This window comes from Oncorhynchus masou, chromosome 9 (genome assembly GCF_036934945.1).
Source record: "Oncorhynchus masou masou isolate Uvic2021 chromosome 9, UVic_Omas_1.1, whole genome shotgun sequence".
Lineage (NCBI taxonomy): Eukaryota > Metazoa > Chordata > Actinopteri > Salmoniformes > Salmonidae > Oncorhynchus > Oncorhynchus masou.
Window position 1 is genome coordinate 47940537 of NC_088220.1, and position 72089 is coordinate 48012625.

At 44.7% G+C, this 72089-nt stretch overlaps 1 protein-coding gene and 1 pseudogene across 6 annotated transcripts; both read left to right on the plus strand.

The window, feature by feature from the left end:
* Positions 1–10840: 10840 nt before the first annotated feature.
* Positions 10841–26500, plus strand: LOC135546082 (CLK4-associating serine/arginine rich protein-like). 6 transcript variants are annotated; one of them, XM_064974216.1, is made up of 21 exons: positions 10841–10940; positions 16105–16244; positions 16490–16587; positions 16759–16860; positions 17100–17179; positions 17284–17368; positions 17488–17627; positions 17900–17996; positions 18238–18316; positions 18422–18495; positions 18947–18988; positions 19581–19766; positions 20315–20623; positions 20980–21171; positions 22230–22269; positions 23950–24010; positions 24119–24177; positions 24342–24388; positions 24467–24552; positions 24954–24978; positions 25785–26500. In XM_064974216.1, the coding sequence occupies exons 2-21, from the start codon at positions 16146–16148 to the stop codon at positions 25825–25827; spliced, it is 1944 nt and encodes a 647-aa protein (XP_064830288.1). In that variant the 5' UTR covers positions 10841–10940; positions 16105–16145; the 3' UTR covers positions 25828–26500. The 6 variants fall into 6 exon arrangements, 4 of the variants coding, with proteins under 4 accessions (XP_064830288.1, XP_064830290.1, XP_064830291.1 ...); XM_064974218.1 differs by having other exon boundaries at positions 20318–20623; XR_010456541.1 differs by lacking the exons at positions 24954–24978; positions 25785–26500 and having other exon boundaries at positions 22230–22273; positions 24467–24530.
* Positions 26501–27717: 1217 nt separating this feature from the next.
* LOC135546083 (B-cell lymphoma/leukemia 11B-like) lies at positions 27718–42000 on the plus strand (annotated as a pseudogene).
* Positions 42001–72089: the final 30089 nt, after the last annotated feature.

Consider the following 72089-nt stretch of genomic DNA (forward strand, 5'->3'; position numbering starts at 1 on the left):
GGCACTGAATAGGAACTTACTATAGTCATTTTTTTTACCTCTTGAAATGGGAAAATGTGTTTTTTATCAAGTTGAAAATGTTTTCCTCATGCAGAAGGTTAACATGAGGTGAAATCAAACTTCATTTTTTAAAACAAGTTACACTTCTCAAAAGGCCCCCGAATCGGTGGAACAACCCCCTTTTCAATATCAACATAACTTACAAGTGTGGGATAGGTATGATAAATATAAACCATTTGTCCCTCAAAGGTGGAATTTTTGGGAGGCATTTCTATTCTTCAATATGTGGCACCTCCAACTGAATATGGACACTACAGATCTCACTTTCTTCACATTACCATTCAAAGCAGCAGGGCAGGTAGAATCATATCAAAAGGGTACTCAATGAGTTTTGCTACAGCTTCATCATCTGGCAATGAATTCAGAGGAACGAGAGAATGATTAGGTAAATGAACCACAAAGAAATGACAAGTTATGTAGCGCCATCTGGTGGCCAATAAAGGTAGTCATTATGTTAGCGGAAAACACTTTTGCTTTTATACTAGTTTGCAACACTAACTATTCATCTGTGGCTTAGTGCCAGTAAATTAATTGTTCATATAATTTTAACTTAATTAAATATTTGTTTAAATACAGAACATTTGGCAATCAATCAATCAATAGTGAACTTGAGTTTATCTGCAGATTTTCAATACAAGTCTAAACAGTTTGGCTGCGCAGTCTAACTTATTTGTCACCCATCCATTATAGCGATGCCATTCCATTCATCATGGATGTCAATATTTCCATAAAAAAATATTGGTGGCGGCTGTAAAAAAAAAAGGCCTTCCTGCTCCCCTCCTCTCTATCTAACTACTCCTCACAGTTCTCTTCGTTTCCCTTAAGTCCCGTTAGTTTGGCTGCGCAATTTAACTTAGTTGTCACTCACCCATCATAGCGCTGCTATTCCCAACCAATCAGAGTGCTTGGAAATGTGCATCTGGACACTGTAATTAACTATGTATAATTGTTTCCCGATTAAATTAATAATGTAACAATGAACTCATTAGGATCTGGGGCACCACGAGAGCAGTTCTTTAAAGAGTTACCATCTCCCGAATTAAACTCTAAAGGTCTTTACCTATCACATCTATTCAAATCAAATCAAATGTATTTATATAGCCCTTCGTACATCAGCTGATATCTCAAAGTGCTGTACAGAAACCCAGCCTAAAACCCCAAACAGCAAGCAATGCAGGTGTAGAAGCACGGTGGTTGGGAAAAACTCCCTAGAAAGGCCAAAACCTAGGAAGAAACCTAGAGAGGAACCAGGCTATGTGGGGTGGCCAGTCCTCTTCTGGCTGTGCCGGGTGGAGATTATAACAGAACATGGCAAAGATGTTCAAATGTTCATAAATGACCAGCATGGTCGAATAATAATAAGGCAGAACAGTTGAAACTGGAGCAGCAGCACGGCCAGGTGGACTGGGGACAGCAAGGAGTCATCATGTCAGGTAGTCCTGGGGCATGGTCCTCGGGCTCAGGTCCTCCGAGAGAGAGAAAGAAAGAGAGAAGGAGAGAATTAGAGAACGTACACATAGATTCACACAGGACACCGAATTGGACAGGAGAAGTACTCCAGATATAACAAACTGACCCAGCCCCCCGACACATGAACTACTGCAGCATAAATACTGGAGGCTGAGACAGGAGGGGTCAGGAGACACTGTGGCCCCATCCGAGGACACCCCCGGACAGGTCCAAACAGGAAGGATATAACCCCACCCACTTTGCCAAAGCACAGCCCCCACACCACTAGAGGGATATCTTCAACCACCAACTTCAACCATCACCAACTGAGACAAGGCTGAGTATAGCCCACAAAGATCTCCGCCATGGCACAACCCAAGGGGGGGCGCCAACCCAGACAGGATGACCACATCAGTGAATCAACCCACTCAATTGACGCACCCCTTCCAGGGACGGCATGAGAGAGCCCCAGTAAGCCAGTGACTCAGCCCCTGTAATAGGGTTAGAGGCAGAGAATCCCAGTGGAAAGAGGGGAACCGGCCAGGCAGAGACAGCAAGGGCGGTTCGTTGCTCCAGAGCCTTTCCGTTCACCTTCCCACTCCTGGGCCAGACAACACTCAATCATATGACCCACTGAAGAGATGAGTCTTCAGTAAAGACTTAAAGGTTGAGACCGAGTTTGCGTCTCTGACATGGGTAGGCAGACCGTTCCATAAAAATGGAGCTCTATAGGAGAAAGCCCTGCCTCCAGCTGTTTGCTTAGAAATTCCAGGGACAATTAGGAGGCCTGCGTCTTGTGACCGTAGCGTACGTGTAGGTATGTACGGCAGGACCAAATCAGAGAGATAGGTAGGAGCAAGCCCATGTAATGCTTTGTAGGTTAGCAGTAAATCCTTGAAATCAGCCCTTGCTTTGACAGGAAGCCAGTGTAGGGAGGCTAGCACTGGAGTAATATGATCAAATTTTTTGGTTCTCGTCAGGCTTCTAGCAGCCGTATTTAGCACTAACTGAAGTTTATTTAGTGCTTTATCCGGGTAGCCGGAAAGTAGAGCATTGCAGTAGTCTAACCTAGAAGTGACAAAAGCATGGATTAATTTTTCTGCATCATTTTTGGACAGAAAGTTTCTGATTTTTGCAATGTTACGTAGATGGAAAAAAGCTGTCCTTGAAATGGTCTTGATATGTTCTTCAAAAGAGAGATCAAGGTCCAGAGTAACGCCGAGGTCCTTCACAGTTTTATTTGAGACGACTGTACAACCATTAAGATTAATTGTCAGATTCAACAGAAGATATCTTTGTTTCTTGGGACCTAGAACAAGCATCTCTGTTTTGTCCGAGTTTAAAAGTAGAAAGTTTGCAGCCATCCACTTCCTTATGTCTGAAACACATGCTTCTAGCAAGGGCCGTTTTGGGGCTTCACCATGTTTCAATGAAATGTACAGCTGTGTGTCATCCACATAGCAGTGAAAGTTAACATTATGTTTTCGAATAACATCCCCAAGAGGTAAAATATACAGTGCCTTGCGAAAGTATTCGACCCCCTTGAACTTTGCGACCTTTTGCCACATTTCAGGCTTCAAGCATAAAGATATAAAACTGTATTTTTTTGTGAAGAATCAACAACAAGTGGTACACAATCATGAAGTGGAACGACATTTATTGGATATTTCAAACTTTTTTAACAAATCAAAAACTGAAAAATTGGGCGTGCAAAATTATTCAGCCCCCTTAAGTTAATACTTTGTAGCGCCACCTTTTGCTGCGATTACAGCTGTAAGTCGCTTGGGGTATGTCTCTATCAGTTTTGCACATCGAGAGACTGAAATTCTTTCCCATTCCTCCTTGCAAAACAGCTCGAGCTCAGTGAGGTTGGATGGAGAGCATTTGTGAACAGCAGTTTTCAGTTCTTTCCACAGATTCGCGATTGGATTCAGGTCTGGACTTTGACTTGGCCATTCTAACACCTGGATATGTTTATTTTTGAACCATTCCATTGTAGATTTTGCTTTATGTTTTGGATCATTGTCTTGTTGGAAGACAAATCTCCGTCCCAGTCTCAGGTCTTTTGCATTCTTCCAGAATGGTCCTGTATTTGGCTCCATCCATCTTCCCATCAATTTTAACCATCTTCCCTGTCCCTGTTGAAGAAAAGCAGGCCCAAACCATGATGCTGCCACCATCATGTTTGACAGTGGGGATGGTGTGGTCAGGGTGATGAGCTGTGTCGCTTTTACACCAAACATAACGTTTTGCATTGTTGCCAAAAAGTTCAATTTTGGTTTCATCTGACCAGAGCACCTTCTTCCACATGTTTGGTGTGTCTCCCAGGTGGCTTGTGGCAAACTTTAAACGACACTTTTTATGGATATCTTTAAGAAATGGCTTTCTTCTTGCCACTCTTCCATAAAGGCCAGATTTGTGCAATATACGACTGATTGTTGTCCTATGGACAGAGTCTCCCACCTCAGCTGTAGATCTCTGCAGTTCATCCAGAGTGATCATGGGCCTCTTGGCTGCATCTCTGATCAGTCTTCTCCTTGTATGAGCTGAAAGTTTAGAGGGACGGCCAGGTCTTGGTAGATTTGCAGTGGTCTGATACTCCTTCCATTTCAATATTATCGCTTGCACAGTGCTCCTTGGGATGTTTAAAGCTTGGGAAATCTTTTTGTATCCAAATCCAGCTTTAAACTTCTTCACAAAAGTATCTCGGACCTGCCTGGTGTGTTCCTTGTTCTTCATGATGCTCTCTGCGCTTTTAACGGACCTCTTAGACTATCACAGTGCAGGTGCATTTATACGGAGACTTGATTACACACAGGTGGATTGTATTTATCATCATTAGTCATTTAGGTCAACATTGGCTCATTCAGAGATCCTCACTGAACTTCTGGAGAGAGTTTGCTGCACTGAAAGTAAAGGGGCTGAATAATTTTGCACGCCCAATTTTTCAGTTTTTGATTTGTTAAAAAAGTTTGAAATATCCAATAAATGTCATTCCACTTCATGATTGTGTCCCACTTGTTGTTGATTCTTCGTAAAAAAAACAGTTTTATATCTTTATGTTTGAAGCCTGAAATGTGGCAAAAGGTCGCAAAGTTCAAGGGGGCCGAATACTTTCGCAAGGCACTGTATATTGAAAACAATAGTGGTCCTAAAACGGAACCTTGAGGAACACCGAAATGTACAGTTGATTTGTCAGAGGACAAACCATTCACAGAGACGAACTGATATCTTTCCGACAGATAAGATCTAAACCAGGCCAGAACTTGTCCGTGTAGACCAATTTGGGGTTCCAATCTCTTCAAAAGAATGTGGTGATCGATGGTATCAAAAGCAGCACTAAGGTCTAGGAGCACGAGGACAGATGCAGAGCCTCGGTCCGATGCCATTAAAATGTCATTTACCACCTTCACAAGTGCCGTCTCAGTGCTATGATGGGGTCTAAAACCAGACTGAAGCATTTCGTATACATTGTTTGTCTTCAGGAAGGCAATGAGTTGCTGCGCAACAGCCTTTTCTAAAAATTTTGAGAGGAATGGAAGATTCGATATAGGCCAATAGTTTTTTATATTTTCCAGGTCAAGGTTTGGCTTTTTCAAGAGAGGCTTTATTACTGCCACTTTTAGTGAGTTTGGTACACATCCGGTGGATAGAGAGCCGTTTATTATGTTCAACATAGGAGGGCCAAGCACAGGAAGCAGGATTCAGTATGCAGGGTCCAGTATGCAGCTTGAAGGTTTAGAGGCCATGATTATTTTCATAATTGTGTCAAGAGATATAGTACTAAAACACTTGAGCGTCTCTCTTGATCCTAGGTCCTGGCAGAGTTGTGCAGACTCAGGACAACTGAGCTTTGAAGGAATATGCAGATTTAAAGAGGAGTCTGTAATTTGCTTTCTAATAATCATAATTTTTTCCTCAAAGAAGTTCATAAATTTATCACTGCTAAAGTGAAAGTCATCCTCTCTTGGGGAATGCTGCTTTTTAGTTAGCTTTGCGACAGTATCAAAAAGGAATTTCGGATTGTTCTTATTTTCCTCAATTAAGTTAGAAAAATAGGATGATCGAGCAGCAGTAAGGGCTCTTCGGTACTGCACGGTACTGTCTTTCCAAGCTAGACGGAAGATTTCCAGTTTGGTGTGGCGCCATTTCCGTTCCAATTTTCTGGAAGCTTGCTTCTGAGCTCGGGTATTTTCTGTGTACCAGGGAGCTAGTTTCTTATGAGAAATGTTTTTAGTTTTTAGGAGTGCAACTGCATCTAGGGTATTGCGCAAGGTTAAATTGAGTTCCTCAGTTAGGTGGTTAACTGATTTTTGTCCTCTGGCGTCCTTGGGTAGACAGAGGGAATCTGGAAGGACATCAAGGAATCTTTGTGTTGTCTGTGAATTTATAGCACGACTTTTGATGTTCCTTGGTTGGGGTCTGAGCAGATTATTTGTTGCAATTGCAAATGTAATAAAATGGTGGTCCGATAGTCCAGGATTATGAGGAAAAACATTAAGATCCACAACATTTATTCCATGGGACAAAACTAGGTCCAGCGTATGACTGTGACAGTGAGTGGGTCCAGAGACATGTTGGACAAAACCCACTGAGTCGATGATGGCTCCAAAAGCCTTTTGGAGTGGGTCTGTGGACTTTTCCATGTGAATATTAAAGTCACTAAAGATTAGAATATTATCTGCTATGACTACAAGGTCCGATAGGAATTCAGGGAACTCAGTGAGGAACGCTGTATATGGCCCAGGAGGCCTGTAAACAGTAGCTATAAAAAGTGATTGAGTAGGCTGCATAGATTTCATGACTAGAAGCTCAAAAGACGAAAACGTCATTTTTTTTGTAAATTGAAATTTGCTCTCGTAAATGTTAGCAACACCTCCGCCTTTGCGGGATGCAGGAGGTATATGGTCACTAGTGTTGCCAGGAGGTGAGGCCTCATTTAACACAGTAAATTCATCAGGCTTAAGCCATGTTTCAGTCAGGCCAATCACATCAAGATTATGATCAGTGATTAGTTCATTGACTATAATTGCATTTGAAGTAAGGGATGAGATGTGAGGTATCATGATCTCTTTCAATAATGACAGGAATGGATGTGGTCTTTATCCTAGTGAGATTGCTAAGGCGAACACCGCCATGTTTAGTTTTGCCCAACCTAGGTCGAGGCACAGAACACGGTCTCAATGGTGATAGCTGAGCTGACTACACTGACTGTGCTAGTGGCAGACTCCACTATGCTGGCAGGCTGGCTAACAGCCTGCTGCCTGGCCTGCACCCTATTTCATTGTGGAGCTAGAGGAGTTAGAGCCCTGTCTATGTTGGTAGATAAGATGAGAGCACCCCTCCAGCTTGGATGGAGTCCGTCACTCCTCAGCAGGTCAGGCTTGGTCCTGTATGTGGGTGAGTCCCAGAAAGAGGGCCAATTATCTACAAATTCTATCTTTTGGGAGGGGCAGAAAACAGTTTTCAACCAGCGATTGAGTTGTGAGACTCTGCTGTAGAGCTCATCACTCCCCCTAACTGGGAGGGGGCCAGAGACAATTACTCGATGCCGACACATCTTTCTAGCTGATTTACACGCAGAAGTTATGTTGTGCTTGGTGATCTCTGACTGTTTCATCCTAACATCGTTGGTGCCGACGTGGATAACAATATCTCTATACTCTCTACACTCGCCAGTTTTAGCTTTAGCCAGCACCATCTTCAGATTAGCCTTAACGTCGGTAGCCCTGCCCCCCGGTAAACAGTGTATGATCGCTGGATGATTCGCTTTAAGTCTAATACTGTGGGTAATGGAGTCGCCAATGACTAGAGTTTTCAATTTGTCAGAGCTAATGGTGGGAAGTTTTGGCGTCTCAGACCCCGTAACAGGAGGAGTAAAGACCAGAGAAGACCCGGCCTCTGACTCCGGCTCGCTGCTATTAACAGTCAACTTAATAATCATAACCTTGTAGCATATTACCATTCTGAACAGTCGTAACCTCCTTGCATCTGGGAAAGCCCAAGCCTTACTTACGATTCAGTACTACACAAATTGGTTTAATTATTTATTTACTAGCTAATTAAATGGGAACACAGGATAAACAAACACACTCAGCACCGGTTATTGACTGGACTTAATACGCTGAAAACAGGTCCCTAGCAGAAAGACAACAACATGGATGCTTGTTAAAGAAGAGATGGAGAGGGAAAGAGAGGGACAGAGACCCTTAACATTGCCACATTCGGAAACAACTGTCACCTACAGTAACCATATACATTGCACACAAACCACCTCCCGCTTTGAGTTGGAAATCATGAATGTATTTACGTGAAATGCCTGGGTTCACCGGGGATCTTTCTGTGAACAGAACAGCCTTGGAAAGGGGGTTGGGCCTTTTCGTGGCATGCTTGTAAGGCTCTGATTATCTGAAATGGTTCCAACAATTCTTCTACTGTTGTCCTTCTTTGTTGTCGTCCGGTACCCGGTAACCTGTCACGTAGTCCTGAACAGAACTACAGGAGTGATTTTCCTTCCATTTGCTCTTGAAGATGTTTTTTTGAAGATAGGCTAGCGAGCCGTATCGGGGGGAGTAGCGTAATACAATGGTTTGAGCAGAGTAACAGGATGGTCCGACTTAAATTCACTTTTGAAGAAACTTTACTTAGGACAGCTTATCAGCCGTACCAGTGTTTGTCCGGGAGATGAGTTTATCATCACCTCGTGTTGAGATTCAAAGTTCAAACCGTTTTAAACGTGTGGCTGCCACTTCATGCTTTTCTGGTCCAATGTGTTTGTTTCTTAATCCTTCATTTACACCTTTTTCCAGAAAGGGGCAGCTCCGGCATGCTGACACTCTCTCTGACTTCACTTCAGGGCAGTGACTACTCCCGGTGCAAAGTTATGTAAAACACTTATCTCTTATGGCTTCTCAAATCACATCCCTCTCTTAACAAAACCACTTTCATCTTGTTTCATATTACATGCACAATGCATAGTATGAAAACTTCATATATGTTGTGGGTATACTTGCATAGTTACAGTATTTCCTTTATAACATGTTTAATGACATCACAAAATAACAAACAAATGACATTAGTGTTCTATAGTTCGCCTCTGACCATTCCCCACGTTCTATGTTAGAAATACTGTTCCAGTATGTGTCAGCAGGAAAAAGGTCTGCTGAGACAAAGCACATTTACTTTGGTGAATTTGGAGAGGGAGAGCCTGGATCTTCTCCTTGATTTACAACAGGATGTGAGTTGTTAATCCCCACTAGTTATTTCCATCCCCATTTACGTGTGAGTGGGGGTCTGATTGAAGTTATTATTTGTTATTGCAAACCTGATCTGACCTATTTGGATTCTCATGAACAGTCATGACATACCAAAGAAGAAGAAAAATAACCTACACACCATTTTGACAACATCCCACTAACTCAGAGTGAGGAGATGGGGTTAGCAGAAGGTGATTCCGACAACGGAGAAGATGGCAGAGGTGGAGGCTGAGTTCGAATCAAGCATTGTGTCGAGTAAATGTGGTGAAGATGAATGTTCTGAATGGACAACAATAGTATCAAAAACTGGAACAAAAACTAAATTGTCTAAAATTGGAGTGGAGGATACATGTACAAATGATAATGAATCGCTCCTTGTTGGGATGCGTTTTTGAGTAAGCATGTATATGTGGGAGACCCGTTTGAGGTGTCAAAAATGGTGAAGTATGCGCTTGGAAAAAGTGGAGTCTGTCAGAGTGATCAGGAGTGGTCTTATTTTGAGTAATTGTATTTCTGAAGAACAGAGGAAGATTGCAGTGGGCTTCAAAACGAATAGAAGTGTTGTGTTTTGATCTTCGGAGTAGAGCACCTGTCAAAGCAGTCATCTGAGGAGTGACGACGGATGTTCCGGTTGAATACCTGAAGAGAATTCCTGGGGTGGTTGGTGCCCGGCGTGAATAGAGAAAAAGAAGAAAGCCTGTCGTCCTGTTGTTTTTTCATAAAGAGCAAATACCAATGCATGTGGTTGGTTTTGTTAGATATGCTGTAAGAGCTTTCGTCCCCAAACCACTCCAGTGTAAGAATTGTAAAGGATATGTCCATGTTTCAACAGACGGACAGAGTATACTGAAGAACAGTGTGCAGAAGGGCAACGGTGTTGCAATTGTGGTGGGGATCACGATCTTGAGTTCCTGGAGTGCCCTATAAGGGTAAAGGAGATTGAGGTGGCAAAAGATAGAGCTGTCGATCTAATCTCCTATGTGGAGGCGATTAAAACAAGTAAGAAAACAAACGATGCTGGTGAAGATATTAGTAGTGGATGCACCACAGCCTGTAGTAAATGTTTGCTTCCAGACAAAAGATACTCTATTTGTTAAAAATGTGGATTTTGTTCTGTTCATTGCCACAGTTATACACTGTAAGGCACGAGTCTCAAACAAGTCTAAGAAACTGGACATTATTATGTCTGCGGCCATCCTTGGGACTTAAGGATTTTACATCTGAAGACTTGCAAGTTGTACTGGGTGGGCTCCCTGCCTGTGCCATTAAACCCCTACAACTCATCCAGAACGCCGCAGCCCGTCTGGTATTCAACCTTCCCAGGTTCTCTCACGTCACCCCGCTCCTCCGCTCTCTCCACTGGCTTCCAGTTGAAGCTCGCATCCGCTACAAGACCATGGTGCTTGCCTACGGAGCTGTGAGGGGAACGGCACCGCAGTACCTCCAGGCTCTGATCAGGCCCTACACCCAAGCAAGGGCACTGCGTTCATCCACCTCTGGCCTGCTCGCCTCCCTACCACTGAGGAAGTACAGTTCCCGCTCAGCCCAGTCAAAACTGTTCGCTGCTCTGGCCCCCCAATGGTGGAACAAACTCCCTCACGACGCCAGGACAGCGGAGTCAATCACCACCTTCCGGAGACACCTGAAACCCCACCTCTTCAAGGAATACCTAGGATAGGATAAGTAATCCTTCTCACCCCCCCCCTTAATGATTTAGATGCACTATTGTAAAGTGGCTGTTCCACTGGATGTCAGAAGGTGTATTCACCAATTTGTAAGTCGCTCTGGATAAGAGCGTCTGCTAAATGACTTAAATGTAATGTAAATGTAAATGTACTGGTTCCAGAAGACCTGGCCTCCCAGGTTCCCCTTGAGCCTGCGTAGGGATCAGATCTATTTAAAATATATTTTTTAAAACGTGGTTTTATTTATGCATTTTTTTGTTGTCGTTTTTTAGTAGTTTGTTCAGTTTTTGTGAATCCTGTTTCCATCCCGAACAGTAGGTGGCGGGATGCACATTAAATTGTGTGATCGTCAATATATCATAGAAGAACTCAGAGTCAGCTTCCGGTCTGAAAGGAGGTGTAACCGTGACGAGATGACTTCGGCTGCTATCGCTCAGCCGAACAATTTGGAGAAATAATTCAAGTGTGTGTTGGAGAACTACAAAAACAGGTATACCAATACGTGCCTAAAATCAACTAAATGAATGACTGCATGTATTGTATTCATACACAATCTTTCGTGTGCATTATCCCAACCACACACGGAGGCCCCCCCATTGCTAGCTAACATTAGCTGAATGGCTGGCTAGCTAGCTAACACGTTAGTGGGCCAGAAGTCATTGCGTTTAGTAGCTAGCAATTTGTGGCAAATTCAGAAAGCTAAAACCTATTTTCTGCAGACATGGTGTTTTAAGTCTCCAAACCAAATTTTGCTTTACTAGTATACCTAGGTAACGTTAACAAACTAGTGTGCTACATTTGTACCTTTAGTGACGAAAACGGTTTTTACCGTGTTGTTTTGTTTGCGCCACGGTGGGCTGCAGGGTCAGGGCTCAAATAAAATTGTAAATGTCACATACTTCGTAAAGAATAGTTCTAGCATAACAGTAAAATGCTTACTTAGGGCCCTAACCAACAAGTAGAGAAATAATAACAGGAGGGATAAATACACAATGAGTAACGATAACTTGGCTATCTATACAAGGGGTACACGTACCGAGTCGATGTGGAAGTGTACGAGGTGATCAAATGTTATTTGTCACATGCGCCGAATACAACAGGTGTAGTAGACCTTACTGAAATGCTTACTTACAAGCCTTTAACCAACAATGCAGTTTTAAGAAAAATACTTTTAAAAAATAAATTAAATTCACTAATTGAAGAGAAGCAGTAAAATAACAGTAGCGGGGCTATATACAGGGGGTACCGGTTAGTCGATGTAATTGAGGTAATGTATACGTGTGGTAGAGTTAATAAAATTACTTATACATAGTTAATACTAGAGAGTAGCAGCAGTGTAAATGAGGGTGGCGGGCAATGCAAGTAGTCTGGGTAGCCATTTGAATAGATGTGGCTTGGGTGTAGAAACAGTTTAGAAGCCTCTTGGACCAAGACTTGGCGCTCTGGTACTGCTTGCTGTGCGGTAGCAGAGGGAACAGTCTATGACTAGGGTAGCTGGAGTCTTTGACAATTTTTAGGGCCTTCCTCAGACACCGCCTGGTATAGAGGTCCTGGGTGGCAGGAAGCTTGGCCCCATTGATGAACTTGGCCGTATATACTGCCCTTTGTAGCACCTTGCAGTTAGATGCCAATCACTTTCCATACCAAGCAGTCATGCGGGCAGTGAAGATGCTCTCAATGGTGCAGCTGTAGAACTTTGTGAGGACCTGTGGGCCCATGCCAAATCTATCCAGCCTGACGTGGAAGAGTTGTTGTGCCTTCTTCACGACTGTGTTGGTGTGTATGGACCATTGGTCTTTCCAATTTTTCTGCAAACCATGATGACCACCATCTCAAATTTTTCTGAAATTGTCTCTGTAGTTTGGAACAGATAAAATAGCATTCCTGACATATTATGTTCTAATTTGATCTCTGAGAAATTAAGCTGATTGAACTAGAGGTTGACTGATTATGATTTTTCAACGCCGATACCGATTTATTGGAGGACCAAAAAAGCCGATACCGATTTAATCGGACGATTTAAAAAAATAATGGCAATTACAACAATACTGAATGAACACTTATTTTAACTTAATATAATACATCAATAAAATCAATTTAGCCTCAAGCTTCAAGTAAATAATAAAACATGTTCAATTTGGTTTAAATAATGCAGAAACAAAGTTTTGGAGAAGAAAGTAAAAGTGCCATGGAAGAAAGCTAACGTTTCAGTTCCTTGCTCAGAACATGAGAACATATGAAAGCTGGTGGTTCCTTTTAACACGAGTCTTCAATATTCCCAGGTAAGAAGTTTTAGGTTGTCGTTATTATAGGAATTATAGGACTATTTCCCTCTACCATTAGTATTTCATTAACCTTTGACTATTGGATGTTCTTATAGGTACTTTAGTATTGCCAGTGTAACAGTATAGCTTCCGTCCCTCTCCTCGCTCCTCCCTGGGCTCGAACCAGCAACACAACAACAGCCACCCTCGAAGCAGTGTTACCCATGCAGAGCAAGGGGAACAACCACTAGAAGGCTCAGAGCGAGTGACGTTTGAAACGCTATTAGCACACGCTATCTAGCTAGCCATTTCACTTCGGTTACACCAGCCTCATCTCGGGAGTTGATAGGTTTGAAGTCATAAACAGTGCAATGCTTGATGCACAATGAAGAGCTGCTGGCAAAACACACGAAAGTGCTGTTTGAATGAATGTTTATGCCTGCTTCTGCCTACCACCGCTCAGTCAGATACTTGATACTTGTATGCTCAGTAAGATTATATGCAACGCAGGACACGCTAGATAATATCTAGTAATATCATCAACCATGTGTAGTTAACTAGTGATTATGATTGATTGTTTTTTATAATGTAATTTTAATGCTAGCTAGCAACTTACCTTGGCTTACTGCATTCGCGTAACAGGCAGTCTCCTTGTGGAGTGCAACGAGAGAGAGGCAGGTCGTTATTGCGTTGGACTAGTTAACTCTAAGGTTGCAAGATTGGATCCCCCGAGCTGACAAGGTGAAAATCTGTCTTTCTGTCCCTGAACAAGGCCGCTCTCAAATACCGATTCCCGATTGTTATGAAAACTTGAAATCGGCCCTAATTAATCGGCCATTCCAATTAATCGGTCAACCTCTAGACCGAACCACCCTCTGGAGAGCCTTTGCAGTTGTGAGTGGTGCAGTTGCCGTACCAGGCGGTGACAGCCCGACAGGATGCTCTTGTGCACCTGTGAAAGTTAGTGGTGGGTTTTAGTGTCAAGGCAATTTCTTTTGGGCCTCCTGAGGTTGAAGATGTGCTGTTGCTGTCTGTGTGCGTGGACCATTTCAGATTGTCGGTGATCTGTACACAGAGGAACTTAACTTTCCACCTTCTCCACTGCTGTCCCATTAATGTGGATAGGGGGATGTTCCTTTTGCTTTTTCCTGAAGTCCACGATCATCTCTTTTGTTTTGCTGACATTGAGGTTATTTTCCTGACACCACACTCCGAGGTCCCTCACCTCCTCCCTGTAGGCTGTCTCTTCGTTGTTGGTGATCAAGCCCACAACTGTTGTGTTGTCTGCAATCTTGATGATTGAGTTGGAGGCATGCGTGGCCACTCAGTCATGGGTGAACAGGGAGTACAGAAGGGGGCTGAGAACTCACCCTTGTGGGGTCCCAGTGTTGAGGATCAGCGGAGTGGAGATGTTTCCTACCTTCACCAGCTGGGTGTGGCCCGTCAAAGTCCAGGAACCAGTTGCACAGGGCGGGGTCGAGACCCATTGTCTCAAGCTTAACGACGAGTTTGGAGGGTAATATGGTGTTAAACGCTGAGCTGTAGTCAATTAACAGCATTCTTACATGGGTATTCCTCTTGTCCAGATGGGATAGGGCAGTGTGATGGTTACTTCATCGTCTGTGGACCTATTAAGCAAATTGAGATGGGTCTAGGGTGGAGGTGATATGATCCTTGACTAGTCTCTCAACGCACTTCATGATGACAGAAGTGGGTTCTACGGGGCGATAGTCATTTAGTTCAGTTACCATAGCTTTTTTGGGAACAGGAACAATGGTGGCCATCTTGAAGCATGTGGGAACAGCGGGCGGGGATAGTGATGGATTATGTCAAATAACACACCAGCCAGCTGGTCTGCCTATGCTCCGAGGACGCGGCTCGGGATGCCGTCTGGGCCGGCAGCCTTGCGCAGGTTAACATGTTTAAATGTTTTACTCACATCGGCCACGGAGAAGGAGAACCCACAGTCTTTGGTATCAAGCCATGTCGATGGCACTGTATTGTCCTCAAAGCATGCAAAGTTGTTTAATTTGTCTGGAAGTAAGATGTCGATGTCCGCCACAGGGCTGGTTTTCTTTTTGTAATCCGTGATTGTGTGTAGACCCTGCCACATGCACCTTGTGTTTGAGCTGTTGCGACTCCACGTTGTCTCTCTATACTGACTTTGCTTGTTTGCCTTACGGAGGGAATTACTACACTGTTTGTATTCGGCCATATTTCCAGTCGACTTGCCATAATTAAATGCAGTGGTACATGCTTTCAGTTTAGCGTGAATGCTGCCATCCATCCACGGTTTCTGGTTAGCGAAAGTTTTAATAGTCAGTGGGTACATCTCCTATACACTTATAAACTCGCTCACCGAGTCAGCATATACGTAAATTTTATTATCTGAGGCTTGCCGGAACATATCCAATTTCACGTGATCGACGCAATCCTGAAGCGTGGAATCCGATTGATCAGACCAGCGTTGGATAGACCTAAGCACGGGCGCATGAAACTGTGGGTTTTGCACAACCAAAGAATTTCTGCACAAACTGTCAGAAACCATCTCAGGGAAGCTCATCTGCGTGCTCGTTGTCCTCATCAGGGTCTTGACCTGACTGCAGTTTGGCGTCAACCGACTTCAGTGGGAAAATGCTAACCTTCGATGGCCACTTGCATGCTGAAGAAGTGTGTTCTTCACAGCTGATTCGTGGTTTCAACTGTACCCGGCAGACTGCGTGTATAGCGTGGGTGAGTGTTGTGAACAGAGTGCCCACATGGTCTGGTTATGTCATGGGCAGACATAAGCTAGGGACAAGAATGCAATTGTGTTCCTATCTATGTAAGTTTCAATGCACGGAGATATCGTGACGAGATCCTGAGGCCCATTGTCGTGCTATTAATCTGCCGACATCACCTCATGTTTCAGTATGATCGTGCACGGCCTCATGTCGCAAGAATCTGTCCATAATTCCTGGAAGTTGAGCATGTCTGTTCTTCCATGGCCTGCATACTCACCAGACATGTCAATTATTGAGAATGTTTGGAATGCTCTTGATCGACAGCGCTACTGCATGTTCCTTTTCCCGCCAATATCCAGCAACAATCAACAGCCTGATCAACTCGTTGCAAAGGAGATGCGTCACCCTGCATGAGACAAATGGTGGTCACACCAGATGCTGATCGGTTTTCTGATCCATACCCCTACCCTTTTTTTTTTTTTTAAGGTATCTGTGACCAACAGATGTATCTGTATTCCCAGTCATGTGAAATCCATAGATTAGGGCCTCATTTATTTATTTAAATTGACTGATTTCCTTATATAAAACTTTAACTCTGTAAAGTCTTTATTGCTGCGTCTTCTATTTTTATTCTGTGTAATATGGTATTGGTCCTGTCTCCTCACAGTCACCGTGCCCCGCCGCGCCCCCACCCCCAGCGGAGCCGTCATGTGGCAGGAGGCCCGCAAACATGAGCGCAAGCTGCGCGGCATGATGGTGGACTACAAACGCCGCGGCGAGCGCCGGCGAGAGTACTACGAGAAGATCGTAAGTCGCCCAGGCGCACTGTTTTTTTGTTTGTTGCTTTTCTTGTGCATAGCTCATTACACGAATCATCCAGATCTGCACAACTTCATACAATCTGGTGTTTCGTGCTGGGCTGGAACTAAAGCCTTCACACCGTGTAGCTCTCCAGGACCAGAGTTGGTGATTTTATTTGTTTTACTGAATGAGGATTCACCTGCTCTGGTCTCCTCCCCCTGTCCTTCCTTTCACCCTTCTCTCCTCTACAGAAAAAGGACCCGGCTCAGTTCCTTCAGGTTCACGGCCGGGCCTATAAGATCCATCTGGACTCGGCCGTGGCGCTCGCCGCAGAAAGCCCCGTCAACATGTGAGGAGAGAAACGAGCATGAGTACAACACACACAAGACATGCATGTGCATACATGCCACCATGTCTTACTCTTGATATAATACTGTCACACAAATACTCTTTCTGCACATCACACGCTCGCACCACCTGAGAACACTAATCAGGATGTTATGTTCTCTTGTTGTTGCAGGATGCCCTGGCAGGGAGACGCCAACAACATGATTGACAGGTTTGACGTGAGGGCACACCTGGACTTCATACTCACCTACACCCCTCCGCTCCTCAACACAGCGTAAGTGTGTGACTGAGGTCTCTCCTTCAGACTTCCTACCTTATTACGCCACTCTAGTAAGATGACCTCACTGAAATTGATTATAATCATACACACACACACACACACACACACACACACACACACAGGTTGATTTTGTTGTAGTTGTTTAATGAAATGTGATATGAAAGGTCAAATGTGTTACGTGGGACCACCACCGTTTTCATCAAACATATTGAAGTGTTGCGTTTGGGTTGCAGCACACCAGAACAGGAGTCGGAGGAGAGGAAGTGCAACTATGAGCGTTACAGAGGCCTAGTGCAGAACGACTTTGCCAGCAGTGAGTATCCGCCGGTGTTGGTAATGCCATGTCTCTTGTGCCTCCTTCCCAGTGGGTATATTGTGTTTCTCAGTGTTCTCTAACCTCCCGCTGTCCCTCTGCAGTCTCTGAGGAGCAGTGTTTGTACCAGATCCAAATGGACGAGCTCTATGGTGGCCTGCAGAGGCCAAATGAGGACGATAAGAAAAAGTTAGTCCTATCCCATCTTTTCACGATCTCCACATTCTCTATTTATGGCTTATAGAAGTATACTTGTATTTAGATTATTTGTATTGATTATGAATATGCCCCTACCTTTTTTCATTTAGGCTTGCCAAGGAGAAGGCCACAATTGGCTACACGTACGAGGACAGTACTGTTACGAAGCCTGGGGAGGAAGAAGAGAAAGGGGAGGAGGATGACTCTGACAACAGCGAATCAGAGGAGGACGAGGGTATTCCAGACATTGGTGAGTTCCCGTATCTTCTCACCCACATACTGTAAGGATGAGTGGTTGGGTTGAGTGAACTTTGGGCTTGTTTGACATTGCAGCCGACTGATTGATCTAGAAATGACGTTGCGTCAAAAATAAAATCAATTATTATTTGTAGATCAGTCGGTCACAATTTACCCAGAATTCATCATGTTGACTGCAATTTTGAACAAGCCCAGAAAATGGTGATGTATGTGGAATGCGAGAGTTCATTATTCTCTTATACCATTTTGTTGTGTGTGTTTCAGACGTGGAGGTGGACGTTGACGAGCTCAACACAGAGCAGGAGTTGGATCTGAACAAGATGGCCACTCCATATGGAATGGCAGAGGGAGATTTTGTCAGGTCAGTCTACCCTGCTCCCATTATAGGCTATTGGTTTCGCTACAATTGTAATTGTCGACGTTACATTATCGCTGCAAATGCCTGTCATAATTTTTATTTTTTAAATGTTGCATTTTTTTTTTTTGTGCATTTTATGCTTCTAGTAAATGATCAGTTCCTTTCATAGCGTATTTTAACAAAGGTTAAAGAGTAAAAAGTCTGCTGTTATATACACTGTGTTAACTGGCTGACTGTTTGACAGGATGCTGAGGAAAGACAAGGATGAGCTGGAGGCCATTAAACATGCCAAAGCTCTGGAGGCAGAGAAGGCCATGTACTCGGTAAGAAAGAATTGGTGTGTGTGTGTTTCCGGTGTGTTGATGATTGTTGGTAGGCCTTTTCCCTGATGATGTCACTGGCGGACTGACTGTGCGTGTGACCCTCAGGGCCGTCGCTCTCGCAGACAGAGGAGGGAGTTCAGAGAGAAGAGACTGAAGGGCAGACAGATCAGCCCACCCAGGTAAACAGCAGTTTATACCAGGGTTGTGGTCAATTCAGGAAGTACACAGAGATTCAAATTATTTTCATTGCTTTTGTCATTTGAATTTAGTTTGCTTTCTGAATTTACTTGGTATGGAATTGACCCCAACCCTGATTTTTATACGATATGGGGTAACTCACCTCATCCACGACCAAAGTCGTGGGGCGGCAGGGTAGCCTAGTGGTTAGTGTTGGACTAGTAACAGAAAGGTTGCAAGTTCAAATCCCCGAGCTGACAAGGTACAAATCTGTCGTTCTGCCCCTGAACAGGCAGTTAACCCACTGTTCCTAGGCCGTCATTGAAAATAAGAATTTGTTCTTAACTGACTTGCCTAGGTAAGGTAAAATAAATAAAAAATGTGTAGTGCACACATGGTACGAGATACACTTTCACACCTCTTTTAAACCCTTTCTCTGTTTATGATCTCCAGCTATGCCAGGAGAGACAGCCCAACCTACGATCCCTACAAACGGTGAGCTGGAAGCCAACCATTTAACTTTCTGTTGAAGTTTTTCACTTTAAAAGTCCATCTAATAGTATGCTTTGACTAGGAAAGTAATGTCAGTGCTAACAACTCATGATGAACTGCTTGCTCGTTTGAGGTCACCCTTTTAATCAGTAGAGAGAACACTGAAGATTCTCCCTTCCCTGGCAGCGCGATAGGTAGCTTAGTGGTTAGAGCTAGTTTGAATCCCCGAGTTGTCTAGGTAGGGAGCATCTGCCCTAGCACATGATGCCAAAATACATCATACTGTGACACTTTCTGTATTTTGAAAGTTCTATATCTTGAAATTGTGATTGCTGTAATGCAAGCCATTTTGGGACTGTATCAACAGTTGACTCGTGAAACAAATACCAAAACAGTTTTTGAGTGGAATTTTCCTTTACCCCGTTAGTCCAGCGTCGCTGTCAATAATGGCTGATCCTTGGCCTTGAGCCCACTCTCTGAGGGTGGGTTCAAGTTCACACCACACACTTGTACAGGTTACATGCTTGTACATGTGTGAAACAGGACAAATATAAGCAGCCCTGGTTTTTTTTGACCTCCTTCCTCTCTCCCTCAGGCCCCAGTCAGAGTCCAGTTCGGAGTCGCGGTCCCGCTCCCGTTCCCCGGGCCCAGAGAAGATCACCTTCATCACCAGCTTCGGAGGCAGTGACGAGGAGGCTGCCGCTGCAACTCAAGCTCCACCCCCTGTCCACACCCCCGCCAACTCGCTGCACCAGCCCGCAGGTCATAGCAGGGGCTCCCGGTCGGTAGCTTTCCCCTTCTGCTTTCCATTGGTTGTTTACTCCTGTCAGTCATGTTGCTGTCCATTGACTACAGCTGTAAAGATTTGGGCTTTAGAGAATTGGTAGGTGAAGTGGAGCTCAGATTTAGGTTAGTAAGTTTGACCTGAACAGTTTACAGTCCTAGTAGTGACCTTTTTAGAGATGCGTGTTTGTACATCCCAAACAGCAAATTCTGCATGTTATTCATGGTAAATCAATTAGATTGTGTACTACTTCACATTAAAAGCTGTCCTAGACAACTTAGTACCACTTTTAAAGGCACCATGGGGTAAGGGAAAACGTATATGGCATGTACGCCATGTGTCAGTATTCAGTATGGTTCACAAAGTAGCAGAAATGCTTACGTCCTGAGCTCTGGTCTACGTGTGGTTACATGATTTTACCAAAAAATTGCAGCACTATCAGTCCAATGTAGATCAAAACCTGAAATAATGAGTTCAAGCGGACATTTAGGATTAGAGCAGCCTGTGGGTCGTTGCTAATACCTCAGTGTTGTCTCTCTGTTCAGCAGACGCCGCTCTTCCTCCAGCCCTTCCTCCTCTTCCACTCATCGCTCCTCCTCTCATTCCTCCTCTCACTCACACCGCGACAGACGCCGTGGAGGAGGGAGGGACAGACGACATTCCCGCTCCCGGTCGAGGCGGCGCTCCGACTCGCGGTCCCGGGGTAGAGGAGCCAACGGAGGAGGAAGAGGGGGGTCACGGAGGAGATGCGACCGGACACAGTCCCGCTCCAATGACCGAGATGGAGACCGGGAGAGGAACAGGGAGCGAGACAGGGACGTGGGGCATCGCTTTGCGGCACGCAGGCGCACACGGTAAGGCAGCCTCGACAACCATATTTATTTATATTTTTTGGACCCCTTTTTCTCCCCAATTTTGTGATATCCAATTGGTAGTTACAGTTTTGTCCCATCGCTGCAACTTCCGTACGGGGTCTCCCGGTCACGGCCGGCTGCGACACAGCCTGGGATCGAACCCGGGTTTTGTAGTGACGCCTCTAGCACTTCAATGCAGTGCTTTAGACAGCTGCGCCTCTTGGGAGGCCCCTCCATACGACTTTTTTAACCTAAGTAAATCTTGAACGTAATGTATTTTTAAAAATCCTACCACTTACATGAACCGGTGAGCTCTTCGACGTTGTGCTAATCACATCTGTCTGCTCGACTTCCAGGTCCCGCTCTAACTCTCGACAGGGGGACCGTGCAAGGCGGGGGGGTGGGGGGCGGACTTTGGGAGGCCATCAGAGGGGGGTCAGCAGCAGCAGTCCTAGCCCCTCCCAATCCCCCCAGCCCAGCTGCACCCCTTCCCCCTCACACAGAGGAGGCCCGCCCTCTGCCACTGCACTCTGTGACAAGCTGAGAAAGTGAGTCCACTGACACCTACATGCATAAACACACTAGAGATCTTAAACGGGTTCAAAAAAGTTGGACCCGTTCCGAAATAGACCTGGGGCTTTCCCGCCCAGACCCAATATGCATAAATACAATTTTTAAATATAATGACCTGTTCTAAAAGTACACAAGAACAACTAGACCCGTTCCGATCCAGACCGACTTAGGGAATCAGACAAAAAGTCAATTTTAAGCTACTTTATTAACCGGCGCTGATAAGCAAGGTGAGAGAGGGGAGCCGTGCTGTGCGTGTACTTCCGAGTGTGTGAGCGAGTGACACGGAGGAGGGCGTGAAAGATGAGACCGCAACCAACCAAGCCAAAGGAAGGAAGGAAGGACGGAGGGAGGGAGGGAATGCAACCAACCAAGCCGACTCGTGTTATAGTAGATAGCTGCCATAGCTAGGTTATTCATCATTCAATATGATTACAAATCAAATGTTATTTGTCAAATGCTTTGTAAACCAACAGGTGTAGCCAAACAGTGAAATGCCTAACTTTACCTTCCATTGACTAGATATCTATAACTTTTGCCACACATGGAGCCTCTGACTGTAGCCTATTGCCGCTTTGACTTATAATTGGCCAACAAGCTACATGTGCCATTCTCGTGAAAAGCAAGAGCAGCAGCATAAATGATTACATTTCTCTCTCTACTGCAGCAGTCGCTGTTTGGATCTGTACGCATCATGTGCAAACTCAGTTAAAATGACAGGTACCCGAGACCTGTGACAATCAGATCTGACCCAGACCCCGTGATATTTAGAATTCTGGGTCCCGGATTGGGTCTGGTAATCAGGTATAGCTAGATCCGCGAAGATCTCTAGGGCACACACACACATTAATACTCACATATGTGTATATATACACCCAGCCTCCCCCCTCACATGCCGTTTAAAACAAACAGCAGCAATAAGTAGCTAATATTTGCCCTAGTCTGTCCCATGGAGGAGCTCTCTAATGGGAAATGGTGACCATTTCAGCCCTACTTTTCTTCCTCTTTCTCCCCCTCTCTCTTTCTCTCCCTCCAGGCCTGATACTCCGGGTGGTAAAGAGACGGGAGCTGCCAAAGTCAGTAAGAATTTGATCTAGCTGGGTTTGTTGCAAAAGTCTACGCCTCCCTCACCCCTGACAGGCTGAGCTGGCTATCCATCAGGCCGGGGAACACCCCCCCCCCCAAAGGCCACTGTGCACACAGAGAATGGAAATCATATGAAATGTCTTTTGACTGCCCCTCTCTGGAGCTCCCATATTTTTAAATGGTGTCCTTACCTCCCCCCTGAATGTAGTGTAGAGTTAAACCCTTCTCTACTCAGTGTAGAGTGTGGTTACAGGGTTAGCCTGCCTCCAAAGGGCACAACCTACATTGCAGTGTTGTGACAGACTTTTCCCGGACCCTTCTTTCTCCATATCCCTGAATGGACTGGTGTTCCCAGCACCCTTTCTGTCACTTATGTATCTGTCTATATTATGGATATTCTGCGGCACCTGCTGAGCTATGCAGAGTGGTGTGGGTCAGACCAGAGAGTGGAGTGTGGCCCTCAATCTCAATGCTGAGACGTTTCACTCTACAGATAGACAACACATTTTTAAAGCTCGTGCCCTCCGACTGAGGGGAAAGCACTGATATGTCATTGTCAGAAGCTCTTAAATGGCTTCCTTGTCTCCTTTCCTTGTATCCTCTCTCCCCTCACCATTGATCTTAAGGGACTGGGCTAGTAAAAGCGCAGGAGTATTAAAGGAAGCCATATAAGAGAATAGAGGGGGAGTAGTCTGGGTGCGTTCCAATAGTCTTAAGAGGCTTCCTCTCCTCGTCTCCATTCTGCCATCTGCACTGACGGTAAAGAACTAGACCGGTGAAGGCGGTGCACTGGCAGGCATACTCTATACTCTTCTCTGTTACGTTTCAGATCAGCTAAAGTGAAGGACACTCAGGAGAGGAGGCCATTTTAGGCTGTTAAGCACGTCCCTGCTATGTAGTGAGGTCGGAGCTCTCAGGTGTATGCAGCTGTTGTGGACAGCGGGGGGGGGGCTGGGCTTGTGTGAGCAGGCAGGAGAAATACACCACCGCGCCTCTCCACCCAGGACTTAACAGCACACACTGTTACCTGCTGCCTTTCCCTTAGAGACACGCCACTAGACATGGCTAGTAACCGCTCCAGTACAGGGGATTCCCCCGGGGTAAAGGGATGTCTCGTAGTTGCTGTGTAGAAGGAGAGTGATAGAGGGAAGGGTCATTAAACTCAGTAGGTTGCCATTTTAGCCTGTTGTGTATGTGTGCGCTTGTTTATCCTCAAGCTGAATTCCTACCTGGCCAGGGAGTGTCAGCAGGGAATGTACAGGGGAGGGGAGGGCTGCTGGCGCTACTTGTGCCAGACTGTTCTTTCCCTGTTTGACTCTCGTACCCTTAGCTGTCCTCACAACATTCACACATATGTACAAATGCATAAGACACATAGTTAAGAGTCCAGTTCCATGTAATGTGATCCTGTCCTGCTACAGTGTGCAACGGGCACGGGGTTTGCCTCTCCTCCCCTCACGTAGCCGGCTCTTCCAGTCCAGCAGAGAACAGGACATGACAAACGGCTCACGTGATTTACGGCCGTACAACCCCCATATGACTAACCGTGGCCTTACCAGCTGCTATATGAGGCAGTGGTGGTCCAAAACGTGCCCATCCCCGTAGTTCCACACACACCCTGCGCTCCTGCCCTGCGAGTGTGTGTGCTGATGCCTGCGTGTCTCTTACAGCCCAGGATGACTCCGCAGGAGAAGCTGAAGATACGCATGCAGAAGGCCCTCAACAGGCAGTGTGAGTAGACAGACTGGACTCTGTCTGGTCAGTCTCAGTTACAACTAGTTGATGCTGTGTTTGAATATAAATATTCATCCTACCTCTGCTCTTCTGTTTCTCCCACAGCCAAGGCGGATAAGAGAGCAGCCCAGGCGAAAGTCACTCAGCAGGAAAATAAGCGAGCGGTGCGTGTGGATTCGTGTTTGTGATCTGCTAGCCAGCTCCCCCCCCCCCCCCCCCCCCATTATAGCATATTGTGTGACAGGGAAAACAGAGTGTCCCCCTAAGACAATCCTTTGATACATGTTGTCATCTGCCATTGGCCCTCATGGCTGTGTATACTTTACAGGAGCGCGAGGGAGAGCTCAGAGCCATGGCACGCAAGATCCGCATGAAGTAAGATTGTGTGTGTGTGTGTGATGCTGCATTGTGGTGTCGTATGACTCTGGTTAAACGGTGGTGTGTGTGTTCCAGGGAGCGTGAGCGTCGGGAGAAAGAGAGGGACGAGTGGGAGAGACAGTACGGACGACAAAGCCACTCGCCCTCCCCATCTAAATATGGTGAGTCACCCCTTAACTGTCATCGTTGTTAAATCCTTGACGGGATGTGTTCAATTGTACACTTTTTGAAATGGCCGTGCAATTGGGATGCAGCTCATAAGCCTCTAACAGTAGCTCAGGTACTAGTTGTGGCTCAGTATTAGTTGTCAAATCAAATTGTATTTGTCACACGTGCCGAACACACAAGGTGTAGACTTAGCCGTGAATTGCTTACTTACGAGCCCTCTCCCAACAATGCAGAGTTAAAAGTAAGAATTTGCAAATTCTACTTTTTTTTTTTTTGTCAATGTGTGTGACATTGGCTCAGTACTAGTTCTGAGTGTTGTCAGTTAACTTTCTGGCACGCTGTTGTGTTGGTCATTCTTTTATCAGGTGTGTCTGTCCTCTTGTCTGTCCCTCAGGTCGTGACCACAGCTCATCCAGAAGGTATGTGAGCAACCACAAGAATCTCCACTGTTGAGGAAGGATGTTGACTTTCGCGCACGTTATCTCAGTAGCGCATCATACTCCCTCTGCGATCTGTCGCAACTCTTTCTCGACACTGTAATGGGGGAAGTTATGATCACTGAAGTCCATATTCAGTTTAGAGTGATTAACACAATGTTGAGCATATTTCTGTAATGCTCAAGATTTCCAGTGTTCTATTTGTGACACACGACAGACACACACACTCTCACACTCTTTGTTCCTTTCTCCCCCCCCCACACTCGTATTCAAATGTGTTCTCTCCCGCTCACACGCACCCACATTGGGACAAAGAGTTTGAATCAAAAGCCTGCATACTCTTACAGAGGGCTGTCAGTACTGATGTTAGGCTCTCTCGTCCCTGGTCCTCCCTGGGGAGTTGTGGGGCCGGCTGTGGTATTGGGTAGTGGGGGGACACACACTGAACCTGGAGTCTCGGTACATCAGAAACAGATGAGGCTTAACACTGTCAGTCTCAATATGCTACAGCAGTTCTGCACTTAGACCATCCGTGTGCGTGACAGACCAATGGTAGCTTAGTCAAATATGATACAAGCTAGCAAGTACCAGCAAATACTGCAGAGCAACTGTTTACACCAGGAAGTATCCCAATATTTTAAAGAAAGTAATGTCTTGTGTAATAACTGGCTAGTCATGTCCAGTTTGACATATAGCATTATATGTGGGGGTAGTGAATATACTGTGGGGGTCCAAATGTAGCACTGTGTCACCTGAGACTCAAATGCACTCTTTTCTCGGGTTTCCAGGAGGTCCCGTTCCCGGTCGAGGAGTCCATATTACCGATACTAAACATACCGCTTGGACCCACTAACCCCCACAACCCTCCTCATCCCCTCCTCTGCCTACTGTTCCAGTGAGGAGATTTGAGAAAAGGAGAGAAGTGAGGGACAATGTGCTGAATGGAAGAGAAGTGGTAAAGAGACTGACTGAGGGTGAGGTAGAGATGGATGGGGGAGAGGAAAATGGAAGAGCTGAATTGGAGGCCGGAGATTGAGATTTGGTAGTTATTGCATCTGGCCACATTTTAGTATCAGTAATTCTGCATACATATTTATCTCCTTTTATGATGGTCTTGCTTTTTCTCCATCTCTGGGTGCTCTTTCTATCTTTCCCTGTGCCCCCGTCCCCTCAATCTCTCTCTGAGAAGAGTATGTTGGCATCACTGAGTAGGATGTAAAAGAAATCGGATTTAAATTTTTACCTTAATCTATGTACATAGTTTTCTTCAATTACAAGTGAGTGAACACTGATGAAATCCTGAGGGGGTGTATAGCTCCATGTGAATATGAAAAATAATTGGTCGCTAATGATTTTCATCTTTTTGTATGGCATGCCCCCCAACCACTCACCCAGTGAATTGAGACTTGATTGTACTCTTCTGAGTAACATATTGTTTTAATCCAAATATATGATCAGTTATCAAACTGAGAAATACAAATTAAATGCACAAAAGTATATCATCTATTGGTTTTGTGTCTTTACTTGAATGTTCTCATCTCTCATACATGCATTATAATGTCCCCAAGTCATAACTGCAACACTTTGTTGAGTCAAGAAGCAAAGTGTCTTGTCCAACACTTGATTAAAGTTGTTTAGAGTTATATAAAAGTCAGGGACCAATTTAACAAGTAGTTTGGTTAATGTAGCTAAGATGCATTTACAATTATACATTATAATGCATTTTGTCGAAATGATTGCGCTTTAGCGTACTGGTAAGATCAACTCACAAAGTGATGTGTGAAGGGAAGGTGTCAGCATTTATAGTCCACTACCCTACTTGTAAGGCGCAGTTCTCGTTAAGCAGACCACGTTTAGCCACCGGGTGGCGCCAAACACCTTATTTCGTGTAATAACCTACCTTTTACGCACATTATTCAGCATGTGTTACATTAACCATTTACAATGTTTCACAACATACTTTATAGCTATATTGTCTCCTAATCCGTCTGAATCATTTCCCAACCAAGATAAGCTAACGCCTAGGCTGCTTAGTTTGGCTTTGTAAAAGTTTACGGTCAGGCCTATGGTTTTTAACCCCACCCGCCACTGTATTTTATGTGCTGTCTGGTGAGTAACAAAAGGAGAAACGAACAGACCGTTTACATTGGTTTCGAAATCAGCCGGACAGCAAAACAAACACCTGTCTTCAGCGACCTTGTTAAAGCCACTTCCTCCTCACCCACATCCTTAGCAGGCAGCTATAACCAGTAGGCTGCATATGTAAGCTAGGGGTGCAAGGAGGAAGTGGCTGTGCAGCTGTAAGTCCTATTGCTGCCTCCCATCATCCCATGTATTCTGCAACGTGCATTTTAATATCGTTGCATGAGATAGTTCCTGAAATAAATGGGCCACTAATATTGATTGCTTATAGAAGCCAAACCGGTCTCGACTGTGATGACACTATCGCATGAGGATTCTGTGTATGTATTATTTTTGGGGGGGTTTTACTATCCTTGTGGGGATAAAAAGAGAAGTAAAACAAGGAACATTAGGATAAATGAAGACATTTTGCTGGTCCCCACAAGAGAAAAAAAAAAGTCTGTTAGGGGAAAATATGATTTGGAATGGGAATCAATTGTTTTTGTCCCCACAAGTGAGAGTAAAACAAGGTATGTGTGAGTGTGTAACATTGTGTAGAGGGCGGGGTCGGGGTCGGAGTAGTTAGTGACGGGCGGCGCCTAACATGTTGCCCCTTCTTTCCTCCGCTGCGGGGCTGGTAGCCTGAACTTGAACACTGGCTGGTACACAGCGAGCCACGACCCGTCCGTGCCATTGAGCTACACAGTATTCTTATCAACTTGATCAATTAAGTTAGATTCCGATCGAGAGGTGTGGATACACCAGACAAACCTTGCCTGGTGTAATCAAACAGAATGTCCAGACGCAAACAAGGCAGCCGACCGCAACACCTGAGTGCAATTCAAGGTAAACTGAGATGAGGCTATGGCCATAGTTTACTAATAAGAGGTTGGCTATATGCATGTTATGTATTTCATATACGATGTATTCATGTTAAACGTCGCTTTTTGGGGTGAGGTCAGTCGGGCTTTGTGGGGTTATGCGCACCTTAACTTTTATCAATGATTTATCAAATATTTTTGTAAAGAGCTGATTTATATATAGGCTACACTCAGCTGTGCAACAAATTAAGTTTGAAATCAATGAAATGTGTTCATAAACTACACATTAAAATGTGGCTTTAAACATAGGTAATGTTTAAAAAATGTTTTATCAGGGTTCTTTACTGGCCTGTCTTTTTTTAAATTTTCTAATAGTTTTTCTTTCTGTCTTGTCTGTGGGGGGCTGTTTTGAATTATCTCATTTTTTTGCCAACATGAACGCTTCCTTGTGGGGCAGACCGCGTGTTCTAGACACTGTATCCGTGTGACAAGGCGAGAGAGGAGAGGATAGTCTGCCCTCACAACAACTCCACTGACCTCTTCCACTTTTATAGCCGTTTCGTCAACAACAAAATCTAGCCTAGATACCCCATACACTTAACTTGTGCGTAGGCCTATGTAGGTTATCATAAATATATAGTTGTATATCAAACTAACAGGCTCTGCTTATTAAACCGCGGGTTCGTTGATGATATCTGTTTCTTCCCCCGGTCACTGAGGGCAGGCCTTTGACAAAAACACTGAAAAATGTTAGAAAACATCTCTTTCTCTGTTACCCCAACGAAGACCAGTCGAGCGTGTCTAGTTTGACCACAAGCCTTGACTCTTCAATGGTGTGCGTGCAAACCGCGCCTAGCTTGTCTGCACAGACCGTGAGCAGCACTGAAACAGGAAAGGTTACATTTTTGAGTAACCACCGGTGAGCTACTCAGCGCGACTGTACTGTCTGTACCTGTCCTGTACTCGGCCTAGTCCGGGCAAGTGAAGCCGGTCCAAGCTTTAAGGTGTGTACACGACCATATTGACTCACTCCCTGCCTCAACTCTCACAAGTCGTTAAAAGAGTGGTGAGGGCCAGTCCAACAGCTCAAACCTGACCAACGGTATTTAACCGTCCTTGTCTTTGGCTGTCTACTTGGGTCATATATGAGTCATGGACATTTTTATTTTGTAGCATACATTTATGGCGCTAATGAGAGACTGAAATTGGAAACCAGACTATATCCCTGAGAGGTGCTTAAATCTAAACCACACATTTCATTTGAGTAATCTCGTGTTAGACTCAACTCTCTTCGTGATAAATTAATCATTTGGCCTTCAAACCCTGAGTGACACTGAACGCCTTCAAGTCATGGCCACTCACTTTCTCACAGATAAACTGGTCAGTTCCTTGCCTTGTTGTTTCTCTTACTTGAGTAGTTGATGATTGAGAATGTGTTGACAGGTGTTTTTTTTCTTTCTCCCGGGCCTTGGGAATGGTATAATTAAAAATAGATATATTTCTACTCACAGCACCAATAGAGACAGGAAGCAACGGTGTCAGCGAAGACATGCCACTATGCAGCCTGCCATCTCAGTGAAAGGAGCTGTCAAAGGGATAGTTAGGGGGAAGTGGTCAGTATCAGCTGACCGGAATAGCCTGACTGCCTCTGGAGCCCTGGTGGAGCGGGTGGGGTGGGGTGGGGGGGAGTGGCGCAGCATCGAAAGTAATGCTTAAAAAAAAACCAGGGAGGAGTTGTTTTTCTCTGAAGGCCATATCAGCAGTTGCCCAATCTACATGGTGTCTGACCACCCACTGTCTCCCTGTTGCTGTAAGATCTTACATGATGGGACAGAATATTCAAGTTCTTTGTAGTGTCTATTTTTTCAAATGTTCTTCTTGACTCTTCGTCTTCCTCTGTCTTCGCTTCCTTTCCCCGTATCACTCCCCTGCCCTAATTTGTTTTTCACTCTCCCCCTCTTCTTTCTCTGACTCTCCCTCACTTGCCTCTCATCTTCTCTCAGATGCCCCTGAGCCCTTGGACGCTGCCACTCCATCGTTGGAGGAGAGGGGGTCCCTTCCCCGGGTCAGGGGTATTGAGGAGGGTCATGACCTGCTGACCTGTGGGCAGTGCAGCCAGGCCTTCCCTCTCGCCCACATCCTGGCCTTCATCCAGCACAAACAAGGGGGCTGCCGCTCCCAGAATCACGCCCCCAACACCCACACCCCTCCCTCCCCAGCCAACCGGACACAGCGACGCGGTGATGTCACTCAGGTAGAGGCAGGGTTTGTGGAGCTGAGGAGTTTGACAGACATGTCCAGAGGGGAGGAGCATAGTGTGAAGGTGAAGATGGAGGCTAACAGAACAGGTGAGTGCGGGCAGGTCGCTAATTAGTGACTTTTTTTGTTTTGTTGTTCCCCCCCCCCCCCCTCTAACAACCGTCCCCCCCAGTCCAGCTCATTAGCTGGGAGTTGCTGTGCTGAGGAGGCCTCTGTGAGTTAGCGACGCGCTGGCTAATTGTGTGGAAAGGATAGGCAGCGGTGTTTTGAGGCCATAGGGGGCCCCTGAGGGCTCCAGTGCACCTGAGCTCCCCTCCATCTCCTTGACTCTGTCTCTCTCAGGTGAAGTGGCCAGGTAAACACGTAAGGCAAGGCACCGTGCTCTCTGGCCACGCAATAACACGGCCTGCGCTCACTGGAGGACTGGCTGTGCTAAGCTGCGGGGGACAATGAGATGGTGTCACAACAGGCTGCGGTGTGGTCGTACTACCATTGCAACATGTTTAAAAGGATAATGTCACCATGTTGTTCTGATGTTTGCATGGCTTCTCGGTGCAAGTGTGTGGTGTCCATCAGATGGGCATCCCAATCTGCATTTTGATAGTAAATAGTTGAGTGATACTTCCTCCCCTTGTCTCCTCACCAACGTCTTTACAGAGATGGGAGGAATGGAGACAAGTGAAGAACAGCGACATGACTATTGAGATGCACCCATAGTTTCCTTCCTTATCTCTCCTACCTTAGAGGCTTTCTACTAGGCATCTGAAGCAGGACTATGTAGGCAGTAAGAGGGGGCCTCACAGTATGTATAGGTCATGTATTTAGAAGTGAACAAGCCAGTTCTCATTGTGTGTCTGAACCATAGAAATAGAATCTCTAGATTCTATTTACAGTATATGGTCTGAAGGACTCTGATTAGATGAGCTTTAGGGCGGCAGGTAGCCTAGCTGTGAGAGCGTTGAGCCAGTAACCGAAATGTAGCTTGTTCGAATACTCAAGCCGATGAAAAATCAGTTGATGGGGCCATGCGCAAAGCACTTGACGCTCATTCGCACCAGAGGCGCCATCCTTCTATGGCTTATCCTGTAAAACAACACATTTCAATGCACCTATCCAGTGTGTGACAACAAAACATATATTTTTAAATGTTTTGTTCATATTCATATTTTTGGAACTGAGACCCTTGGACATACATACACACTCTTTCTCTCACACACAGCCACGTGCACTTCCTTCCTTTGTGTAACGCTCAGGGGACTGCTGCATGCTCTGTTTCCGTCTGTCCACGTTTTTCTCTTTCGGTCTCTTTCAGTCCTGCCTGTTATGTTTTCTCTCTCTCAACCTGTCTCTACCTCTAGGTCTCTCGCTGCCTGTTTTACATGTTCTCTCTCTCTTCTGTCTCTCTCAACCACTCTATCGCTGTCTAGCTGCTTTTTAAAAATGTTTCTGTCTGTGTGTAAGTTCTCTTCTCCGTGCCCAACGGCTTACACAACAGAGCTACCCACGTGCACTACACACGAGCCATATCTCCAACCAAGCAAAGCAAGATAACTTTTAATTCAACTTTTTAATAACGAAATGAGTCACTGGTGCATGAAAACGTGTATCTCATGTCGATCGCCCATTTTTAGAATTTAGATGTGTTGTTTAAATTGTTAGGAGGTATTTGTGGAAAAGACCTAGGTTGAACTATTGATATGTACACTACCGTTCAAAAGTTTGGGGTCACAGAGAAATGTCCTTGTTTTTGAAAGAAAAATCTCACTTTTTTGTCCATTAAAATAACATCAAATTGATCAGAAATACAGTGTAGACCTTGTTAATGTTGGAAATGACTATTGTAGCTGGAAATGGCAGATTTTTAATGGAATATCTACATAGGCTTTCAGAGGCCCATTATCAACAACCATCAGCAACTGTGTTCCAATGGCACGTTGTGTTAGATAATCCAAGTTTATAATTTCAAAAGGCTAATTGATCATTAGAAAATCATTTTGCAATTATGTTAGCACATCTGAAAACTGTTCTGATTAAAGAAGCAATAAAACTGTCCTTCTTTAGTTGAGTATCTGGAGCTTCAGCATTTGTGGGTTCGATTACATTACATTACATTTACATTTAAGTCATTTAGCAGACGCTCTTATCCAGAGCGACTTACAAATTGGTGAATTCACCTTCTGACATCCAGTGGAACAGCCACTTTACAATAGTGCATCTAAATCATTTAAGGGGGGGTGAGAAGGATTACTTATCCTATCCTAGGTATTCCTTGAAGAGGTGGGGTTTCAGGTGTCTCCGGAAGGTGGTGATTGACTCTGCTGTCCTGGCGTCGTGAGGGAGTTTGTTCCACCATTGGGGGGCCAGAGCAGCGAACAGTTTTGACTGGGCTGAGCGGGAACTGTACTTCCTCAGTGGTAGGGAGGCGAGCAGGCCAGAGGTGGATGAACGCAGTGCCCTTGTTTGGGTGTAGGGCCTGATCAGAGCCTGGAGGTACTGCGGTGCCGTTCCCCTCACAGCTCCGTAGGCAAGCACCATGGTCTTGTAGCGGATGCGAGCTTCAACTGGAAGCCAGTGGAGAGAGCGGAGGAGCGGGGTGACGTGAGAGAACTTGGGAAGGTTGAACACCAGACGGGCTGCGGCGTTCTGGATGAGTTGTAGGGGTTTAATGGCACAGGCAGGGAGCCCAGCCAACAGCGAGTTGCAGTAATCCAGACGGGAGATGACAAGTGCCTGGATTAGGACCTGCGCCGCTTCCTGTGTGAGGCAGGGTCGTACTCTGCGGATGTTGTAGAGCATGAACCTACAGGAACGGGCCACAGCTCCGTCTTGCCGAGGTTCAGCTTGAGGTGGTGATCCGTCATCCACACTGATATGTCTGCCAGACATGCAGAGATGCGATTCGCCACCTGGTCATCAGAAGGGGGAAAGGAGAAGATTAATTGTGTGTCGTCTGCATAGCAATGATAGGAGAGACCATGTGAGGTTATGACAGAGCCAAGTGACTTGGTGTATAGCGAGAATAGGAGAGGGCCTAGAACAGAGCCCTGGGGGACACCAGTGGTGAGAGCGCGTGGTGAGGAGACAGATTCTCGCCACGCCACCTGGTAGGAGCGACCTGTCAGGTAGGACGCAATCCAAGCGTGGGCCGCGCCGGAGATTACAGGCTCAAAATGGCCAGAAACAAATAACTTTCTTCTGAAACTCATCAGTCTATTCTTGTTCTGAGAAATGAAGGCTATTCCATGCGAAAAATTGCCAAGAAACTGAAGATATCGTACAAAGCTGTGAACTACTCCCTTCACAGAACAGAGCAAACTGGCCCTAACCAGAATATAACAAGTGGGAGGCCCCGGTGCACAACTGAGCAAGAGGATAAGTGTCTAGTTTGAGAAACCGGTCCTCAATTGGCAGCTTCATTAAACAGTGCCTGCAAAACACCTGTCTCAATGTCAACAGTGCAGAGGCGACTCTGGGATGCTGGCCTTCAAGGCAGAGTTGCAAAGAAAAAGCCATATCTCAGACAGGCCAATAAAAATAAAAGATTAAGATGGGCAAAATAATACAGACACTGGACAGAGGAACTGTGCCTAGAAGGCCAGCATCCTGGAGTCGCCTCTTCACTGTTGACGTTGAGACTGGTGTTTTGCGGGTACTATTTAATTGTTTTCAATTGTTTTCTTTACTAAAGTAGTATTGCTAATGGTACTGCATAGGTGTGAACATACTCTTTTTGTTGTTGTTGCAAGAGATGGCTATTGTATAGCCTAAGAAAATAGCAAAAATGTGCAGAAAGTCGTTTTGAATGCATTTTATTGACGGGAAGCAATGTCTTGAGCTTTTTTGGCAACATAGTGATATTCTTATACTGTACAATGAGGAATTCAACTACAAAATATTAGTATTTTCCCAATTTTTTAAACCATTGCCCCCACCCTCAAGGTGTATAAACAACAACAATAAATATTAATAAAATAATAGATACAAAACAAAAACGTGAAGAACATAAATCAATCAACTCTAATTAGCACATGTAGGACAGTATGCAAGTGTGTGTGCATGGACTTTGCAGATGTATTTCTCACATGTGCAACACACAGTTTGTTTTACAGTCCTTCTTTGGGGGTCAGAACTGGCATCTCCTCCTCCTGCCTGCCCCAGCTGCAGCCTCAGGTGGATCAGAACAAGATTCCGCCCCCTGAACAGCTTTCACAAGCGCTGCTGTGCGGGGGAGGCGCTCCCTTCTTTAAACGTGTGGGGTTACAAGGGCCTTTCCCAGCTCCTCCAGGAACACTTATCAGGCATCCAGGTAGGGTTGATCTTGTTCCATATCACGAAGGCATTGTACGAGGACACATCAATGATGTTATAGAAGATGACCAGGGATCAGCGGGCAGTCGTCCTCCTGCAGCAGTAAGTTCCAGTCACCTTGTCCAGGTTGTCCATGCCTACTTTGTTGTGGTTGTAGTCCAGGACGATGGCTGGCTTCCTGTCCTCACGATCACTGATCTCAGCCGTTTTGCGCAGTGTGCTCAGGAGGACCACATTCGTGTTCCTCTTTGGGAGGTAGGAAACTAGAGTGATGTTTTTTTTTTTTACATGTATTTTATTTTACCTTTTATTTCACTAGGTAAGTCAGTTAAGAACATATTATTTTCAATGACGGAACAGGGGGAGGGGGGGGGGGCAGAACGACAGACTTTTACCTTGTCAGCTCGGGGATTCGATCTTGCAACCCTTCGGTTACTAGTCCAACGCTCTAACCACTGTGGTTAGTGGGGTGGTGGGGGTGAAGGCAAACTTTGTTGCGAGGAGTGCAGGGGGAGCTCAGGCTTGTTCTTTCTACCTGTGCCAACCATGGGGATCTTCCTCTCCAGGAGCTGCTGGCTGAGTACATGTGCTACTGATTGAAATCTCAATGTTGTGTGTGTCTCTGTGTGTAAATGATTTTATAACTGCCGGGTCAAAAATGTCCCTAAGTCAATCTTTGTACCCTGGTGGTGTACAGCTTTCATGGAAATATGAACAAAGGCGATGTTTCACTTTTTCTAATATTGGGGTCACTGTAGGAAAAGTCATAACATTTCGAATTGAAAAAATGTCTCTGCTGTTGAACAGTGGCGGGTCATTTTTTTTTCACCCTTAAGACAACACAATGGTTAAGTAACTCAAGTTAAATGTTTTGTATGTGGTATGATTTGATACAGTACTGTATGCGCTACGTGTTGTGCGTCTATCGAAAATCCCTGGTGACGCCAAGCCCATTTAATTTGTTTCACATTACAACCTGTGTGTTGTGATAATTGCGTTGTTTGCTCTATAACCTGTTAGTTCATATGCCTTTGCGACTGTGGTATATGCAACAAGACCATAGGAAAGACGGTGGCAGAGTAAATTCAACCACACCTTTGTTTCATCAGAAATCCGGAGAGCACCCTCTGTCCGGTGAAGTCCACAAAGCATATTGCATGTAATAAACAGTTACATGACCTACAGCATGGTCAAGCAAGTGGATGTTTACAACATTTTCAGACTACTAAACAACTATTGATTTAGAACCGCAGAGAGTTAGCGCAAGTCGCAAAGAGCTGCCTGCACCATTTCAACATCATCAAATCCCCTATGCTATGACAAATAAAATATACCATAAAACAATTTAGTCCAATCAACATAAGCTAAATATCATGTGGCTGTCCATGGCTCGCTCTCTTGCTGTGTGCAAGCGTGCGTTCAAGTAGAGAGAACATGTTGACTCACCCTACATGTCGAGAAATGCCAATGCCATCCTCTCTTTCATGTTGACGAAACGGTCATACAGTACACACTTTATTTTTTTTGTTGACCTAGGCTACTTGGCTAAAATGCTCGCTCACTAGCCTAACGTCCTTTTCATGGGCATCAATGTGTCAGGCCAACTAGTTAACACTAGCCTTCTACATCTAGCTACATATTGAACTTCCATCCTCTCAGGCTAGGGGAACAATATATGAATTTATGGTTGGATAAGAATCGCCATTATAAATCATTAGCCAGTACGGAGAATTAAGTACAACCACAAGTCCAAATCCCTATCTCCATTTATGGCTAATTTAGGAAAGGGACAATTTTAGCTAGTTAGCTACCCAAATGAGGAAAACGACACAACAATATATATTTTTCCTGTCTGTGTTTTTCTTTCGATGTGATTGGCGTGAAGCCCAATCCAAACTGGCTTCCTGTTTTATTTATTTTTTTAAATTGGGGGAGGGGGGGGGGGTGCACCAGGACCATTCACAGTTGAGCTCACTCAGTTTAGCTCAACACTGATTGGCTATTATTTTATACTTTTTTTATAAAAGGGAGGCTAAATGCTCACTGACTTCTCTTGCATTCAATACTACTGGCGGAAACAATGTCATACTCTTTTTGACCAGACAGCATCAGATAGATGAGCTACACATACTGAGACAGAGGGGTGCTGTTTTGCTCGCTCGGCTGCTTTCTCCGGTGCGATACTGTACATTCAGCCTCTTGCGATTTTGAAGGAAAAATATGAAACAGACCAAAGATAAATTATTGCATATTTTTCTGGGTAGATGTTTTGGGGAAGCCTGGCTTCTCTTGGCATGTGAATATGTCTGCTTGAGGAAGATGACTCAAACTGAAAGAGCAATTATCCCCACAGCGGATAGGTGTCCCTTTCACTGTAGAATGTGTATGTGATGGAGAATGGAAGAACGTGATGGAATATAATAACGTGTGTGTCTGTCTCCATTTATTTTTATTTATTCGACTTGTTTGTTTTTTCTCATCTCTAACATTATTCCCCCCCCCCATTTCAACAGACTCTCGCTTGCCCTATTTCAATCTCCCCCCACACTCTTTTCTCCTCCCTCTTTCTCCCCCGGGAGAGGAGATTCTGCCTACTGCTCGTTAGTGCTCCGAGCCAATCTGCATTTTTAATTAGCAGTTATTGCTTCTGCTTAATATTCAAGTGCTACCCCGGGCCAAATGGGAATCCTTACAAAAAAAAGATGGAGAGGGAAAGAAAGACCGAATGAGAAACCGGCTGGGTATTGTGTTTCACTCCAGGAGCCCAAGACAAAAGCCCCCCCTCGGGGAGAGATTTGGAGGGTTAGGGGGGCAGAGGGGTAGGAGGATGGGTCTGAAGTACAATCCAAGGGGTGACACATTTTTTTGTGGTGTTTCTCGACCCCGCGCTGCGACATCCTCCTTTTTGATCTTTCTCTCGCTTTCCTCATCTCTTTTTTTTTGTTGTTGCGCTCTCATTCACCCCACTTTTCATAAATACACCAACTTCTCTCCTGCTCTACTCATCTCTTCAGGCTAAGTTAAAGGATGTGTCCACCACATCTCCTATCCTCTCCAGGCAGAGCGCAAGGGAGAGGGAAGGAGAGGGAGAAAGAGTTGCTTTCTTTTTCATCTTTTCTCTCCTCCCCCTCCAGTAAAATACAGAAGGATTTTGACTTCAGGAAACATGAAAGAGGCTTATACCAGAGTCGGCTTTGAACCTTTACAAAAAAATAGAACTGTTTTCCCCCTCAATTTGAGGATCTTCTTTCCAATTTAGATTTATGCAGAAAGGCCTCATTTGTCAAGCAGGCTGAGTCAGTCCCTGATTTACATAAAGCCTTCGTTTTCTCGGTTCCGCTAATTAGCAATTTGCAGCTTAATTGGAGAGTGGCTCTCGGTTAAGAGACAATGCTAACCACATTTAAAACATTTCTCCAGATGTACTTGACTATCCATCTCCCCTTTCTGCTGGCCTCTGTCGTTCATTTCTCACCTGCTACTGGTCCCATCAACAGCCTTCGCTATCTCTGAGTCCCTCTCTCCTTGGCTTCTGTCTCAAAAAGGACGAGAGGCAGGAACAATGCATTTTTTTGTATTTGAAACTCCGACTACCTTGTCCTGTAGACCTGAACCAGAGGATGTTAAGCACCTTCCCTCTTGCTGTGGTCACTCACTCTTCACGACTTAACAGGCTTGGTTTCTCTGCACCTATGTACTGCCCTAACCAGAGTGCCTTTTATCTGTGCCGTGTTCCTTTTATATATCCCAGTATTCTGCTGTCACCGCCTAGCTATCCACAATAGTTCCTACTGTCTGATATATGTGCTGTTTTAATTAAAAAAACTATTGAGATCCCTTACATTTTTTAGATCAAGGAAATGTTTCTGCTAATGTCGTCTTGGCTTGCTTACTAACTGTGTTTTCTTTTCTGTGGCAGAAGAGCCGTCCTGCTTTACCTGCCAACTGTGTGAGTGTGTGTTGCCCTCTGCCTGGGCCCTGCTCCAACACGCCCAGCACACACACTCTTATAGTATCTACCAGGAGGACGGGGAGAAGGATGATGAGGAGAAGATGGGAGGAGGGGGTCACCAGCACTCCAAACCTGCAGCTACCCTGGATCCCTGTCAACTGAGCCACACCCTGGCCACTGCCTTCCACCCTTCCATTCTGCGTCTGCCCCGCATCTTCAGTCCTCGTCAGAACCGCAGGCCAGCTTCTCGGGCCAGCTCCATCCCTTCCTCCAGAGAACGACAGGCCCTCAACTTCTGTCTGAGAGAGCTGGTTGAGGGCAGTAGCAACACCACCATCCTCACCACTGCTGGAGATCTGATCACCTCTCCATCGCCGTCCCCCGGCCGCCTCTTCCTTCCCTCAGTGCGGACCCGCCCAGGTGGGGTTTCCCTGTGAGCTGTGTGGCCAGGGTTTCCAGTCCCTCCGCAGCCTGTCAGCCCACCGGAGGACCCACTCATGTGAGCGGCCCTATCACTGTGGCTTGTGTGACCAGGCCTTTGCCCAGAGTGGTCAGCTGGCTCGCCACATGAGGAGTCACCGCGCAGAGACGGGTGGAGGGGGCTACGAGGGGGTGGAGGTGGGGCTGGTAGGGGAGGATGAGGGGGGTCGGCAGGGGATGAGAGGGAGATTTGTAATGCAGGGGACAGGAGAGAGGGTGTTGAGTGGAGGACCAGGGGAGAGGGAGACCTCTGAGTTGGACCTATCCCAGTCCAAACCTCACTCCCCAAGCTCTGGACTGATCCTGCTCGCTTCCCAGCCTGGAGGTCCAGACATGAGCCTGTTCAGGCTGTTCCAACCCCAGGGAGAGGTGGTGGAGGATCAAGAGGAGCCCCAGCATGCGTCCCCCTACGCCAGCCCTTCAGGGGGGTCACTTGAAAGTGGAGAGACGGGTGGCAGCGGGGAGAGTGGCATCGCCAGCGGAAATTGCACCCCCAAACGTCCGGAGAGGGAGGAGAGGGCTCAGGTAGGGGGGGAGTGGGTGAGCGAGAGGGATGGAGAGAAGGGGTGGCTTGCAGGTGGGAACATCGAGGTGGTCCAGGAGTGGCAGAGGGAGAGCGAACGGAGAGGAGGAGAAGGAGGACACAGCATCATCAGCAGTAACAGTGGTAACAACGATGGGGGGTCAGGGAGGAAGAAGAAGGAGGAGGCCTGTGAGTACTGTGGGAAACAGTTCCGGAACAGCAGCAACCTGACGGTGCACCGGCGCAGCCACACGGGAGAACGGCCCTACCAGTGTGGCCTATGCAGCTACGCATGCGCCCAGAGCTCCAAGCTCACACGCCACATGAAAACCCACGGCGCCCACGGGGCCCGCGCCCCGTTCCTGTGCCAGCTGTGCGGGGTGCCCTTCACTGTGTACGCCACCCTGGAGAAACACCTGAAGAAGGTGCATGGGCTGAGCCATGCCAGAGTCGGGACCTACACCCAGGCCAGTGCAGCTGATGCCAACTGGGCCCTTGTCAAAATGGAGGACGGGTTGGTCATCAAGATGGAGGATGAAGCCAGCACGGACCAGACAGGAAGCAACGTGGCTGCCATCGAGGTGGTAGTGGAGGCTGAGGAGAACCAGAAAGGGGAGGTGGATGGTACTGTCAGCCCAGCCATAGTGGAGGATAGTGTGGGTGAGCGTCCTACTGAAGGCAGTGTGGATGTGGGCTTGGTGTAAACTACGGGTCCAGCATAGCCGTCATTTCACACTTTTGTACACTGTCTAAGACATTCAGAAGCACTGGCTTGGACTCAATCATTCCAACCACTTTGACCAACATAAATATCCATATAAATGTAATGAACCTTTCCTAGCACTCAACTGGGGATCAATTCCAACTGGAATCTAGGTACCAACCCTGCTCTCCTCTGAATTCCCTATCTGTGCAATGCTGGGGTACATCACGTCTCGCCAGAGCTGACAATTAGCATATGCAAATCCACCTACTTAGACCACAGCACAAAACCCAGACATGCAATGGAAAGGTGGAGGGCAAACATGACTTGAGAACAGGAAGTCATACCACCACAGTCCACCAGAACACAGGAAGTTGATCACTATGCTCCAGCAGAATATAGGAATTGGACACCCGTGGTCAATTGATTGGTTCACTCACTCAACATAATGATGATTACGAATCTGAACTGTCAAATGTAAAAAGGGTTTAATTGTTTTTATATTTTTTATATCTAGTGGCAAGAGATTGCGACAATAGTGAGGCTTTCATATCCTGTTCCGTTGCTTTGGTGACAACTGGGATGGTGGTCGTTTCACTCTGTGGATGAATGAAAGACTAGTTGTTTGGACGGAGAAGGGGTCAAAGGGGAAACGAAGCCAAACATAGATTGCCTGTCATTTCTCTGTCCTTCTGAATGTGCTTCTATGTCACAACACTTGCCACTTAATGTAAAGTTTGAGGCTCACGAGGCCCGGCAGCATTGTGTTGTTCTTCTCTGTGTATGGCTGTTATTTTTATATATGTGTATACGTCTCATCTGCTGATTTCCTGAACTCCTATGCATAAAAAAACTGCAATTTAACTTCATATGAAACTTGTGAATTTCTTTCTGTTTGTGCTTGATAATTGGGTGAGATCTTTTTCTTTCCTTTGTTTACTTTTTTTTTGAAACGCTGAACTGCTTGAAGCTTAAACATGCATGTTTTGCTGCCATTTTAAATGTTTTCTTTTGCCTGTGTGCTTTAAAATTTGTCCTTATTTATGAACACTGCATGTTAGTGGTTGGCAAATGAAACGTCTATCTACTGCTAAACTACAGAGTGGAGAGCTACAGTGAATGGCTTGTTGATAGGTGGGAGTTTTGTGGGTAACACCGAATGAGCACTTGTGTATGTGTCTATGTTTACTCTCTCTCTCTCTGTGTGTGTGTGTGTGTGTGTGTGTGTGTGTGTGTGTGTGTGTGTGTACAGGGGAATGTTTTGGTAACACTTGACTTGAACCTTCGGTCAAATGCCTAACTACATCCGAAACATGACGTAACAAGTCATAAGCAAGCTGTTTTATGTGCATGGAAAGTGAGCCTATGCCAACAACAATTATGCAGCTAACATTTAGCTACATTTGCCATTGTGGCTGAGAACATGCTTTGAGTGACGGGTCACCAACTAATTTCTGACTACTGTGATTTACATGATCATTATTGATGTCTATATACACTGATGGCAGGGAACCCTTCTTTTTGGACACTTTGAAAAACCAATTTTTTGCTTTGTGTATGAAATGTAGTGATAGGGGAGAATGATTGATGGACATGAGCGGAGTATACTTGTTCAGGGACCAATGTTATGTATGTAAAATGGCACTCCTAGATGTCGTTGCCGTTGTTATCATCAATTGAGTGTATGCCTCAAACTCATTTTCCCAGCATTCCTGGTTTTCTCTGTCTGTGCTGACTGCAATGAGGCTAACTATGCCACTGTCTTTTTGTAAACTTGATACCATTTTGTCATTGACCTGGTTATGAGAAGTCTCATTAAAGATTTGAGGCAAAGCGATCTCGTGTGTGTGTGTGTGTTTTGGTCTCCGTTTAGGAATAGCGAACCCGCTCCTGAAAGTCAAAGGCAACGACGTCAGATGGATGTAAACAAGCATAGAGGGTCCTTGATCCATTTCGCTGACATTAAACATTCATAACTCGGGATGACTGGAGTCAGTCCACAGAGAAACGACCCGCGCGGATCAAACGCCAACCGGAGGGAGTTTATAAAAGGAAGTGATGTGACTCAATCTGTAGGCCAGTTGAACTTTACGTAGAAGGCTACATAGCCAGGGAATTGGGACGGGTATGAAGGCTACATATCCAGGGGAATTGGGATGGGACAGGGGCAAGCTGTAAGGTTTCTGGGGGTACTGGTTGACAGGGGGTTGCCCTCACGTAATTGCGGACTGCATTTTGGAGGCACAAAAATCCCTGCGCCAGCATCCTATGGCCATAGCCCTGCCCCCTCTAATGAGAAGGCAGCTCTATGATCCCTATAGCTCATTAACAGCAAGCCATTTTTAATGAGCTTTCAGCATGGCCGGTGGGAGGGGTGGGCACCAGATGCGCACACGCCCCCCACTACCGATTTCTATTGTGTAGGGGAAAATAAGGAGGGAATGAAGAGAACCAAAGCCGTTCACTGGACCAGACCCAGAGGAGTTGGTCTGCTCTTCTCCCCAAAGAAGGTGAGAGGGCAGGTACCACACAGGTGTGGGACAGGTAACCTCCTGCACTTCTCCCCTTGGACCCAGGGCAGGTACGCTACGTGGGCACTCCTGCACCATTTGGTGTCCGTATGCACCAAATTACGTAAGGTAAGGTGATACACAGCAGTGCAGTTGCCACCACGGCAAATGCTTACCTTCCCACCCCCAATTGGTCTTTGTATTCCTGCCAGCCACCTCCAGTCCACACCTCTGTACCGGAGCAACGATGACCAACCCCGACCCTGCTCCGTTCACACTGGGTCAGCCAATCACCTCTCTGGACTTTATCAGACACAGGCCGTCGGCCAATAGAGCAGGGCAGGGTGCGGGGGAAATCATCAGCTGACCGTGTGTGTGTCTGACCAGAGCCCAGCCCTGGGGCGGCGGTGGCATGGACTTTGAGATCTAATAGCCGTGTCTCAGCTCGACAGAGAAGGCTTTTGTTGGGCCAGGAGAGGGGTTATAGGAGGACGGGCTCATTGTAATGGCTGGAATGGAATTTATGGAATGGAGTCGAACACATCAAACCATGGATACGTCGTGTTTGACTCATGTTTGATGTGTTTGACGTTCCATTTACTCCAGCCATGACAATGAGCCCGTCCTCCTATAACTCTTCCCACCAGCCTCTTCTGGTTGGAAACTTTTGGAACATTTAATGTCTTACCTGCAGTAAAATGGCCAGAAAGCCATCAGGGTTGTGCAAGAGCTTCCTGTGTGTGTGTGTACAAAACACTAACAGCTGAACCAACTGAAGTGTTTATAGAGCTAGCAGCACCGTCACGGTTACCTTCCCTGCCTTATGGGCATGCAGTCATGGGATTCATTCTTGATATTGTCTTTGACTCTTGTTATTAGTATAATCTCAAGGGGTAAACAGGGACACACTGTCGTATTGATAAGACATCCAATTCTGAAAGGTGCCACGAATAGCCCAGACAGACATGCAGGTCTGTGATACACTGGTATTGTATGGGGCAGGCCTGGAGCCACAAACATGCCTCTACCTTATATTAGAACTAAGGTTGGGCTTTCTCATGTAAAAAGCCAATTAACTTCTCTTAATTACATTTAACGTCTGCCATCCAATCCTCCTCCCCCATGACTCCCTCTTTGCCTCCCAGAATGGAAAAGGGGGGTACAGTTTAGAAGGCAAGGCAGGGGTGAGGGTTCACACCAAAGGGGTGAGGAGAAAGGGGAGAGATGCGTTTGGGAATGAATAGGCTAAGCCTTCGTTCCCACAACCTCCACCTCCCTCCCTCCAACAAAGACCACAACGTGAAACCTAAACCCTAGAATTACACTCCCCCACCGTCTGCCCTCCCCTCCATCACCTAACTCTCCCAGTGAGAGTGTGAGAGGATGGGTGAGAGGCGACGCGGTCCCAGCCGTCAATCCAGTCTGTGCCGTTCAACACCTCCACATAATGAGCAGGGGGGAAACAATGCATTCAGATGGTGTCCATTCTTCAAGGGTTATATAATGATATTGAATGGCTGGGGAGGACCGTATGAGAGTGGCCTTGCTGGGCTTCTATGGGGAATAATCATGACAAGGTGGGAACGCTGTGATACAAGGTTATGATAAAAACAGGGCAGGACGTCTATTGATGTCTGCCATTTAGGTGGTGCAAACAGCAAACCTCTTGGATCTACAGGATTTCAATGGACCCAACTGCCTTTACACTGAAGCCTGAAGTTCCCCAAAATGGCTAATATTACCAGCATTAAGATGTGTGTTTAGTAGTGTTTTCCTAAAGATGAGTCATGTCCTCGTGTACAGTTTCAGTGAATAGCCTAACTGAACATCTGGGTCTGCCTGATTCCCTTCAGTGAATTGTAGCCTAATACACTGATCGTATGTCATAGACGCCACTGTCTCCATCTCTCAATTCATGGTTTACGGCTCGTACTCTTTGCCAGGACCCACAGTGGTCCAAACCTTACTTAAAACTTGGAGCGTTTAAACGTTTTCTTTATTTTCACTATTCGTCACGCCTGAAACGTGTCATGTCTTTTTTTGCTCTATTGACACTGAACATATTTGCTGAAATTCTCTTTGGAGTACTGTCATTTCAGTGGAAATTCTCATTTGGACCTCTTCCACCCACCTCAATACACCCTTATGACCAGCATAGAGAAAGAAAGAACGTGATATTCTAACCCGCACCTTCACAGTCTCATTCCTCCACTAGCTACCTCATTAATAAAACCTCCACTGCCACCTCCACCCACTCAATAACAAGCAGTCTGTTAACACTTCCAACGCTTGACACACACATGACCATGTTCCCTCTGCACCTGGTTATAAACCTCTCTCTCTCTCTCCCCCTCCCTCCCTCCCTCCCCCCTCCACACCTGAGGGCCAGTCACAGGGTCATTCTAACTCCCCAGCAACACATGAGAGAACTGCAAGAACTAACTCCTCTGACCCCAGATCCATCCTTCCAGGGTTCCGTGAGCATGCACGTGCACACACACGCACGCACGCACGCACGCACGCACGCACACACACACACACACACACACACACACACACACACACACACACACACACACACACACACACACACACACACACACACACACACACACACACACACACACACACACACACACACACACACACACACACACACACACACACAGCCTAAATGCCATGACCTGGCATTACCTGGATGGCCAGCTAAGTCAGCTCTAAGGAGAGTAGGCCTTGATTCATGCCGGGAGAAGGAGGAGTTAGCGATGGTTGTGGATAACTCTGCTGTCGACCGTTCATCTGAGCGTGTCAAAACACATCTGTTTTTTGAATTAATATTCTATGGATTTTCAGATGCAAAGACGTCATGTACTGCGTAGGCGGTGTCGGAAGGTTCATATTCTTGATAATTTCCTAACGTCTGTGCTTTGCGTATGGATAAGCAAATGAAAATGCATACAAGACTGTCCCTCACCCTCCCTTTGGCAAATCTGACCATAACACTATCCTCCTGATTCCTGCTTACAAGCAAAAACTCAAAACAGGATGTACCAGGAAGTACCAGTGACACGCTCAATACGGAAGTGGTCCAATGAAGCGGATACTAAGATAAAGGACTGTTTCGCTAGCACAAACTGGAATATGTTCCTCAGATCCTCAAAAAGTTATACAGCTGCACCATTGAGAGCATCTTGACTGGCTGCATCACTGCCTGGCATGTCAGCTTCTTGGCATCTGACTGCAAGGCACTACAGAGGGTAGTGATTACGGCCAGAATATCACTGGGGCCAAACTCCCTGCCATCCAGGACCTCTATACCATGCGTTGTCAGAGGAAGGCCCTATAAATTGTCAAAGACTCCAGCCACCCAAGTCATAAACTGCTTTCTCTGCTACCGCACAGCAAGCGGTACCGATGCACCAAGTCTGGAACCAACAGGACCCTGAACAGCTTCTACCCCCCAAGACATAAGACTACTAAACAGGACTCTGTAGTGGTACCTCATGTACTGGTACCCCCCTTCCAAAAGTATTCACACCCCTTGACTTTTTTCACATTTTGCTGCATTACATCCTGAACTTAAAATGGATTAAATTGTGATTTATTTTTTTCACTGGCCTGCACACTTTGAATAATGTCAAAGTGGAATTTTTTTTATTTTTTTTTATTCAACCCTTTTGTTATGTCAAGCCTAAATAAGTCCAGGAGTAAAAACGTGCTTAACATGTCGCCTAATAAATTGCAGACTGACTGTGTGCAATAATAGTGTTTAACATGATTTTTGAATGACTACCTAATCCCTGTACCCCAGACATAAAAGTATCTGTAAGGTGCCTCAGTCAAGCAGTGAATTTCAAACAGATACAACCACAAAGACCAGGGAGGTTTTCCAATGCCTCACAAAGAAGGGCACCTATTGGTAGATGGGAAGAAAGAAAAAAAAAACAGAGATTGAAAATCCCTTCGGGAATGGTGAAGTTGTTAATTACACTTTGGATGGTGTATCAATACACCCAGTCACTACAAAGATACAGTCATCCTCCTTCCTAACTCATTTGCAGGAGAGGAAGGGAAACACTCAGGGATTTGGTGACTTTAAAACAGTTACAGGGTTGAATGGCTGTGATTGAATAAAACTGAGAATGGATCAACAACATTGTAGTTAATCCACAATACTAACCTAATGGATAGAGTGAAAAGAAGGAACCCTGTCATTTAAAAAACAAATCCAAAACATGCATCCTGTTTGCAACAAGGCACTAGAGTAATAGTGCAAAAAATGTGGCAAAGCAATTCACTTTTTCTCCTGAATACAAAGTGTTATGTTTGGGGCAAATCCAATACAACACATTACTGAGTACCACTCCATATTTTCAAGCATACTGGTGGCTGCATCATGTTATGGGTATGTTTATAATAATTAGGAACTGGGGAGTTTTTCAGGATAAAACTTAAACGGAATGGAGCTAAGCACAGGCAAAATAATAGAGGCAAACCTGGCTCAGTCTGCTTTCCACCAGACACTGGGAGATTAATTCACCTTTCAGCAGGACAATAACCTAAAACACAAGGACAAATCTACTCTGGAGTTGCTTACCAAGAAGACAGTGAATTGTCCTGTGGCCGAGTTAGTTTTAAATTAAATCTACTTGAAAATCTATGGCAAGACCTGAAAACGGTTGTCTAGCAATGATCAACAACCAATTTTTAGAGCTTGAATATTTTTTTTAATGGGGAAATGTTTCACAATCCAGGTGTGGAAATTTCTTAGAGACTTACCAAGAAAGACTCACAGGTGTAATCGCTGCCAAAGGTGCTTCTACAAAGTATAGACTCATGGGTGTGAACACTTATGTAAATTAGATATTGCTCTATTTCATTTTCAATAAATCTACAAAAATGTATAAAAACATGTTTTCACTTTGTCATTATGGGATGTTTTGTGTAGATGGGTGAGAAAAATATATATTTAATCCATTTTGAATTCAGGCTGTATCACAACAAAATGTGGAATAAATGTGGAATAAGTCAAGGGGTGTGACTACTTTCTGAAGACATTGTATATATATATATATATATATATGTCACGTTCTGACCTTAGTTCCCTTTTTATGTCTTTATTTTAGTTGGTCAGGGCGTTGTTACCTTAGTATTTTGTGTTTTCTTTATTATTGTGGTTAGGCCAGGGGGTGACATGGGTGATTATGTGTTTGTCTTGTCTAGGGGTTTTATAGATTTATGGGGTGTTTAGTATAGTATTCTAGGTAAGTCTATGGTTGCCAAGAGTGGTTCTCAATCAGAGGCAGGTGTTTATCGTTGTCTCTGATTGGGAACCATATTTAGGCAGCCATATTCTTTGAGTTTTTCGTGGGTGATTGCTCCTGTCTCTGTGTTTTGCACCAGTTAGGACTGGTGTTGGTTTTGACGGTATGTTTATTGTTTTTGTAAATTGTTCGTATTTTCATCTTTCATTAAAGATGTTTATGAATAACCATGCTGCATTTTGGTCCTCTCTTTCACCAGAAAACCGTAACAGTGAGTTGGGGTGGGCATTCTATGTTTTTCTGTTTTGTTCTGTTACAGTGCCTTGCAAAATTATTCAGCCCCTTTACTTTCAGTGTAGCAAACTCTCTCCAGAAGTTCAGTGAGGATCTCTGAATGATCCAATGTTGACCTAAATGACTAATGATGATAAATACAATCCACCTGTGTGTAATCAAGTCTCCGTATAAATGCACCTGCACTGTGATAGTCTCAGAGGTCCTTTAAAAGTGCAGAGAGCATCATGAAGAACAAGGAACACACCAGGCAGGTCCGAGATACTGTTGTGAAGAAGTTTAAAGCCGGATTTGGATACAAAAAGATTTCCCAAGCTTTAAACATCCCAAGGAGCACTGTGCAAGCGATAATATTGAAATGGAAGGAGTATCAGACCACTGCAAATCTACCAAGACCTGGCCGTCCCTCTAAACTTTCAGCTCATACAAGGAGAAGACTGATCAGAGATGCAGCCAAGAGGCCCATGATCACTCTGGATGAACTGCAGAGATCTACAGCTGAGGTGGGAGACTCTGTCCATAGGACAACAATCAGTCGTATATTGCACAAATCTGGCCTTTAGGGAAGAGTGGCAAGAAGAAAGCCATTTCTTAAAGATATCCATAAAAAGTGTTGTTTAAAGTTTGCCACAAGCCACCTGGGAGACACACCAAACATGTGGAAGAAGGTGCTCTGGTCAGATGAAACCAAAATGGAACTTTTTGGCAACAATGCAAAACGTTATGTTTGGCGTAAAAGCAACACAGCTCGTCACCCTGAACACTCCATCCCCACTGTCAAACATGGTGGTGGCAGCATCATGGTTTGGGCCTGCTTTTCTTCAGCAGGGACAGGGAAGATGGTTAAAATTGATGGGAAGATGGATGGAGCCAAATACAGGACCATTCTGGAAGAGAACCTGATGGAGTCTGCAAAAGACCTGAGACTGGGACGGAGATTTGTCTTCCAACAAGACTGATCCAAAACATAAAGCAAAATCTAGAATGGAATGGTTCAAAAATAAACATATCCAGGTGTTAGAATGGCCAAGTCAAAGTCCAGAACTGAATCCAATCGAGAATCTGTGGAAAGAACTGAAAACTGCTATTCACAAATGCTCTCCATCCAACCTCACTGAGCTCGAGCTGTTTTGCAAGGAGGAATGGGGAAAAATTTCAGTCTCTCGATGTGCAAAACTGATAGAGACATACCCCAAGCGACTTACAGCTGTAATCGCAGCAAAAGGTGGCGCTACAAAGTATTAACTTAAGGGGGCTGAATAATTTTGCACGCCCAATTTTTCAGTTTTTGATTTGTTAAAAAAGTTTGAAATATCCAATATGTCGTTCCACTTCATGATTGTGTCCCACTTGTTGTTGATTCTTCAGAAAAAAATATAGTTTTATATCTTCATGTTTGAAGCCTGAAATGTGGCAAAAGGCCGAATACTTTCGCAAGGCACTGTATATTTCTGTTTTTGGCTGAGTATGGATCTCAATCGGCAGGTGTCAGTCGTTGTCTCTGCTTGGGAGCCATATTTAGGTAGCCTGTTTTCTATTGTGTTTTGTGGGTGGTTGTATCCTGTGTTTAGTGTTTTCACCATACGGGACTGTTTCGGTTGTTTGTACTTTTGTTGTTTTGTTCAGTGTGCTGTTGATTTATTAAATATATCATTATGGACACGCTGCACATTGGTCTGATCCTTGCTATTCCTCTGAAGAAGAGGAATTCCGTTACAGAACCACCCACCAAAAGAGGACCAAGCAGCGTGGTAACGAGCGGCAGAAATCTCAAGACTCCTGGACATGGGAGGAGATTTCAGAAGGCAAGGGACCCTGGGCACAGTCTGGGGAATATTGCCACCCCAAGGCGGAACTGGAGGCAGCAAAAGCTGAGAGGCGGAGATATGAGGAGGCAGCGGGGCTGGGACGAGAGGCAGCCCCAAACATTTCTTGGGGGGGCACACGGGGACGGGGAGTGTGGATAAGTCAGGTAGGAGACCTGCGCCAACTCCCCGTGCTTACCGTGGAGAGAGATGGACCGGGCAGGCACCGTGTTATGCCGTGAGGCGTACGGTGTCCCCAGTGCGCAAGCATAGCCCGGTTCGTTACAGCGCCTCGTATCGGCCGGGCTAGAGTGGGCATGAAGCCGGCTCAGCGCATCTGGTCTCCAGTGCGTCTCCTCGAGCCGGGGTACATGGCACCAGCCCTACGCATGGTGATCCCGGTTCGCCAGCACAGCTCAGTGCAGTCTTTTCCACCTCGCCGCACTAGCCTGGCTATGGGGAGTATCCAACCAGGTAGGGTTGTGCAGGCTCGGTGCTCGAGACCTCAAGGGCGCCTCCACGGTCCGGTCTATCCGGTGCCGCCTCCACGCACCAGCCCTCTGGTGGCAGCCCCCCGCACCAGTCTGTCTCTCCATCTCCTCTCTACAGGTGCTCCCTCCTGTCCGGCGCTGCCGGAGTCTCCCTCCTGTCCGGCGCTGCCGGAGTCTCCCGGTGCTAGGGTCGCCAATCCGGGGTCGGTGGCGAGGGTCGCCACTCCTAAGGTGCCACATAAGTGGGCCGAGACTATGGTGGGGTCCATGTCCCGCTCCAGAGCCGTTACTGCGGTAAATGCCCACCCAGACCCTCCCTATAGGTTCAGGTTTTGCGGCCGGAGTCGCACCTTTGGGGGGGGGTACTGTCAGGTTCTGACCTTAGTTCCCCTTTTATGTCTTTATTTTAGTTGGTCAGGGTGTGTTGGGTTGTTTTTCTATGTTTTGTTCTGTTATATTCTATGCGTTTGGCCTAGTATGGTTCTCAATCAGAGGCAGGTGTCAGTCGTTGTCTCTGATTGGGAGCCATATTTAGGTAGCCTGTTTTCTATTGTGTTTTGTGGGTGGTTGTATCCTGTGGTAGTGTTTTCACCATACGGGACTGTTTTGTTTGTACTTTTGTTGTTTTGTTCAGTGTGCTGTTGATTTATTAAATATATCATTATGGACACTTACCACGCTGCGCATTGGTCTGATCCTTGCTACTCCTCTGAAGAGGAATTCCGTTACTATGTGTGTGGCAAGAAAGTATGTAAACCCTTCGGAATTACCTGGATTTCTGCATAAAATCTGAGCTTCATCTAAAGCACAACAATAGACAAGCACAGTCTGCTTAAACAAATAACACACAAACAATTGTTTTTATGTCTTTATTGAACACACCGTAAAAATAATTCACAGTGCAGGGTGGAAAAAGTATGTGAACCCTTGGATTTAGTAACTGGTCGACCCTCCTTTGGCAGCAAAAACCTCAACCAAACTTTTTCTGTTGCGGATCAGACCTGCACAACAATCAACTATTTGTAATCTTAGGTCTTAGATCTTTTGTTCGAGGCGTGGTTCACATCAGGCAATGCTTCTTGTGAATAGCAAACTCAAATTTTGTGAGTTTCTATAGGCAGGGCATCTTAACCAACATCTCCAATCTCGTCTCATTGATTGGACTCCAGGTTAGCTGACTCCTGACTCCAATTAGCTTTTGGAGATGTCATTAGCCTATGGGTTCACATACTTTTCCTAACCTACACTGTGAATGTTTAAATGATGTATTTAATATAGACAAGAGAAATACAATAAGATATTAGTTTAAACAGACCATTTGTCCATTGTTGTGAATTAGATCAAGATCAGATCAGATTTGATGACAAATTTATGCAGAAATCTAGGTCATTTCAAAGGGTTCACATATGTTGGCATTGTGTATGTAATTATTTAAACAAATGCTGGTTTCTTTTATTGGGAAGGGCCCATAAGCATTTCACTGTTAGTCTACATCTGTTTACGAAGCATGTGATAAAAATGATTTAATTTGGGTGTACTTTTCGTATCGATGCCAATAGTCTGTCTGATTGGGCGCTCCAGTCAAAGCTAACTAGCTACCTTCCTGAGAGGAGCTTGTTCTGATAGGTAAGCTTTGCATCTCTTCAACTGTTGACACAAATAATGGAAATGTTATCCTGCTAGCTAGTTTTTACAACACTTATTGTACATAATGATAGTGAACTGTACAACAAACGTAGCTAAAGTAAGTTAACAGTAATCTAACTCTGTCTTACTATCTGATTGTGTGCTGCCTTGAATTATGCAAGTATTTGCTTTGGATTGCAGTGATTAGAAACAACCCAGGGACCATAGTCCATCTCAACTATTCCTGTGACCCATTTGTACTGCAAGGTAGCTAGTTAGCTAAGTAAAGATGACTAAAACTACCCCTTTTATATACCCACTTGATCTACTGATACCTGTGTGTTTTCTGTATTGCATCCCTCCACCTCCCCGTTCAACTCCCCTCTTCCTGTTTACTCTGTTCTAGATCTACGGAATCTACAGAGGGGTTCTGCAGCGCCAGACAGCAGGTACCTCCAGGGCTCCTTTCCCAACATCCAAAGTCCTCCCCCCTGATCTACCCAACATCAGACAACCAACCTTCATCAAGATGCGTCATACTCCTACATTTCATCTACCGCCATAACATTCTGGTTAAGTATTTTCTCTGTAGATCTTCCCTAAACGTTTTTCAGTTGTAGGTGGGTGTGTGTTAACATGCAAAACAACAGTTTTAAAATAATGTTTGGTATGTTACTGTTTCAGTTATGAATGTGAGATGTCACAGGGATTTATTTTTTATTATACAATGATTTTTGAACTGCCATTTTCATGTATCTATGATTTACTTTTATTGTCCCTTATGCTTGAGACGCTCATTGCCTTCAGATATCAAGTAGGCTGTTCATCACAACCCTCTGTCATTTTCATGTAGTATTTATGATATACCTTTACAGACGACTCTCATTGTCTCATCCGAAAGTTCCCATATCACACAAATCAATTCACTTCTTGCAGTTTAAGAGCCCAAAGGCAAAGAGGCAAAGGCAAGTCAGTTAAGAACAAAATCTTATTTACAATGACGGCCTAACGCGGAAATGTGGGTTAACTGCCTTCAAGGGCAGAACGACAGATTTTTACCTTGTCAGCTCGGGGATTCAATCAGTAACCTTTTGGTTACTGGCCCAACGCTCTAACCACTCGGCTAACTACCGTCCCACATTAGTACTAGTGGGGGAAAAAACGGACCTAGTGAGATATACATGGAGGAGAGTTAATCAAGCTATCAATCTTGAATAATCTTGAATAATAATAATATTGTGTCATTCTCTTGGGCACCAAAAGTTTAAAAAAGTATTGATAGGAGACAGAATGTGATCGGACCACCATCTAATTAGCCTCCACATAACTTTTACAAAATTTCCATGTGGACGGGGTAATGGAAATGTAATCAAGGCCTACTGGATGACAATTGGTTCTTAACTAAGACAAAATAATTTATAACTGAATTTCTCACCCACAATATACAGGTGCAGCAGATCCCCTTACTGTATGGTACCCTTCCAAATGTGTCTTCAGAGGCCATGCAATGCCATGCTCATCTTTAAAACAAAGCAGTTTCGGTCAAAAGAGTTTAGACTGCCTCCCAAGTGGTGCACTGCTTTGCAGTGCTTGAGGCATCACTACAGAACCGGCTTCAATCCCAGGCTGTGTCATAGCCGGCCACAACCAGGAGACCCATGAGGCGGCGCACAATTGGTCCAGCATCTTCCAGGTTAGGGGAGGGTTTGGCCGGATGGGATTTCCTTGTCCTATCGTGCTCTAGCGACTCCTTGTTGGTGTTCCGGGTCCTTGTGGCTGACTTCGGTTGCCAGGTCAAATCAAATCAAATCAAATTTTATTTGTCACATAAACATGGTTAGCAGATGTTAATGCGAGTGTAGCGAAATGCTTGTGCTTCTAGTTCCGACAATGCAGTAATAACCAACAAGTAATCTAATTAACAATTCCTAATCTACTGTCTTATACACAAGGGATAAAGGGGATAAAGAATATGTACATAAGGATATATGAATGAGTGATGGTACAGAGCAGCATAGGCAAGATACAGTTGATGGTATCGAGTACAGTATATACATATGAGATGAGTATGTAAACAAAGTGGCATAGTTAAAGTGGCTAGTGATACATGTATTACATAAGGATGCAGTCGGTGATATAGAGTACAGTATATACGTATGCATATGAGATGAATAATGTAGGGTAAGTAACATTATATAAGGTAGCATTGTTTAAAGTGGCTAGTGATATATTTACATCATTTCCCATCAATTCCCATTATTAAAGTGGCTGGAGTTGAGTCAGTGTCAGTGTGTTGGCAGCAGCCACTCAATGTTAGTGGTGGCTGTTTAACAGTCTGATGGCCTTGAGATAGAAGCTGTTTTTCAGTCTCTCGGTCCCAGCTTTGATGCACCTGTACTGACCTCGCCTTCTGGATGATAGCGGGGTGAACTGGCAGTGGCTCGGGTGGTAGATGTCCTTGATGATCTTTATGGCCTTCCTGTAACATCGGGTGGTGTAGGTGTCCTGGAGGGCAGGTAGTTTGCCCCCGATGATGCGTTGTGCAGACCTCACTACCCTCTGGAGAGCCTTACGGTTGAGGGCGGAGCAGTTGCCATACCAGGCGGTGATACAGCCCGCCAGGATGCTCTCGATTGTGCATCTGTAGAAGTTTGTGAGTGCTTTTGGTGACAAGCCAAATTTCTTCAGCCTCCTGAGGTTGAAGAGGCGCTGCTGCGCCTTCTTCACGATGCTGTCTGTGTGAGTGGACCAATTCAGTTTGTCTGTGATGTGTATGCCGAGGAACTTAAAACTTGCTACTCTCTCCACTACTGTTCCATCGATGTGGATAGGGGGTGTTCCCTCTGCTGTTTCCTGAAGTCCACAATCATCTCCTTAGTTTTGTTGACGTTGAGTGTGAGGTTATTTTCCTGACACCACACTCCGAGGGCCCTCACCTCCTCCCTGTAGGCCGTCTCGTCGTTGTTGGTAATCAAGCCTACCACTGTTGTGTCGTCCGCAAACTTGATGATTGAGTTGGAGGCGTGCGTGGCCACGCAGTCGTGGGTGAACAGGGAGTACAGGAGAGGGCTCAGAACGCACCCTTGTGGGGCCCCAGTGTTGAGGATCAGCGGGGAGGAGATGTTGTTACCTACCCTCACCACCTGGGGGCGGCCCATCAGGAAGTCCAGTACCCAGTTGCACAGGGCGGGGTCGAGACCCAGGGTCTCGAGCTTGATGACGAGCTTGGAGGGTACTATGGTGTTGAATGCCGAGCTGTAGTCGATGAACAGCATTCTCACATAGGTATTTCTCTTGTCCAGATGGGTTAGGGCAGTGTGCAGTGTGGTTGAGATTGCATCGTCTGTGGACCTATTTGAGCGGTAAGCAAATTGGAGTGGGTCTAGGGTGTCAGGTAGGGTGGAGGTGATATGATCCTTGACTAGTCTCTCAAAGCACTTCATGATGACGGAAGTGAGTGCTACGGGCGGTAGTCGTTTAGCTCAGTTACCTTAGCTTTCTTGGGAACAGGAACGATGGTGGCCCTCTTGAAGCATGTGGGAACAGCAGACTGGTATAGGGATTGATTGAATATGTCCGTAAACACACCAGCCAGCTGGTCTGCGCATGCTCTGAGGGCGCGGCTGGGGATGCCGTCTGGGCCTGCAGCCTTGCGAGGGTTAACACGTTTAAATGTTTTACTCACCTCGGCTGCAGTGAAGGAGAGACCGCATTTTTCCGTTGCAGGCAGTGTCAGTGGCACTGTATTGTCCTCAAAGCGGGCAAAAAGTTATTTAGTCTGCCTGGGAGCAAGACATCCTGGTCCGTGACTGGGCTGGATTTCTTCCTGTAGTCCGTGATTGACTGTAGACCCTGCCACATGCCTCTTGTGTCTGAGCCGTTGAATTGGGATTCTACTTTGTCTCTGTACTGACGCTTAGCTTGTTTGATAGCCTTACGGAGGGAATAGCTGCATTGTTTGTATTCAGTCATGTTACCAGACACCTTGCCCTGATTGAAAGCAGTGGTTCGCGCTTTCAGTTTCACACGAATGCTGCCATCAATCCAAGGTTTCTGGTTAGGGAATGTTTTAATTGTTGCTATGGGAACGACATCTTCAACGCACGTTCTAATGAACTCGCACACCGAATCAGCGTATTCGTCAATGTTGTTATTTGACGCAATACGAAACATGTCCCAGTCCACGTGATGGAAGCAGTCTTGGAGTGTGGAGTCAGCTTGGTCGGACCAGCGTTGGACAGACCTCAGCGTGGGAGCTTCTTTTTTAGCTTTTGTCTGTAGGCAGGTATCAGCAAAATGGAGTCGTGGTCAGCTTTTCCGAAAGGGGGGCGGGGCAGGGCCTTATATGCGTCGCGGAAGTTAGAGTAACAGTGATCCAAGGTTTTTCAGCCCGTGGTTGCGCAATCGATATGCTGATAAAATTTAGGGAGTCTTGTTTTCAGATTAGCCTTGTTAAAATCCCCAACAACGATGAATGCAGCCTCCGGATAAATGGTTTACAGTTTGCAAAGAGTTAAATAAAGTTCGTTCAGAGCCATCGATGTGTCTGCTTGGGGGGGGGGGATATATACGGCTGTGATTATAATCGAAGAGAATTCTCTTGGTAGGTAATGCGGTCTACATTTGATTGTGAGGAATTCTAAATCAGGTGAACAGAAGGATTTGAGTTCCTGTATGTTTCTTTCATCGCACCATGCCTCGTTAGCCATAAGGCATACACCCCCACCCCTCTTCTTACCAGAAAGGTGTTTGTTTCTGTCGGCGCGATGCGTGGAGAAACCCGTTGGCTGCACCGCTTCGGATAGCGTCTCTCCAGTGAGCCATGTTTCCGTGAAGCACAGAACGTTACAGTCTCTGATGTCCCTCTGGAATGCTACCCTTGCTCGGATTTCATCAACCTTGTTGTCAAGAGACTGGACATTGGCAAGAAGAATGCTAGGAAGTGGGGCACGATGTGCCCGTCTCCGTAGTCTGACCAGAAGACCGCTACGTTTCCCTCTTTTTCTGAGTCGTTTTTTGGGGTCGCTGCATGCGATCCATTCCGTTGTCCTGTTTGTAAGGCAGAACACAGGATCCGCGTCGCGAAAAACATATTCTTGGTCGTACTGATGGTGAGTTGACGCTGATCTTATATACAGTAGTTCTTCTCGGCTGTATGTAATGAAACCTAAGATGACCTGGGGTACTAATGTAAGAAATAACACGTAAAAAAAAACAAAAAACTGCATAGTTTCCTAGGAACGCGAAGCGAGGCGGCCATCTCTGTCGGCGCCGGAACTGACACAGGTGGATGGTGTTTCCTCCGACACATTGGTATGGCTGGCTTCCGGGTTAAGCGAGGAGTGTGTCAACAAGCAATATGGCTTGACAGGGTTGTGTTTTGGAGGACACATGGCTCTCGTCCTGCGCCTCTCCCGAGTCCATAGGGGAGTTGCAGCGCTGGGACAAGACTGTATCTACCAATTGGATACCATGGAAAAAGTGCTACATTTAAAAAAATATAAAACAATATATAAAAGTTTAGACTAACAAAGGAAATAGAGGAACTAACTGCACAGGTAGCTGGCAATACAAACAGTACTATAGAGGTTAGAGGAAAAACAAAAAGAACTTGAGGAACTTATTCATGAACAATCAAGTGTAATGTATTACAACAATAAAGAGAACTGAATGGAAAATGGGGACAAATGCACAACATTTTTCTTGAATCTTCAACATCGAAATCCTACCAAAAAGAAGTTACAGAAACCCATTACCAATGCAGTCATCCATGATCCACCAAATTATATTTTGAAAAAGGAAGCAATATATTTTAAGCATATGTTTTCTTTCCATTCTCCTTCATCTCCACTGAATGATGTTAACTGTAAGGATTTTTTCCCTAATAATAATGTAAAATTAACAGATGTACAGAAAAACCTGTGTGAAGGCCAACTTACAGAAGAGGAACTATTTGAGGCAATAAAATACTTTTGGTCTGGGAAAAACCCCAGGACTTAATGGCATACCAAACTTTTTTTGTATGTACTTAAAGATACACTATTAGAATTTTCTAACTACTCCTATAAAAATAGTCAACTACTCAACAAGGAGGTCTGATTTCACTATTACTGAAACAGGAGAGATAATATACAATAATTACTTGAAACAGTAGAACAAAATGAAACATCAAATAAACCAGGCCTGATCTTTATAGCAGATTTTGAAAAGGCTTTTAATAAAGTATCACTAGAATTTATACATAATTGCCTGGACTATTTTAATTTAGGTGAATCTCTTATACACTGGATTAAAGTTATGTATAGCAACCCCAGGTGTACAATAGTAAATAATAGTTACATCTCAGAAAGTATTGAACTGTCAAGAGCAGGAAAACAAGGCTGTCTGCTGTCTCCATATCTATTTCTTATGGTTTTTGAAATGCTAGCTATTCAAATCAGATCCATCAAGAACATCTCAAGGGGTTAGAAATCCAGGTCTTTAAAACAAAAGTGTCGATTTATGCAATCTGGATCCCTGCCCAGTCTCATTGAAAATCACTTCTCTAGCCTCTCTGGACTAAAATCAAATTATAATAAGTGCACCACATTACGTATTGGATCTATAAAAGATACAACTCTTACATTACCATGTAGTTTAGCAATAAAACGGGCTGATGACGAAGTATACATACTTGGTATTCATATTCCTAAAGATATAAATGAACTTACTACAACAAATTTTTCTGAAAATTCTCAAAACTAGACAAGATTCTGCAACAATGGAGAGGTAATTCACACAGATCAATTCTTTAGTCATATCAAAGTTTACTTCTTTACTTATGGCATTGCCTACTCCAGATGATTCTTTAAAAAATCATATGAACATAAAATATTTCACTTTATTTGGAACCCTAAGCCAGACAAATTTAAAGTGCCTATTTATATAATGAATATGAGTTTTAGGTGCTGAAATTATTAAATATTAAAGCATTAAACCTCTCACTAAACGCTTCACTCATACATAAATTTTACTTCAACCTGAATTTGTTCTCTACTAGATTACTAAGAAAGGCTCACCCTTTGTTCATTTTTTGTTGTCTTTTTGCAGATTACAACTTCTACTTTCTGGTTAATTGAAAAGGAATCCTTGTTCAAAGTATTGCCCTTTCTGAAACAAGCCGTACAAAGCTGGTTACAATTTCAATTTTATCCTCCAGAAAAGACTAACCATAATATTTGTTGTAATATTTGTTCTAACTCAAATATACTCATTGCTATAAAAAAAACTACACGATGGACATTTAAAAATGTGTATATATATATATTTATTAAGGATTTTATGAGTAGTAATGGTGAATTTATGTCACACATGCAGCTATTGAAAATATATGGGAATGTTTGCTCAGTCCAAACTTGCAATCAACTGATTGCAGCATTACTGCAAAAATGGAGGAGGCAGGTGGAAGGGGGACAAAGTAGAGAATTTGTTAGTCTGCTATATATTAAAGACCAAAACTGTCTGAAAAAGATTGGCATAAATAGAAAAATATACCAGTTTCATTTGAGGACAACAAATGTTGACAGCTGTGCCATACAGGTTGCAAATATGTTTTTTCTGATGTACTAATTCCATGGCACACGGTATATAAACTAATACACAAAACAACACTTGATTCAACAGCAAGTTTTTCAGTTTAAATTATTATACGAAATTCTTGCCACCAAGTTTCCTAAGGTTAGAGATAGAAGCCGGAATTGGACACACACACTATCACCTCTGCAGATTTTGCTGAACAAAATTATTAGATCATTTATTCTGGTATTGTCCCTACGTAGCTTATTTATGGTCACAGGTTCAGAAATTGATGAAAAATCATAATATTCATTTAAAATTAACCCTACAAATCACAGTGTTGGACGATTTGGAAAGTCATAGTCAGTCAATAAATAATATAATAATACTCTTCGGAAAAATATTTATCTTTAACGTACAATCTGAGGATACTATGTGATTAGAAAAGTTCAAAGTTCATGTGAGACATCACAGCACATTTGAAAAATAAATGGTGCATGAAAATCAAAAAGTGGTGGTCTACAGAGACTGGTGGGATGGGCTGAGAGTAGCAGAGGGCTGGGTTTAAAAAGCTCATAATCAGCAATAGTTATTGAAAACACTAGGTAGATGTCAGAGTACTATCCAAAATGTTGTTTGTATATATATATATTTTTTAATAATGTCTTATGTAACTAACATTTTTTTTTACTGTGTGTGTAAAATGTATATAACAAAAAACAAACAAAAATGTAAGGGAATTATATTGTGTGTTGCTGACCACGCAATACACTACTACAGCAGAACTAACCTTCAGTGTCTCTCTCCCTCCCTTCCCTCTGTAGTTAGTGAAGCACAGGGACAGGGTGTTTGTTGGTGGGGGACAAGGTGTTTGTTTACTATGTTGGCATGCTGCTGGATGAAACCCTGTTTTACTCTGGCCTCGAACAAGGGTTAGAGCTGGGCAGGGGTGTGTGTGTGTGTCTCAAGTGTGTCTGTGTGTTAGTGTGGGCCAGGCAATCAAGGCATTGGACCTGGGTGTAGTCACTATAAGTGTGTGTGTGTGTGTGTGTCATGCAATCAAGCTGTGATACCTGGGAGTGGTTACTATGAAAGGACAACCAGAGTATGACTAGGGAGAATGGAGGAATCATCTGTCGCATCATCACTAAGGGACCGGGATACGCCGAGTCTAATGGAGCTGCCGTAGAAGGTACACACGCACACACAGCCTATCATCATCATTAAGGATTTGTTTGTGAAGGCTGGGATAAAGATTCCATCAGGTGCACTATATTCCCAGGTAGAGTACCCAAAATGAACAAGACAGTAACTGCAACTGCAGAAACTGACCACAAGGTGGCAGGCTACCCCTTATATAAAAAAAGTTATACTGAATAACTACTTCACAAGATCTTAAAGGCCCAATGCAGTCAAAAACATTAGGGTTGGAATAATACTCGAAAAATGTGAAAATGATGACAGACAGTGGACTTTTAGTGTAAGAGCTGTTTGAAAAGGCTGCCTGAAAGTTCAGCCTGTTTTGGTGGGAGGGAGTTTTGGCCTTCCATGGTGACATCACCATGTGGTAAATTATGTAATAGACCAATAAGAAAGAGAGTTCCAATCCTCTCTGCCAATAAAAACTAATTTTCAGTTTCCCCCTCCCCACTCAAAGCTAACATTTGGAATTGTTTTGCTATTTGATTTAGAATTTTAGAACTCATTTAGGTATTATTATTTGATAAAATATTGAATTTGGCCTTTACTACTATAGCCCAAAGAAACTCTTTGAATAACACATTCATAAATGGCAAAAAAGACAATCAAAAAAATAGATAAGGAATTTTTTGAAGTGTCTGTTCTATACCTAGGAGATATATAAGAAAACTCAGAAAACGTACATATTTACCCTCTTATTTTGAGTTTTTCCCCACAAAGGCCACTCTAAAATGACATTAGAGTCTTATGGTAGAGAAATTAACATTACATTTTCTGGCAACAATTCTGGTGGAGATTCCTTCAGTCAGAATGCCAATTGCACACTCCCTCAATACTTGAGACATCTGTGGCATTGTGTTGTGTGACAAAACTGCACATTTTTGAGTGGCCTTTTATTGTCCCCAGCACAAGGTTCACCTGTGTAATGATCATGCTGTTTTTTTTATCAGCTTCTTGATGCCACACCTGTCAGATGGATGGATTATCTTGGGAAAGGAGAAATGCTCACTGAGACAAACTTGTGCATAAAATGTGATTTTTTTTTGGGGGGGTGGGTCTTTTATTTCAGTTCATGAAACATGAGACCTACACTTTACATGATGTGTTTATATTTTTGTTCAGTATAGTTTGTAGCTCAAACAGTTTGGACACTACAGACAGAAGTTGGCACTTTAGCATTACTGACTGTGGGGTCGTAGAGCAAAATGGAAAACATCTTTGAACACCAACCATTTGGACGCCTCAGACATTTTTGTGAGAAGACCGTTTTTCATAATGTCTCATGGTCTGACAAACACAGCTGTAGCTCGACCACATAGGCGAATTAGATTTCATTTAAAGTTTTGGGCAGGTTGCATAGTGGCTGATTTCATAATTACATTCCTCAGATGGGAGATTTGATGCCCTCTGCAACCCTAAACCTTTGTGTTGTATTTTAACATGCAGCGTGTCTGGTTTATTTTCAGGTGGCTAAAGGGGTTGGTGGAGGCAGAGCTGCAAGTCAGGGCTGAGACAGGCTGTTAGTCCAAGTTTTTTGTGAGACTATTATAGACATAGACACAGTATCAGATGAGGCTATGTATTGGCATGTCCCACATCTAGACCTGTAGAGCAGACACTAAATGATCCTAAAGGCACCATTTACATTTGACATTTTATACAATTAGCAGACACTCTTATCCAGAGCGACTTACAGTTAGTGCTATCATCTTACGATAGCTAGGTGGGACAACCACATCTCACAGCCCTGGGGGACACCAGTAGTGAGAGTCTGTGGTGCAGACGCAAATCCTCTCCACGTCATCTGGTAGGAGCGGCCTACCAGGTAGGATGCAATCCAAGAGTGTGCAGAGCCTGAGACGCCCAGCCCTGAGAGGGTGGAGAGGAGGACCTGACAGAGCCTGAGACACCTAGCCCCGAGAGGGTGGAGAGGAGGATCTGACAGAGCCTGAGACGCCCAGCCCCGAGAGGGTGGAGAGGAGGAGCTGATGCTTCACGGAGTCGAATGCAGAGGATAGATCTAGGAGGGTGAGAACAAAGAGTCAGCTTTGGCAGTGCGGAGAGCCTCCGTGATAACAGAGAAGAGCAATCTCGATTGAGTGACCCGTCGTGACCCCTGGTTAAAGTCAAGACGATTGTTCTGAGAGAGATTTCGAGAAAGTTGATCAGAGACCGTGCACTCAAGTGTTTTGGAAAGAAGAAAAAAGAAAGGATACAGGTCTATAGTTTTTGACGTCAGATGTTGGTCGGGTGTCAGATGTTGGTTGAGTGTTGGTTTCTTGAGGAGGGGAGCAACTCGGGCCATTTTGAAGTCAGAGGGGACACAGCCAGTGGTCAGTGATGAGTTGATGAGGGAAGTGAGGAGTGGGAGAAGATCTCCAGAGATGGTCTGGAGAAGGGAGGAGGGGATGGGGTCAAGCAGGCCGGTTGTCTGGTGTCTGACTTCAATAGTCGCAGGATGTCATCTGGAGAGAGAGGGGAGAAAGAGGTCAAGGCGTAGGGTGTGAGTGAAACCAGTGGACTCAATAGGCTGAGTGAATGAGTAGCGGATGTCATCAAGCTTTTTTTCAAAGTGAATGACAAAGGCGTCCACAGAGAGGGAGGAGTGAGGGGGAGGGGTTGGAGGATTAAGGAAGGAGGAGAAGGTGGGAAATAATTTCCTAGAGTTAGAGGCAGAAGCTTGAAATTCAGAAAGTGGCTTTAGAAGCTGATGCAGAGGAAGAGAAGGTTGGTAGGAGGGAGTGAAAGGATGATAGGTCCTCTGGAAGTTTAGTTTCCCTCATTTTCGATCTCAGCTGCCTGCAACCCTGTTCTGTAAACTCGCAATGAGTCACTCAGACACGAAGCAGGAGGGGAGGGCTGACCCAGTCTGGATAAAAGGGGACGGTGCAAGTCATAGGATGCGGAATTGGAGGAGAGTAGGGTCGAAGTGGCAGAATCAGGAGACAGAAGGGTTTAGCAGAATGGCGATAGTATAGAGGAGGAGAGAGTAGTGGGAGGGAGGGAGAGAGCAAAGATTGTGACGGCGCATTACCATCTGGGTAGAGGCTGAGTGGTTAGGGTTGGAGGAAAGGGAGACAGAAAAGGAAATAAAGTAGGGATCAGAGACCTGGAGGGGGGTTGCAGTGAGATTAGTAGGAGAGCAGCCTCTAGTAAAGATGAGGTCAAATGTATTGTCTGCCTTGTGAGTTGGAGGGGACTGTGAAAGTGGGAGGGGACTGGGAAAGGGTGAGGTCAAAAGAGACGAGGAGGGGAAAGAGAGAGTTGCAAGGAAATTAATCGAAGGCAGACGTCGGGAGGTTGAAGTCGCCCACTACAATTTTTAAAATTTTTATTTCACCTTTATTTAACCAGGTAGGCTAGTTGAGAACAAGTTCTCATTTACAACTGCGACCTGGCCAAGATAAAGCATAGCAGTGTGAACAGACAACACAGAGTTACACATGGAGTAAACAATTAACAAGTCAATAACACAGTAGAAAAAAAGGGGAGTCTATATACAATGTGTGCAAAAGGCATGAGGAGGTAGGCGAATAATTACAATATTGCAGATTAACACTGGAGTGATAAATGATCAGATGATCATGTACAGGTAGAGATATTGGTGTGCAAAAGAGCAGAAAAGTAAATAAATAAAACTGTGGGGATGGGTAGGTGAAAATGGGTGGGCTATTTACCAATAGATTATGTACAGCTGCAGCAATCGGTTAGCTGCTCAGATAGCTGATGTTTGAAGTTGGTGAGAGAGATAAAGGTCTCCAACTTCAGCGATTTTTGCAATTCGTTCCAGTCACAGGCAGCAGAGTACTGGAACGAAAGGCGGCCGAATGAGGTGTTGGCTTTAGGGATGATCAGTGAGATACACCTGCTGGAGCGCGTGCTACAGATGGGTGTTGCCATCGTGACCAGTGAACTGAGATAAGGCGGAGCTTTACCTAGCATGGCCTTGTAGATGACCTGGAGCCAGTGGGTCTTGCGACAAATATGTAGCGAGGGCCAGCCGACTAGAGCATACAAGTCGCAGTGGTAGGTAGTATAAGGTGCTTTAGTGACAAAACGGATGGCACTGTGATAAACTGCATCCAGTTTGCTGAGAAGAGTGTTGGAAGCAATTTTGTAGATGACATCGCCGAAGTCGAGGATCGGTAGGATAGTCAGTTTTACTAGGGTAAGCTTGGCAGCGTGAGTGAAGGAGGCTTTGTTACGGAATAGAAAGCCGACTCTTGATTTGATTTTCGATTGGAGATGTTTGATATGGGTCTGGAAGGAGAGTTTGCAGTCTAGCCAGACACCTAGGTACTTATAGGTGTCCACATATTCAAGGTCGGAACCATCCAGTGTGGTGATGCTAGTCGGGCATGCGGGTGCAGGCAGCGATCGGTTGAAAAGCATGCATTTGGTTTTACTAGCGTTTAAGAGCAGTTGGAGGCCACGGAAGGAGTGTTGTATGGCATTGAAGCTCGTTTGGAGGTTAGATAGCACAGTGTCCAATGACGGGCCGAAAGTATATAGAATGGTGTCGTCTACGTAGAGGTGGATCAGGGAATCGCCCGCAGCAAGAGCAACATCATTGATATATACAGAGAAAAGAGTCGGCCCGAGAATTGAACCCTGTGGCACCCCCATAGAGACTGCCAGAGGACCGGACAGCATGCCCTCCGATTTGACACACTGAACTCTGTCTGCAAAGTAATTGGTGAACCAGGCAAGGCAGTCATCCGAAAAACCGAGGCTACTGACTCTGCCGATAAGAATATGGTGATTGACAGAGTCGAAAGCCTTGGCAAAGTCGATGAAGACGGCTGCACAGTACTGTCTTTTATCGATGGTGGTTATGATGTCGTTTAGTACCTTGAGTGTGGCTGAGGTGCACCCGTGACCGGCTCGGAAACCAGATTGCATAGCGGAGAAGGTACGGTGGGATTCGAGATGGTCAGTGACCTGTTTGTTGACTTGGCTTTCGAAGACCTTAGATAGGCAAGGCAGAATGGATATAGGTCTGTAACAGTTTGGGTCCAGGGTGTCTCCCCCTTTGAAGAGGGGGATGACTGCGGCAGCTTTCAATCCTTGGGGATCTCAGACGATATGAAAGAGAGGTTGAACAGGCTGGTAATAGGGGTTGCGACAATGGCGGCGGATAGTTTCAGAAATAGAGGGTCCAGATTGTCAAGCCCAGCTGATTTATACGGGTCCAGGTTTTTCAGCTCTTTCAGAACATCTGCTATCTGGATTTGGGTAAAGGAGAACCTGGAGAGGCTTGGGCGAGGAGCTGCGGGGGGGCCGGAGCTGTTGGCCGAGGTTGGAGTAGCCAGGTGGAAGGCATGGCCAGCCGTTGAGAAATGCTTGTTGAAGTTTTCAATAATCATGGATTTGTCGGTGGTGACCGTGTTCCCTAGCCTCAGTGCAGTGGGCAGCTGAGGGGAGGTGCTCTTGTTCTCCATGGACTTCACAGTGTCCCAGAACTTTTTGGAGTTGGAGCTACAGGATGCAAACTTCTGCCTGAAGAAGCTGGCCTTAGCTTTCCTGACTGACTGCGTGTATTGGTTCCTGACTTCCCTGAACAGTTGCATATCGCGGGGACTAATCGATGCTATTGCAGTCCGCCACAGGATGGTTTTGTGCTGGTCGAGGGCAGTCAGGTCTGGAGTGAACCAAGGGTTGTATCTGTTCTTAGTTCTGCATTTTTTGAATGGAGCATGCTTATCTAAAATGGTGAGGAAGTTACTCTTAAAGAATGACCAGGCATCCTCAACTGATGGGATGAGGTCAATGTCCTTCCAGGGTACCCGGGCCAGGTCGATTAGAAAGGCCTGCTCACAGAAGTGTTTTAGGGAGCGTTTGACAGTGATGAGGGGTGGTCGTTTGACTGGGGCACCGTAGTGGATACAGACAATGAGGCAGTGGTCGCTGAGATCCTGATTGAAGACAAACACCGGTGAATGTTGTTATAACTGTTGCTTCATGAGTTAAGACACCACACCTACAACTGAAAAGCATTTAGGGAAGGTTTAGTTAGACAATACTTAACCAGAATGTTATGGTAGATGAGATTTAGGAGCATGATGTATCTTGATGGATGTCTGATGTTGGGTAGATCCAGGGGGACAAATCTGGATGTTGGGACAGGAGCCCTGGAGGTACCTGCTGAGGGGTTCTGCTGCGCCAGAACCCCTCTGTAGATTCTGTAGAGATGTAACAGAGTAAACAGGGAGAGGAGAACGGCCAGGTAACTGTACAAAAAAGTGGGTATATACGATTGTATAAGAATTTGTTCTTAACTGACTTGCCTAGTTAAATAAAGGTTCAATAAAAATAAAAATACATCACACTTACCCTTCCTCAGTCAGAGGGAATTAGACAATCTCACAGAGATCAACCCACTTCTTAACTTTATAGAGAGACTCACAGAGAATGATGGAGAATCGTGTAAATTGGTTTCTGTAACAGAGAGAAAGGAAAGGGTTATGTGTTAGACAACAGAAATAACAATCAAAGGACTATGCAATCACATTATCACAATTCAAATGGTGGTAATGAAACAAATGGCACACACCAGAGCTATGGAGGACAACGGCTCTAACCTTAAACTGCTCTGTCTTGACAGTTGTGCAGCCCCGGCATTGTGAAGGACTGTTATATAGGTATGGCAACTGCTCGGCCTCCGACAGCAAGGCACTACAGAGGGTAGTGTGTACGGCCCAGTACATCACTGGGGCCAAGCTTCATCCAGGACCTCTATACCAGGCGGTGTCCGAGGAAAGCCCTAAAAATGGTCAAAGACTCCAGCCACCTAAGTCATTGACTGTTCTCTCTTCTACTGCATGGTCAAGCGGTACCGGAGCGCCAAGTCGAGGTCCAAGAGGCTTCTAAACAGCTTCTTCCCCCAAGCCATAAGACTACTGAACATCTAATCAAATGGCTACCCAGACTATTTGCATTGACCCCCGCCCCTGTTTTACGTTGCTGCTACTCTCTGTTATTATGTATGCATAGTCCCTTTAGTTACTCTACCTACATGTACATATTACCTCGACTAACTGCCCCCGCACATTGACTCTGTACCAGTACCCCCTGTATATAGCCTTCACATTGACTCTGTACCGGTACCCCCTGTATATAGCCTCCACATTGACTCTGTACCGGTACCCCCTGTATATAGCCTCCACATTGACTCTGTACCGGTACCCCCTGTATATAGCCTCCACATTGACTCTGTACCAGTACCCCCTGTATACAGCCTCCACATTGACTCTGTACCGGTACCCCCTATATATAGCCTCCACATTGACTCTGTACCGGTACCCCCTATATATAGCCTCCACATTGACTCTGTACCGGTACCCCTTGTAATATAGCCTCGCTAATGTTATTTTACTGCTGCTCTATAAATATTTGTTACTTTTATTTCTTATTTGTTTTAGGTATTTTTCTTAAAACCAACATTGTTGGTTAAGGGCTTGTAAGTAAGCATTTCACTGTAAGGTTGTATTCCGCGCATGTGACAAATAAACGGATTTGAATATCACATAACAACCCTAGAAAATGGATAGTTCAAGTCATCTTTACTTAGTTAACTAGCTACTGTTCAGTACAGATGGGTCACAGTAATAATTGAGATAGACTACGGTCCCTGGATTGTCATCCTCATGGATTGGCCAGGCAAATGTGTCACGACTTCTGACGAAGTCGATGCCTCTCCTTGTTCGGGCGGTGTTCGGTGGTCGACGTCACCGGTCTTCTAGCCATCGCCGATCCATTTGTCATTTTCCATTTGTTTTGTCTCGTTTTTCCACACACCTGGTTCTCATTTCCCTCAGTATGTGTTGTGTATTTAACCCTCTCTTTCCCCCATGTCTTTGTGTGGTATTGCTTATCTGTGTTCATGTATTTTTTGATAGTATTCTTAAATTGTATTTTTTTCTTCTTTTTTGAAACATATTTCTAATTGTTTTCATAACTTCCTTCTTTCATTTGTTTATAAGCACAATAAAAAAATTGACTTTTCAAATTAGTTATCCTCATGGCAATGTTTTTGAAATGGGGGGGTTTTATGTGGAAGGTTTCCTCATTACCATACGAAAGTGATGTCATAATGTGTGCTGCAGACAGAATACTAGTGGCAGCAACACCAAAAGGGAAGTTTTATTCAAATTCAATAATTGATTACATAGATTTGAAAAACGCATGGTTAAAGCCTTACAGGTTTTGTATACCAAGTAAGGCTAGAGACGTCCATTTGAAGGTGTTCCATAATTTATCCAACAAATGCCTTGATTTCGAGGTGCACAGATGTGGACAAGAATTCATTTTATTGTCGTAACGTCACCTTTTTTAGGAATGTCATGTAATACCCCAATTCTGGGATGATCTTGATCTCGTAGTATATTTTTCAAATGGGTATGTCTCAAACTTTACCTTGAGCAAAAATGACTTTTTAAATTTTTTTGACAACATTGCTAAGAGGCTTGATTGGATTGTAAACATTGTTATACTTTTACATTTTACTTACATTTTCTTTTACTTGTACAGCGCTTTTCGAAGAATCTCAAAACATGTCAAAAGTTGAGAAAAAGCGGACAAAAAAAATGGAAACAGTGGAGATTGAAAGCCGCCATTTTGGGATGAAGATGAGGCAGTTTGGTTTGGAAAGGCAATGGAGGTTCAATGGAGGAGGGCATAGATGGGACAGCCAAGGAGAAACAAGGGACAAATCGCAATTTACTGGGGGAGAGGGGTGGTCCAAAATAGGGGAGGGTTGTCAAACTTTTTATTTAGCTTTGGGGTGTATTGTTTGTTTTGGATTTTTTAGCACAGGGGAGGGTAAAATTGTTTCCCCCCCTGGTTTTCATTCGCTCTTTTTCAGGTTTTACTATATTTATTCCATCCAAGCCAAATTTCCTCATCTGCTTGCATGTGCTTCCCCTATATCAAGATATTATGCACTACGCTTTTCCTTATGCTAACTTTTAGTATACCACAGGTCAGCATAGTTTATCAGTCTAACAGTCTATCCTGCCCTCCATACACAATTCAAAGTGGTAATAATGGTATTTGGACCGTTTGCCCAGATATGCAATAGGCTAGCTAGAAATCATACCACACATAAAAACATTCAAAGCTGCATACATTTTTATATGAATGGACAAGAACAAATAGGATTAGCGGTTGAGAGGCCAGGTGCATCAATGCGCATAAAAGAACAGTGAAGACGTGAGGCACACAACTCAAAAAGCTCTACTGATCTTGTTTAGGGACAATACAATTATCCTACCTATGCTAGCCTACAACACCAGGTGGCACCGTTTCTGGAGGCGGTGGATCATCTGGACCAACTATTGAGGAAGTTGACTTAATAACCATTCCAACCTTTCTGCAACTACCTCACCCTAGCAAGCAAGGTTTGAAATATGTTCTATGCTCTTGTGGCTTTGAGTCAACATTCTAGCCTACTCTATGCCGCAGTGAAAGTGTCATTTGAATAACAGTGCAAAAGCACTGTGATATGAATGTGCCATTAGATTTGGATCAGTTGTGGGTCTACTTTTGACAGTTTATAAGGTCTAGAAAGGAACAGTAGCAGGCCACTCTGGCTGTATTTTTTACTTTTGATACTGAATGCGCTGTTTGTTGAGATCATCATTCTCCCAAGTCGTCCTATAATAATGTGACCACATATGCTCCCGGCATGCCAAGTTGTCCAGGAAAGTTTAACACATTCTGCTTCCTCTCCAATCCTCTCCGGCTATTCTTCAAACAACCCAGAACCTAACGCTTCATAGCCAAAATATGTATAATGTAACTGTTCAGATGTATTACCTTTTATATATGGCATAAACACATCCAGTCACAATGTTTTAATCAGATTAGGCTACTTCAAAAGTGTCATGCAGGCATACGCACATTCATTCAACATATAAATCCAGCATCCTCAAAATGGCTTGACATTAACCAGGTTTCCTTTCAACCTTTTTATGCAAGTAAAGTAGCCTACATGTCTGATAAAACAATGTCACCACATCATGGGAAAGCATGCAGTTTAGTAGGCTACAGATGCAGTAAGTTATGATGAACTTCACAGGGTGGTGAAACTGCTCAGTGATGAAGTTAATGCTGCTTTCAATCAATAGCGAGGGTCTTATTTTGGTGACATGGTAATCGACGCTTGGCTCCCATTTGAAAAAAAAGAGAAAATAATCTGGCACTTCTGTCCATAATAATCTCATCATGTAGTAGGCTATACCTGCACTGTAAACTGTTGACTAGAGCGCACCCGCCAATAACAGAGTGGGCACATTCGCTACGCAACATGTTTTGTGACAAAACCATAAATAGGACTTTGAAAATGTGATGGAAACCCGGTACATTTATTCGATACATGGGAATTCTCATGTGCACTTCATATTTACACACATACTTTATCTGCAAGAAGTACATTTGATGGAACACAACTCTGATGGGACAATGCTCCATGGGTTCCCTTAGCTGGTACTTGCCTGCATTTGGCTGAGATTTTTTAAATTAAAGCAGATACATAAAATTGTAGCAGGACAAATTGTCCAGGGGAGGCTGTCTATCATAGCCGACACCCCGAATTGGGCTTCAGTACCAATCTATCTCTCGCCTTGCGCACACGTGCGCCTGCTGCAGAGGAGAGATAGGAACAGAGGAGCCTTGGCCTAGTGCCTAGGCTACAGATACTTGCAAAGATGGAGGCCTTTTTCAAGTCAAACAAAAGTTAGATGAAAAAGAGGATGTCTTTAGTGAAAAGCCTACAAGATGAATTTTATGTGAGTTTTAATATTGTAGTGGACAAAATCGTTTTTTAAAGAATGTAGGCTACTGTGCAACTCCCTATTTGGGTAGGATGCAATTTTGGAACTAAAACGTAGTTTAATAATTTGTTTTATCATAATTATTATAATTATTATTGTATATCCTTGTTATTATTGTAAGCCTATTTATTAATCGAAAACAGTTCTTATGCAAAACCTGTTTTGTTTAATTCTGAGACATTTTAATTGGCTAATTAAATGATGTCTGTCTTTTTAATTTTGAGCTCCGTCTTTTGTTTAAGATAGGTTATAAGTAGGTCTGTTGTAAAATACATAACATTAGCCTATTTCTGTCATTTTTGGATATGGTAGGCACTTGCCTTTTTAGTATTTGCTGCAATATAGCTTGT

Bases quoted from the DNA above. Each gene is read 5' to 3' on its own strand.
- LOC135546082 (XM_064974216.1), top strand. From the start codon at position 16,146: ATGTGGCAGGAGGCCCGCAAACATGAGCGCAAGCTGCGCGGCATGATG. The intron at 17,180-17,283 runs GTGAGTATCCGC...GTCCCTCTGCAG, and splicing joins GCAGAACGACTTTGCCAGCA to TCTCTGAGGAGCAGTGTTTG. The intron at 24,553-24,953 runs GTGAGTCACCCC...TCTGTCCCTCAG, and splicing joins GCCCTCCCCATCTAAATATG to GTCGTGACCACAGCTCATCC.